Source organism: Parasteatoda tepidariorum, chromosome 6 (assembly GCF_982258835.1).
Source record: "Parasteatoda tepidariorum strain Cologne lab strain chromosome 6, Ptep-v5.0, whole genome shotgun sequence".
Classification (NCBI taxonomy): domain Eukaryota; kingdom Metazoa; phylum Arthropoda; class Arachnida; order Araneae; family Theridiidae; genus Parasteatoda; species Parasteatoda tepidariorum.
In genome coordinates this window covers 12,860,422-12,921,369 of record NC_141760.1, presented here as the reverse complement: position 1 = coordinate 12,921,369, position 60,948 = coordinate 12,860,422, and the positions used below count along the sequence as shown (strand labels likewise).

The 60,948-nt window shown below is 30.0% G+C and overlaps 1 protein-coding gene across 1 annotated transcript; it reads right to left on the bottom strand.

The window, feature by feature from the left end:
* Window positions 1-1,354: 1,354 nt before the first annotated feature.
* On the bottom strand, window positions 1,355-39,578 carry LOC107451482 (cyclic nucleotide-gated cation channel-like). Its single transcript, XM_016067598.4, has 4 exons — window positions 37,319-39,578; window positions 9,343-9,636; window positions 7,244-7,549; window positions 1,355-3,982 (listed from the first exon to the last, which is right to left on the bottom strand). The coding sequence occupies exons 1-4, from the start codon at window positions 38,619-38,621 to the stop codon at window positions 3,210-3,212; spliced, it is 2,676 nt and encodes an 891-aa protein (XP_015923084.2). The 5' UTR covers window positions 38,622-39,578; the 3' UTR covers window positions 1,355-3,209.
* Between the last annotated feature and the right edge of the window lie 21,370 nt (window positions 39,579-60,948).

Genomic DNA, 60,948 nt, shown 5'->3' with positions numbered 1-60,948 from the left:
TTCGACATTATTTGTATTTCGACGCAATAGTTCAAATTTAGCATAGAATTTTCATCTCTTCAGTGATACCAAATTGTGTACCAGAAGTTCAGTGGCAGAAAAACACAGCAGAAACACAGAAGGTAAAAATAAGGGAAAACTATTATATTTAGCAATTTAATAATTTATGATGGTTCTGAAGTACAGCATTTGACACAGCTCTTTTTTCTACGCCAAAAGTAAAAACCGTCCAATCACGGTTTGCTTTCAAACAATAAGTTTTCAAATTTGCACTTATTTGTAGCTGTTTTGATCAAAGAGAAACAGTTATGCATCAATGAATTTTTTTTAATTTTTAAAATCAATCATTGATAAATCTTTGAATAGGAATGAAAAAAAAATATTTAACTATTTCAAACTACTTTTTGCGTATTTTATAATTTAGAATAAATATAATTCCGATAAATCTAACAGATTTTTTATTAACTGTTAGACTGATTTTCATAATCACAAATTATCAAAATATATATTTGCTTTCGAATAGAGTACCAGGAAAATAGATGTAAAAGAATCACCGGTGTGGTTAAAATGGTTAATGCGTTATTCTGTTTCAATTGTTAGCTGTTTTGAATTTAAAATCTCCTACTTCATTTTATTACGAGATAATAAAAATTTAACTTTTTAAATAGAGTTTTTTCATGGAATATTTATAATGATGTAATAAATTTTTAACGAAACACTTTTAATAGGCAAATACAATTGAAATTTAAAATTAAACTCATCAATTATACTTTTAATTAGCTATGTGTTGTTTTCTACATATTCTGTTGCATTCTTTGGTTTTGAATTTGCATTTATAATGATTTTTTTTTATGAAATTAAAATTCTTCAAAATTTACATCTTTATTTTTTTCGGGATATCCTGATTAGTAACTATGAAAATAAATTAATAAAAATGAACTATCAAAACTGAGTTATATGCGTGATAAACATTAGGCAAAATTTTAACTAATAATGTTAATGCTACTAAATAAAATTGTATTAAATGAAGGGAATGCTTATAATATATAATAAGTATTAAATGAAAAAAATGATAATTTTTAGCCATTCTTTTTATAATAAATAATTTATTCATATTTTTTAAAATTTATTCCGTTTTTGTGTAAGTTAAAAAAAACAGATATACGCTATAATTTTTTTACAAATAAAATAAATATTTGTATTTTATATACTTGATACTTATTAAGTACTATTTAATATTTTAAGAAATAAAATATTTTTACAAAGAGCAAATAGTTTTGAATTAATAAACCTGTGCAGATATTACAATTTCTGGATTTTTTTTACTTAAAAATTATTAATTGATGTAGAGATATTTTTCTTTATTTATCTTGATTCTGCAATTCTTGAGCCTTCTTACGTGTTAAGCGTTCATGATGTATAACTTGCTTCCAACTTAATGATTCATGCTAGCGTAAAAGTAATAAAAGGTTTTTTTTTTTAAATTATTCAAATGATTGTGATTGCACCACAATTTCATATTTAAAATTATTTACACCAGTGAGTTTTGGTTTAAAAATTCATGCCCTTATTACTTTTGTGATATCGTCTTAATTTACTAACTTTTCGAACTACTATTTATTGTCAGTTTATATTTATAAACATATGTAAGTACTGATAGAGTTAAAGATATAATTGAATGAATTGTTAGAGAAAAAAAACTCTCAGATTTTGACTTGCAATAATTTTCAATTTTCCATTTAAATTCAAGCTGAAAAACTTCATCCATTTACTTTCTCATTCTGAACATAATACTGCTCATATAAGCTACAGATATATGCTTTTCAATTAATTTGTAATGCGTCGTTGAAGAGTTAATCCACAATATTTAAAATTTGCTGTCACAAACATTTTTGGGAAAACTGAAATATATTTTCCTGTTGACTTATGTCAGTTCATAATGATAAAATAATAAATTTTAGATTTATTATTTATTTGTACTATTAAGTAATAGTATTTGAAACTATGTGGATAGTTTAATTTCTCATTGTAGAAAAATATGTAATTTTATAAATATTTTTTTGAAGTTTTTCGTAGATTTATATACGTTTTTCCTTGCATAATGTTCTTTACATTTGCTTATATTTTGCATATCTTTGCGTATTTCTTATTTATGCATATCTCTTGCACAGTAATTATGTATGCATAACTATGAGACCTTCAAAAATTTTACAAAATTTTACGTGATCAAATAACTTTCTTTGTAGAATTTTGGGTGTTAAACATAAAAAAAAAAGTTCAAAAATTTTTTAAATTTTGTTTTTAGCACTTACAGTTTGCACAAATGAATAACTATTTGAGAGAATGCTTCGTTAATAATTTGTAATTTCTTTAAAATTTTTACGTTAAAAATTTTAACGATGCATGTTGGTACATATATAAGGAACATATGACACAAATACCAGAGTGAGTATGGTATAGTGAGCTATATGGGGAATATGATTGCTAATTTTTTGTTAACTGATGGGGTATTATTTTTGTTTTCAGTATTCAAGTCTTAAAACTTTATATTAAACTCAAATTTTCTGACGATTTTTAAAACTTTTGATCAAAATTCATTCGTGTGTGATCTCATAGAGCATAACTTCTTAATGCCTCTTAATAATTTAAGACATTGAATAAATATACGTCTTTTACGTAAAAATAATAATTTATTCACAATGTTTTTAGGAAAATATACTCTTAACCCCTGAAATGATATAAACGTGATTTTATCTGAAAAAAAATATCCGACAAAAAAATTAATGTTTTTGAATTTGTTGCAAAAAAACAGCAATATTTCAACTTCTTTCATTTTTTTTGGTTTTCTAAAATTACGTATGATTTGCGTAGTAGCAAAGGAGGAAATAAAATAGTGGATTAGTAAATTCATTAAAAACCAATGATTTAGATAATTTAGTCCTGGTGTTATCGATCAATAGTTAATTCAACCAGTAGTTGCAAATTACGTTTCCGCACAAGTACCATACACAATTTTTGAACACGACACCCAAAATTCTATAAAGAATATTAAGTTATATTTTTGTGAAGAATAAAAAATGAAAAAAAAGCATGTTAAATAATATGGTTTTTTATCAAATGATACGATTGGTAAGAATCGCAATTTAGTTTTTTTTTTCATGAACATTTTGGATTCTTCATTCCAAACATGTAGTTGGCAACAAGGCATTTTAAATGATTGATTCTCTGTTCCTTTCACTTTCATCCATGATATCACTACCATTGGAACTGAGGCCTACAGAACTCGGAGGTGGTGGAATCCCCATCACCTGTGGATTGCAGATGTGGAGTTCCAAATCCGCCAACCTGTTCTGCATTTCCCATTTGTTCTGACTGAGCTTTAAGCTCATCGTGGCATTATCTGATTCTAGAGTCACCACTCTCTCTCGTAGTCTCCTAATTTCAGCCAACAAATCTTCTTGAGAATGGTCTGTTAGTGTCCTGTTCCCAAAAGGGAACTGACCAACAGCTTGGTCTAGTAGGAACGGACTATCAGCTGGGTTCTGGTAAGGCGAAACAGGTCGAGTGACAGATCCAGTGAGAGATACATACGAAGACGTTGGCTTCAGGTCACTGGCTTTTGGCGCCATGGGTCTCTGGATGTTGGCGGTGGTTGTTAGTCCCATGGTGGGACCCGTCGATAGTCTTCTTGGCACTCGTTGGTGATGGTTTTCTTGAGATACCTGATGAGAGAGTGAGAATGGCAATGTCTCGAGTGGTATGCCACTGTTGTAATCCCCGTAATGTGTCGTGCTGCTCGATGTACTCCTGTGCTCGAGATCGTGCAGCGAGGATGGATTCACTCCGATGTCGTCGAAGAGAGTAGCTGCTGAGGAGTTGGGATCCGCCATCGCTGACCTGTGTCCAACCACCATATCCTCAAGTCTGATCTTGCCTTTGGACTCTACTAGACCCGGTGTGCTTCGACAACGGCCCATAGCAACTGTAAAAAGAAATATATATTTATTAACAGGTAGAACTGCGCATCCTTTTGCAATTTTTTTTCTATAAGTTAGAAGAGGAAAAAATCCAACGATAGTATAGAAAGCAAATGAATTCGAAAATATATTCAGAGTGCTACTTAAGGATTGGCTATAAAATACACTTTTAGATTTCTTGTAAATGCGAAGGGAAAAAGTATACTGAAGTGGGAACTTAAACTATTAATTATTAGGTAAAATTTTTTTCTTCAGAAATCTAATAGAACACAAATAAAAAAATGGGCGTATGAAACACAAAAACTGCACTGCGAAATCAACTGCGTCATATTTCTCCGAATTTGATGTTGAACAACCAAAAAGATTGTAAAAAAACACTTTACTTTAAGTTAACCCCGAATAGAGCGTTCGTACATACTTTAAAGGGTGGGGGGAAATGGAAAAACACCAATCATGTAAAAAGCATATGGATAGCTCAGGTGCACTCAAACCATTCAGGAATTTGTTTCTCTTCCAAAATTGCTACTTTTGGCGTACTTTGGATATCTTGGATTGGAGATTTTTAACAATCGAATACGAAATGGCGTGACTTTATTGTTGTCTTACACGCTGCTATACATATAACAAAACAGAAGTTCGCAGCTATAAAATGCATGCAATTTTTTAGTAGAGAAATAAAGATAATTGTATTTTAATTATTCAATTGTACTAAATTTTTTTCACAATACTTAATTTCTATCCCCTTCTGCTCTGATAAGGCAAATTCGAATTCGTGTATCTTCTTGGTATGTTTGATTTACAAGCTATGATATTTTACATTAAAAATAAGTTTGGGTGTACTAACTGTTCCTACTTATAATTTTAATTATACTATAAAAGATAACTTTACTGTCTCTTATGTGTATGTTATTATAAGTCTCAGTGTTACTGAATATCAATTACTTTCCGCCAAAAGCAATGTATAGGATCATTTCTAATTCTTTCTAGAATCATCTTTGAAATATAACTAAACCAAGAATTAACTCTGGATTTTCCTACACAACTTTTCGTATAAAGTATTTGCCATCATTCTTGGTGTTACGATACTCTAAATATTTTTACAGTACTTATTTCGCCAATGCAAATAGGAGGAAGCGGAAGACAATTATTATAAATACCTTCAATCTTCAACCAACAATCAGACAGGCTTTGATATTCTATATACCCACCTTACCTCATTGCGACACGTTAGATTTCGAAAGTGTTTTTGTTTTATCCTCGCTTAAACATAAATGAGTGACCCACTAATGTCTGCACTTTTTTTGTTTTCCATTTCATCAAGTAAATAAAATATATTTCTGAAAATAAAGATGAACGTAATGGAAGACACTGTATAGGAGCCATCTATGTGATCGAATTTATCCATATTTATTTAAACCTTGGGAGGGAAATGTGAAGTGCCATCGCTGAGAATTGAACCAGCAACAAACTTGTCTATGCCACAACGCTTTAGCCGTCTCTGCGAAAGTGTATACTAGGCCCCAAAGAGCTGTCGTTGGCTTAATAGGAACTTCGCCACGGAAGCAACATTTTTGTTTGTTATACACAGCTATTTAGTAGTCACTATTCTATGTGTTTGACATAGATTACATCTAGCCCAAAACCACAGAAATGAAGTGAAATTTAGGATACTTTCTACATCTTCTATAAATATGACCAACTTAATGTGTTTTTTTCAACCGTCAGAGACGCATGGATCTCGAAACAGCAACACCAGTACATGATATTATGCATGAATTTATAAGCCATAATTGAAGATATAGCGTTCTAGAGTTCTCGAAACATTAAAAAAACGGTCTAATATTATTCATGTAGGTGACTCCAAATTATGAACAAGCGATAAAAGCTGAAGTATAAACAAAGTTTTATTTGAGGCCAATCAGAGAAAAAGTGGTGTTAAAACAGACAAAAATATTTTTTCTTTTCCTGTCAAAAAAGTTCTAAAAATATTCATGCAAATTTTGAACGAGTGATTAAAGACTCAAATATGAGCAATCATCGCAAAGGGGATGTAACAAATAATCGAAAATCTGTTAAATAGATACTGTGAGATGGAGCTGAGTGAAAAGGCAATAAATATGAATATCACTCGAAAAATAGACAATTTTTTTAAATATTTTAAAAACTCCTATTGAAGCTGATTTCGATTCGCCAGTGCTTGATAACATTTTATTTCTCTCACTTAAACATTAATTTAAAAACCTTAACGTGAATATTGCTCAGATTTAATTTTTTCATAAAAAAAAACGAATAATTAAATTAAGTAAGGAAACTGGAGAAACTAATTATGGTCATTGTGGAACACCATTTGTTTTTATTAAATCAATATTTGCTTCTTTTCCGCATAAGACTCCCCCCTCTAAGCTTCCGAACCGCTATAACTATAGTTGTAAAAGTGGTGTTTAGGTGTAGTAAACAGGCTATGCGCAAAGGAAAAAAATCAAAGCACTTACAGTTCTACCTGGTGGAAAACGGTTGACTTAGTGTTCGTTTCACAGTTTAAGAGAAATTTGAAATTCCAAAATGAAGTCCAAAGGGATTATATATTAGATTTTTTTCCTTCTTGGATTCCTTCGTCTCATCAAAGTGTTGACATCGCGAAATGAGTGTTTTTAATCTTATTTTCTGAGTAATTTTGTCCAAAATGTGTTTATGCAAAACAAATCGATGATACTCTCGGAGTTTATAATTAACTTTTTCTTCAATTTCGCACCACTTTTGAGGTATTGAGGTAGAAACATGAACATACTTTAATGTTTAAACAGGCGGAGCTGCAGAAATCTCATTATGTCTCGTCAGCCACTTACTTTGCTTGATACCATATCTATGAAACCGTTTAATATTAAAGTAACGAGTACTGATTTTAGTAGGCATCCTGTATTAAGACGGTAAAGAACATTACTAATGACTAAAGTACCCCCCCCCCCACAGCCCGTTTTGGGTCAGGGAGCTCATAAAGGTAAGGATCGACAACTGCATGACTAACGGCGAGCTGCAGGTAATCTTATCAACATCGAACACCGCCTGATATTCAGTTATCTGAAGCTAAATGACTTTTGAGTGGCCACCAACGTTCGAATCCTAGTTCTTTACATTGGCAGTGCACTGAGTCATCGCTGTTCAACGAATAACATAGCATAATCTAAAAAAAGTATGAAGTGTTCGAGAGTTTATCCAATTTTAATACATCATTACCACTTAAAAACAAAATAGAGTTCGATTCTTACCCTTCCTGAGTGGTTCTTTCTCGTACTTGTGTAGTCTTTTGACGGCTATGGATTCGAGCCTGACCCTTGCAGCCGGGTAGTCCTTGAGGACGTCCCACATGTCTTTCTTGTAGAGGCAGAAGAGGTCCGAATAGCCAAGGGAGCGGACGGAGGCGGTCCGTCGGTTACCTGCCGTTCCCATATTGAGGATGCTTATCTCCCCAAAGTAACTTCCAGCCCTGAGAGTCGCCAGAACCGTCCGTCCGTCATCCGCGACCACCTGGAGACGTCCGCAGTTTACTATGTACATCTCCTTACCCACCTCACCTGCAACATATTTATATCTTTGCTTAGTGCAAAACATTAGTAAAAGAGTTTATACAGCCGGGCAATCGGAAAATCAACGTAAGTGACGAAAAATTCCAAAATTGAGATTTTTATATATATATATATTGGCATCTTTGCATGGTAAGTTAAATATTGAAAATTTTTTTTTGTTTCGAACGTGAATTTTATTTTATTAGTTGTTTGGAATTCTATTTTAGCTCTCATAGCATTAGTAATAGAAGAAAAATTGTTGACAAGCCACTTTTCTCGGAATCAATCGTGAAGCACTTACGTTGTTTTTTGAATTGCACGGCAGTATACCCGTATAAGAAGAAAAAAAAACATTAACAGAGAAGATTTGGGATCAATTTTTAAAAATTATTTTGAAATGTATTCCGAATCTCCTCTTTTAAAACTGCTTGAAATATTATTTACAAAGAAGATCAAAAATCTTCTCAAAGATATTTTTAATGGCATTAAAATGCTAAGAAAAGCTGATGTTTCGAATTTTTGATGTAGTTGTAATTATGCTTTAATACTAGGAAGTTTTAATTTATTCCCAATAAAAATATCCGTTCTTTAACTTAATAACTTTAAAAAAAAATTTTTTTGATAAATAATTTATTTATTTTTTGCATTTCTGAGTTTAGAAATTTTTCAAAAAAACTTCTTAATTGCATATTTTTGCATTTTTAATATTTTTAATATTTTATTTTAAAAAAGACGTATCAAAACTTAAATGCTTAACAATTTCCTAAGAATACTAAATAAAATTGTATGCATTCAAAATTTCAAATACTTATCTCTTATAGTTTTTGAGATACATTGTTTTTGAGTTGAAAAAAAAAGAACATGAAAAAGAAAGCTCTCCCTCGGGGGGAAACGAAACTGAGACTCATTTGTATATCAACTGAGGTCTCAACATTTGAAAGAAAATCTTTTTATTTAATGATGAGAAAAAGGAAACAGGTGAATTTCTTGACTTTACTCTCCAGAACAGCAGGCCAAAAGTCTGAGCCACATGGTTGCAGTTAATGTGACTTCGAACAAGACTTAAGATTGTGTAGTTGCAAAAGTATACTTTTAAAATATCTGATGAATGGAAAAGGGGAAATAACTCTTTTTCGAAGAGGTGTAATCTCTAGGACTAAAACGGACGCGCTTTCAAATTGGATCTCATTTAGGCAGATATTGTTATAAACTGTAAAGGAAAAAAAAAGCCAATCAAAACAGAATTGTCAGAATTGAAACTCAACACTTCTTGAAGACGAGTTTTTAAGCCTGGAAGAGACGTGTTTCAGTATCACAATGTAAACAGACAGCAATCAGAGAAGAATTGAAAATGGACTCTTCTTGAATATGTGTTACAATATAAATAGTTACTGTTGAAATCGGCAAGAGATGAAAAGCAACCAGAAAACAATCGAAAAGGGCCTCTTCTTGAATACGGGTTACAATGCAAACAGACACTGCAGAATTCTGTAAAGGTGGAAAAGCAATCAGAGAAGAATCGAAAAGGCATTCTTCTTGAATAAGTATCACACTAATGACAGATGTTGTTGAAATCTGTAAGGTATAGAAGGCAATCAAAGAAGAATCGAAAATAGAACTTTTCTGAAAATGTATTCTCCAATACTGAAAGGGACAGGCTTCTACCGGTATCATGTAATTAACAGATACTTTTGAAATCTAGAAGGGATAGAAGGTTATTTTTAAAATGTAGTCCTCAGGATAGAAGGGGGCTTTCTTGAGTCACATTAAAAACAAAATGAAATAATCAAATAGTAACGAACCCTTCCTGCAGATGTAGTCTCCCGGACTGAAGAGGACGTGTCTCAACCTAAGAACGAGTTCGCACAGGAAGCCGGACTCTGTGTTCTGGAAGATCTCGACCCGCTTCAAGGTGTCCAGATGGACGTTAATGGCAATCTCGGCTTTTAGTCTGTCCGGCAGGCAGCCGATGGACCGCTCTTCGTCCGAGCACTTCTTGGTCACCCACAGGTAGTCGAACCACCGGATCACTTTGTTTTCTATGTGGTCAGGCACACGACGCATGCGCATATACGTTTTAGTAGCATCAAGGCGAGCTGGGAAAAAAAGAAAGGTTCATTGAGTAATTCACTTTTCCATGTTTTAAACAGCAATATGGAGTTTAATAGCGCGCTTGCACAATTAGCATCATCGTTAAATAATTTTATTAGATGGATTATACGTGACATTTGAATTCTGCAAATTTATAACCTGTGTATATAAAACTATACAAGAATCTTGGAAAACTAATATATTTAACAGAATGCTTAACGCTTTAGTAACAAAATAATGAAGGTTGATATCTGATACCGAAATGTTGAACCATGATGTGTTTCATGGCATAAAACTATGCCATGAAATTAATACGAAAGAAACAAATATTAGAAATACATTGAACAATAGAAATACATTGGTCACCGAAGGTGGCTAGCTAACTGGTGAAGCGGATTTACCGCTTTGTGTGGCCACTGCGCTAAATCATTAACCTCAACATTTTGGAGGTCCGAAGGACCCAGGCCCCTCGCACACGAAAACCGCAGAACCGTCCCCCAATCCTGCGTACTTAGTCAATCCTACAACCCTACAGACTCACTAAAGTTCGTCTGCTTAAGCTCGCTGGAAAGAAAAAGTTTGTACATGGAAAACAAAATTATTAATAAAAAAAAAGAATTAAAGGAATAGAAAACAGTTACATTGAAAATAAATTGGAATTAATAAATTAAAAATACAAAATCAGTTGAAATGGGAAATTGCATCACTTGGATTTACATTACGGTATGATAATGTTGAGTTTTAATGAATGGACCTTGAAGGCTGGTCATTGTTAAAGTTGGTTGAGGAGAGGGATTGTACCTCTGAGAATTAATCAGTGCTGTGCGGGGTTACATGAATAGTACATGGGTACATTACATAAGTATATAACATAAGTTAAGGGTTACATTAGTATATAAGAAATGACAATGTACAATGGTAGCATTAGTATATAGTTAAGTTACAATGTTTATTACAAGATAGTTATGGTTATTACAAAAGTGAGATATTATTGTTATTGCTAAATGGGATGGTTAAATCATAGGACATCGATATAGCGGTTGATAGATAGTAGACTTATTGAGTGTTTTACACGTTGAGTTGAGTGCGGTTAGGTAATACTATGTGATAATATCTCTCATTTCTATCCAAAATTTATTTTGTTTCGTTTTTTCAAATACATATATTTAAAGCAAGGGCCGACTGCCCATCTTGTCGGCACAGCCTTTCAAGTGACGTCAGATCAAGATCGGCAACTCTTGGCAAGTCTCTCACTACACTGTCTGCTGTTCACGTCTCTGCTGATGTTGGATGCATGATTTTACTGCTTCGTTCGTCACTATGTCAATCAGTAATCCTGCAGATTGTAAAGTGCTTCTTTCAGTTATTCGATTTTTAAATGCAAAAAAAAAAGTTAGTCCTTCTGAAATTCGCCGGCAGCAGGTAGAATTTTACTGGTGTAATGAATGTGTCTTAATGGCTTAGACTTTATTAATGAAGGAAGAACCAATGTTCATAATGAAGAACGATCTGGATGGCTTATTGATGAATGGGAAATGCTAGACCATCCACCAGACATCTCTGATATAGCACCATCAGACTTCAGCTGTTTCCAGAACTTAAGAAATTTCTACGCGGAAAATGAGGACATGCTGAAAGAAACTGTTACTGGTCAGGCGGCAGATCTCTTTGATGATGGGATCCAAAAGCTGGTGTCACAACTCAAAAGGACGCCTTATCGCGGAAGAAAATTTTCCTAACAATTTCCCTTTCTCCTTAATTACTAATTTAAATTTTAAAGTGTAGAAAAAGTGAGTTCAGACAAACCTAGAGTAAGCCACGTAGTTTCAAATTGTGAAAAGAAAGTTTTAAAATATACGAATGAAAATAAATTATGCGAAGATAACGTAGGATTACGCAACGGTAAAGCTCTCTTCAAGTAATTTGTTTACATTTTAATATTTTGAAGTATTGTTTCCAGCAATTGAAACTTCGTGACTTACTATAGGGTTCGCCTGAACTTACTTTTTCTTTCTTTCAAATTTTAAATTAGAAATGTAGGATAAAGAGAACTTGGAAGGAAACAATTTCTTCCTCAGTAAGGCGTCCTCTTGAGAAATGTTTCAATGCTAATGGTGACTAAAATGAAAAGTAAATAAATGTTCGTATTTTAGTTCGTACTACAATTTACGTGCATACATGAAGTTTCTCTTACTCGATTAAAAAATGGCTCTTTACTTAAAAAAATGACCCTCATATCCGAAACGCTTAGATATTTTTAAAAGCGCAAGGCGTGATTTCGAAAAACATTTTTCAATTTTATTACAGGACTCAGTTTTCAAAACTAAAGATGCATTCTTTTCCCTCTCTTATTTATTTTTCATAAATTTTAACATAGGAGGTTGGGAGCAACTTAAGATTTGTAGTAATAAGAGAGTGGATTTGGTGTATAATGATGAGAATTTTTTTCCCTTGGATATTTAAGCAAGGAGTATTTGTGGAGAAGCGTGCCCTATCTCGGATAAATCTTAACTTCTGAAAAAGGTCATCAAACTATTCGGCTTTGTTTTGTTTATTTTCTCATTATAGTTGTTTACTGGGTAAATAGAGCTATGCGTTTGACAAAAGAACACCTGCTTGATGTTAAAAAAACTCTTAGTTCTGATTTATTTTATTTGTTACAATTGATTTTAATTATTATAATTGAGTTAAATTAATAGGGTTGAATTTATTTAATATAATTGAAACTAATTAATGTAACTACATTAAATAATTATAATTAAGTTTAATTAAATACAAATTAATGTATGTAAAGTAATTAATTGCAATGAAAAGGATTGAATTTGATTAAATTAATTGAATGTAATTCTTAATATGGTATTTGTTTTTTTTTACAAGTTGCATACGTCTTCGAGTTTCAATGAGAATTATAAATAGAATAATATAAGTATGGAATAATATAGGAATAGTATGTAGTAAGATCATGATATTGCAGGAATTGAATGTTATATGAATGACATGTCATAGGAATGAAGAAATGGTATAAAAAATAAAAGATTCTGTAAAGATTAAGTAGGAATAAAATATTATGTTATTTATGAAAAAAACAAAAAATGTGTAGATTAAAAATAGAACAGCTTATGGTTGAAATTGTACAGAATGCAATAGGAAAATACAATAAAAATAATACATTATAAGAATACAGTAGGAAATGCTGTAATAGTAGAATATATTAGTAGAAATAGAATATTATGAGAATAGAATAGTATAAGAAAATGTAGTTGGAATAAAATATAAGAACACAATGTAATAGGGATAGTTTGTTACAAGAAAAGAACCCAGTAGAAATAATAGAATGCCCTAAGAATAGAATATTAGCAGGAATATGACAAAATTTTTACAGTATTTGGTGATTCATATCTAACAAGAATCGACATTTTATGAAACTGTAAACGACTATTTAGATATGTTAAACAATTAAAAATTTAAAAGCATATTTATTATTATTTGAAAAATTTGTAGTTCATTGTTTGATAAACGTTAATTATTTTAAATTAAAAGTGGAATATATATTACCACTAGTTCTTGTATTTTATACTTTACTTAATAGCGCTAGGTACTTTATAAAACGTCAAAAATTCTGTAGAATACCAGTTTTACAAGCACCACCCTGTTACCAAAAAAGTTAAAAAATAGCTATTCTATAGAATAGCTCTGAACTATATCGCATGCCGAAAATTGGCCGGCAAAATATAATATGATTAAACATTTCATACCTTACCTAAAAATTCTAGAGAATGCCAAATTACAAACAGGCTAAGTATGAAATACATCAGAAAATTTTAAGAATTCCAGCATTGCTTGAAACAGATCTAAAACTCTCTAATGACTGCCTTTTTTTAATTTTTAATTTTTATATAAAATAATATTTGAAGAAAGAACATTGTTTTTAAATAATAACTTCATCATTATATTGCCAATTTTTCATATTTACCTAAAGAGCACTCGTCATTCTATAGAATGTGCAAGTGTTACATACAATACCTAAAGCAAGTTTATAACAATTCTTATTCTTCATACTTTGCCTAAACAGCGTCTGCTATTCTATATGCTACAACATATAAAGCTTTGACAAAGTTTTATGTTTCGTACACCGGCTTTCTGCAAAATGCTCTGCTATTCTACAAAAGTGTCCAGGTGTTTCATGCAATCCATATAAGTTAAGGTAAAATAAAAGTTTTCCTTAGGATGATACGAAATTGTGAAGGTTTTTCATTACTAATAATAAAATTTATTTGAAGGAAAAATCCATCGATGCAGCAATTACAACAAAATAAATAAAGTATATTAGTCAACTTGGATCCTGGGCCCATGTTTAAGGCTGAAGAATTAAATATGTATAATGAAAAAACGGGTAGCGAAATATAGTAAATAAAATAAAAGAAAAAACATTCACCGTATGCAAATATAAAATTTATAGATGTCAATTAGAGGTGACTGGTTTTAGACAAGTTAGATTTTCCTTCAGAAAGTTGGACATAATTGCTGGAAATACATATTCTGAAAAACTTTAGAGGTTGTATAAATATCTATGAGCGAATATCTTTTATGTTAGAGACAGAAAAAGTCAAGTTTTTAAAGAGATTTTTTTTAAAAAATATTTAGAAAATTAGCGTTTTGAGTACAAGAGAAAGTAGATTAAAGTATTTGGAAGATAAAAAAAAAAGAAAAATTTCAGAAAAAATGTTCTTATTAAGTTTGGGTATTTAATAAATTTAGTAGGCTTTCTGAAGCTGGGAGAATCCTTTTTGTTACAAGAGTTCAGAATTTGCTCAAACTGGTTTTAATTTCTGATTTTGTAAAATTCAGGGTATTTCTTACTTAGAAATCACACAAAGGTCACTAATTTTTATCTGTTAATGCAATTTGTTTCAATTTACTATTTTATTTTAATTACTATAAGTTGAAATAAAAGTTTCTTATTATATGCATGTACATACTATATGTAGTACGTACAAAAAAAAGTTTTACAGCCTCTTATTGATTTAAAATGAACTAGATATCTATTAAACATTCTTGAAAAAGGATACACAGTTGTGTTTCTGCTTTAGTTAGAATCGTTGAAAAACATTTCAGTGCTGTTTGCCAGAATCACGCAATTAGTGTTATTCAGTAAAATGTATAATTTTGAAAAAATTTATGCTTCTTTCCTTTCGATTCATATATTCCATTCGATTTCTATAACAAAATTTCACAAATTTTATTATGCAAATAATTTTGGCACAAATTATTTTAACAATTTAGACATTTTACCAATTTTGGCTTTTGTTTTAAGATTATATCAATTATTATTGCGATTATACCTGATAATAATTATTTTATTACTAACGTTCAATTCCGTAGCCTTGTAATTTTGAACCGAATCCAGAAGTCAAGGGAACTCCTGGAACAAGTATTGCGTGAGATCTCCCTTCGTGGAAGACTTTTTTATGGAACTAAACCACATTTGCGTTACACGGGGAGGAAAATCCCGAACCTCCTGCGGTTAGCCTGACGGCAAGGGGACTCTAATCCATGATCCGTCTACCACTGAGGATATTTTACGTCAGCACTGCGGTGCCGCAAGCCGGATGCGGAATTCATATCGACCAGCCATCGCTAGGATTCGAACCTGGTTCACCTCATTGGAAGACGAGTGCTCTATCCCCTGAGCCATCATGACTCATGATAATAATTATTACAATAATGATAAACTTAGCAGTTGAAAAATAATGCTTAATTCATAGCCAATCAAAACCTCGCCTTAATAGTCAATATATGGATAGCCATTCAAAGTTTTCACATTGATTAAAAAAACCTACCTACACCCAGTATAATTTATAAATTAATATTAAAATTTTTTTATAAAATTCTGTGTTGATTTTTTCCATTGTAAAAAAAAAGGGTCAAAGTTGACATAGTTTATCGATTTAAAGTAAAAGTTCACACAGTTTATATGAAGTTTACACAGGTAAACAAAATTTAAACAAACATGATTATCATTCCAAGGAAGAATCTTGTCGTTTAATCGCAACACGTATCCTGGATAAAATTTATTTCTGTCCAAAAGTCTAGTTTTGATCGTAAATTTAGTCAAGAAAAAGGACAACGCATCCACTTAGAGTTGATGAACTCAGCGTTCAACCCTTCAAGCATTTTCTTCCGTTAACTTCATTATAGTGAGAAATAAAAGCAGTTAATTGAAGTTAGCATTCGAGGCACGAACATAGCATCCCATATCATCACTCAGGACCACCGTAACTGTAACCACTTCAAGGCGGAAACTAAGTATATTCGTTCCATTGAATCGATCCGTTCGTTGTTGTTGAACGGAGATCCCAGTCTTCGTTCGCAGGAAGGGATCATTTATAACTTTCTTTTCAACATAAATACCTTCACTTGTTGCGGAAAGAATATCAGTCTTCCCATTGGAAGGGCGGAAATAAAGATATTTAGTGAAAATCGTCTGCTGATGGTTGTTGCCATTCCGTATGAAGGAATAGTGATGGAACGATTCCGATTTCCATTATGAGGAAAGGTCTATTAAGTTGGAAGAAATGATGAAATGTTCCATACTGAGGTTTTACATTCTATTGCGAACCAGAAAAGTGTTTTAATTTAAGATTTTTCATTTAATATTTTGAATTCTAAATGATAATTTATGATAATTTAAAATGCAATAAAAAGCAAATAAAAAAATACATATGTTTTGTCAGACCTAAATTGAAAAACGTAGTGCGTATCATTTTTTAAAGACGGTGGAGGGGGTGTTTCGTATGTGAAAAAAAAAATAGATAAATGGAATTGTGCGAAAGAAATGCGCTCCACGCTTTTCGTTTGAGGTCTGACAAAAAAGTAATTAATCTTTTTCTACTTTTATTTTGTGTTTACTCTGTATTTTTGTCTGTCTTTGACGCGGAACGTCATTTCCAATTTTTTATAACTCCATGTTCGTGGAGCTTTGAAATTTAAACAACGACTACAAGAAACAATTTTAGCCCCTGATAGTAAAATTCTAGTTTAAATATTTCAATTCGTTCGAAAAACATGTTTGAAAAATTACTTTTTTTTAATGAGTTTTAACATTTTTCAGTGTCGTAAATAAAATTGCAGATGATTCTGTTTAAAATTTTATCCCGCGTTCTTTAATGTTTAAATATTTTTTACAGGCTCAGTCATCCAAATGACGTGTGAATCGGTGCTACGTCACTGAATTAGTATTCCTATAATCATATGAAACCATGTTTTTACTTTGTTCATGGTAGGGATTTTAAAACGTGTTTCCATATAGCTAATTAATCTAATTTATCAACAGTAATTAAAATTAAAAAAAAGTTATACACTTAAAAGCAAAATCAAATTAGAAAAGCTACTGATTCATTAAAGGGAAGCATCAATATATTGCCATATATTATTGGCGCAAATAATGCTCAATTAATCTTGGTAATCAGTTCTACTGGCATCATGGTAATCTAATATTTTTAAAGGCGGTAAGGAAAAAAAATTCTCATTTATCTTCATTAAGTATTTATTCGCACTTAATTTTATTCATAAAATACATATTTATTTTAATTATTACTTTATTTTTTTATTTAAATTATAAATATAATGAACAATTTAGAATTTTTTGAAGAAAAATTAAGATTAAATAAGTTCATAAAAATGTTTAAGGCGTTATTTTTTATTTTAAGACAATTTTCGATAGCATTTAGAGTTTTTTTTTTGCATTTTTAAAAATAAATTTTTAAGAATTTTCAGGTTATCAACTTCCTACTCTTGCAATTAGTTTTTAAATCAAATCATGATCCATTTACTTCAAAGGCCGAAATAACGCGTAAATCCAAAATTTCTTTTCCTTCGTATAGGTTTGATATTATAGAAAAAAATTATATCCTCTTCGCACATAGTTTTTCCAATATATTTAAAAAATATCCCATCGGGATTCTATTTAGATACATAATTAATGAAATATTTTAGTTAATAAAATATTTTAAAAATAGGCTCTTCAATTAAAACTAAGTTTAAAAGATTTTGAGAGAAAAGATAATTTCATATTAGTATATCGTCAGTTTTAAAAAGCACGTAAGCTTAAAGATATTTTCTACGTAAAATGATGGGAATTCCAAAATCTGCTTTCTATAGCATCAGTAAAAGAAATTAAGTTGATATTAAATAGTTCTATCGGGTAACGAAACTTTAAAAAAATCATTTTGAAGTAAAAGAAAATTTTTTGTGACTATCTTTTGAAAAATTCACTTTCCTTTAAAAAAAAAAAAAAAAGAATTTGTTCTTTATTCACGAAAGGATCGTTGTGGAACTTTGATCCAATTATTTTTCATCATCGTGATCAAACAGAGGAGGAACTCATTTTCGATCAAAGCACGCAAAAAACTCGTGGCCGTGTCTCCCAAATGATGGAATAAAAATAGATCAAATTTCTCCTCTTCATGATATTCTGGTAATTGTTAATGTCATCAAAGGTGTGTTCTTCATACGATTCTCAAGGAGAAGCACAAATGGTAAGAATTCAGTTATCGTCTGCATGGAATAAATTCTGCTCCCCCTACCTTTACCATAGAGCGCTGTTTTGGACAAAATATCGAGCCTGCCACTCTATTACAAGCATTCCATATTTACTGGTTTTTCATACTTATTTAATTTAAATCATCATTAAATTAATTAATTAAAATCATCAATAAATGTTAAAAAGGAACACAAATGGCTAGAATTCAGTTATCGTTTGCATGGAATAAATTCTGCACTCCCTCCTATTATTATGAAACGCAAGCTCGGAATAAAATATCGATCTTGCCATTCCATTACAGGCTTTGCACATTTACTGGCTTTTTACATTTAATTTAGACATTTAACATTTAATAATGAAAATGATTAATTTAATAAATAATATCATCATTAAACCTCAATGAGAAATAAAAGTAGTTAGAATGCAGTTATCGTCTGCATGAAATAAATCCTGCTCCCTCTACCATTACTAAAGAATGAGTCTTGGGAAAAAAATATCGAGCGTGTTATGTCATTATAGTCATTACATATGTACTGTCTTTTTATTTTCATTCAAATCCTGAATTTTTATTTAAATCCCGGAATACTTTTCTTAATAAAAATAAATGCTATCTTCATTTTTTTAGTCTATGCAGATAAACAGATTTCAAATTCCTAAAATAGATACTCTTTCGGAAACTGCATACATATCAACATAAAATTACAAGATCAGTTAAGGTTTACCACAAATATGTAACCTTCATTTCTCTTTATCTTTCGCCAAGTAATTTTGAATTGTGAATATCCCTTCGAAATTCCTCTTGCTCCTGAGTTTCGAAAAATCGCTAAATAATGAATCTTTCTCTCTATACTAGGTGGCAACTGCTTTTCTGACGCATTTTGATGAAAATCTGATCTAACAGGTTGTGGGGGTTTTCGTCTCTCACGACCTATTTCCTTGGAACGATCGTTTTTCAAAACTATCAATTCAGAACGCATCTTTTTTTTAATAAATATTTCATTTTTGATAGGAATAAATAAATGCGTTGTTACTTTTTCCTAGATGGGGCTTTAATTTTATTACAACTAGTTCTTTTGTAAAATTGTTTCTGACAGCGATGAGTGTAAATAGTTTTAAGAATTAAACTGGCTGTCTCATCATTCCGCAAAAATAGAATTGTATTTAATACAGACTACCGGGGGAATCGGAATGTGTAGATTCAAAGAGTCCGTCGGAAATAAAATTCATGCAAATAAGCTATTTATTTTTTTATTTTAAAATAAAATGAAATTAGAGATTATATTAAAATGATTGTGGACTTTATCATTCGACAGAAAACTGATATATATATATATATATATATATATATATATATATATATATATATATATATATATATATATATATATATATATATATATATATATATATATATATATATATATATATATATATATATATATATATATGTTGTTTACTTCCACCGGTGAATGTTGACAACCACATAGTCGATTTAGTCAATGACCGAAATATATAATAAGTCTAATTAAGTGCCACACTGCCCGGTATACATTTGGCCGGTATGCCCTACATCAATATTTTTTAAGATCAAATGCCACTGCCCAGTATGCATCTAACCGGTACTCTGAACACTGATGTTTCTCCTAATCTATCTTCAGCAGATACTAAAATATATACTATAATAATATATACAAAAATATAATAATATAAATATAATAATATAAATATAATAATATAAATATAATAATATAAATATAATAATATAAATATAATAATATAAATATAATAATATAAATATAATAATATAAATATAATAATATCATTGATTTAGAATAAATATAATAATATCAACGAATAAACTAATATGAAATCGGATATGACTAATATTTCGGACATTCACCAAAGTGACTATGTGATTGTTGACATTCACCGGTGAAAGTCGACATTCTCTTGATTTCGGTCATTCACTTTAACATACATTTCCCTTACACGGTGGCAGAGAAAGTACTTTTCGAGTTGGTAACAAAGAATTCAAATATCAAGCGAGAGAGCTCTTACAAGCATGAAAGTGTAAACGCACTCGTTTACGAAGTTCTGAAAGAAAATACTTTTCTCGCGTCGATAAATAAAAGCTGACAAAGAAACTGAGCTATAAGTTGGTAAGTATTGAGAGGTTAAAAACCAATGATTCACATAAACAAGCAAAGTGTTCTATAATAAGTTTTAATTATACTGATGCAAGTTCAATATTATTAAGAATTTTATTCAATGCTATTTTCATCATTAAAAAATGAGTATTGGTCGTGCTGTTAAGCATTTTAAGTATAATAAAATAAAGCGTGCTCGAGGAGCTGAAGAGAGCGTTGATGACAGTTATGAAAGACGTAGAAGTGAAAGAATGCGTAGGAGACGTGCCGCCATACTTGATTTAACTGTTGATGATGAAGAACATGGTATCGGTTCCATGACCAAAATATGCAGTTTTTGTGCTGGTCACTTCTGGGCAGAACGAGGGAGAAAATTCTTCTGTTAAGTATACTAAATATTGTCATGATGGGAAAAAGACTTTCAGGCTACCAGACATTCAGTGACAACAGTGATAGCTCTAAGTTCTGAAATTTATAATAGTGTTTTAATGAAATTGGAAATATTTAATATTATACTTTAAAAGCATATTTATTGCTTTCTTTGCTGTAAGTTTTTCTATTGCGTGCTATTTATTTCAATTCAAAATTTTTTATTTCAATTCAAAAAATTTTATTTCAATAATTTATTGACTAAAATTTTTTATTTTTTTATGGAGGAATTAAATCTAAGGATTTTAATAATCGATTTAAATTTTTACGCTTTCACGCCAGAACGCTTTTCAAATGGGTTTAACTTAGTAGCGAGCGAAGCGAACATGGCTTGATAAGCAAACTATATAAGTAATATTATAGGGACGGGAAGCATCAGCAAATAGGAATGGAGCTATTTTGTGTTTAATAACTCATGCGACTTCAACTCAACGTCTCTAATACGATGAAATATTTTATCTATCCATAGCTTTCCATAGTTTTTAAAATGCAAAATATTTGAAAGATATTGAATTGCATAATAATTTTAATGTATCATAAGGGGTTGGGGAGCATCAGCGATAGGAATGGAGTTATTTTGTGTTTAATAACTCATGCGACTTCAACTCAACTTCTCTAATACGATGAAATATTTTATCTATCCATAGCTTTCCACAGTTTTTAAAATGCAAAATATTTGAAAGATATTGAATTGCATAATAATTTTAATGTATCATAAGGCGTTGGGGAGCATCAGCGATAGGAATGGGGCTATTTTGTGTTTAATAACTCATGCGACTTCAACTCAACTTCTCTAATACGATGAAATATTTTATCTATCCATAGCTTTCCATAGTTTTTAAAATGCAAAATATTTGAAAGATATTGAATTGCATAATAATTTTAATGTATCATAAGGGGTTGGGGAGCATCAGCGATAGGAATGGAGTTATTTTGTGTTTAATAACTCATGCGACTTCAACTCAACTTCTCTAATACGATGAAATATTTTATCTATCCATAGCTTTCCACAGTTTTTAAAATGCAAAATATTTGAAAGATATTGAATTGCATAATAATTTTAATGTATCATAAGGCGTTGGGGAGCATCAGCGATAGGAATGGGGCTATTTTGTGTTTAATAACTCATGCGACTTCAACTCAACTTCTCTAATACGATGAAATATTTTATCTATCCATAGCTTTCCATAGTTTTTAAAATGCAAAATATTTGAAAGATATTGAATTGCATAATAATTTTAATGTATCATAAGGGGTTGGGGAGCATCAGCGATAGGAATGGAGTTATTTTGTGTTTAATAACTCATGCGACTTCAACTCAACTTCTCTAATACGATGAAATATTTTATCTATCCATAGCTTTCCACAGTTTTTAAAATGCAAAATATTTGAAAGATATTGAATTGCATAATAATTTTAATGTATCATAAGGGGTTGGGGAGCATCAACGATAGGAATGGAGCTATTTTGTGTTTAATAACTCATGCGACTTCAACTCAACTTCTCTAATACGATGAAATATTTTATCTATCCATAGCTTTCCACAGTTTTTAAAATGCAAAATATTTGAAAGATATTGAATTGCATAATAATTTTAATGTATCATAAGGCGTTGGGGAGCATCAGCGATAGGAATGGGGCTATTTTGTGTTTAATAACTCATGCGACTTCAACTCAACTTCTCTAATACGATGAAATATTTTATCTATCCATAGCTTTCCACAGTTTTTAAAATGCAAAATATTTAAAAGATATTGAATTGCATAATAATTTTAATGTATCATAAGGGGTTGGGGAGCATCAGCGATAGGAATGGAGCTATTTTGTGTTTAATAACTCATGCGACTTCAACTCAACTTCTCTAATACGATGAAATATTTTATCTATCCATAGCTTTCCACAGTTTTTAAAATGCAAAATATTTGAAAGATATTGAATTGCATAATAATTTTAATGTATCATAAGGGGTTGGGGAGCATCAACGATAGGAATGGAGCTATTTTGTGTTTAATAACTCATGCGACTTCAACTCAACTTCTCTAATACGATGAAATATTTTATCTATCCATAGCTTTCCACAGTTTGTAAAATGCAAAATATTTGAAAGATATTGAATTGCATAATAATTTTAATGTATCATAAGGCGTTGGGGAGCATCAGCGATAGGAATGGGGCTATTTTGTGTTTAATAACTCATGCGACTTCAACTCAACTTCTCTAATACGATGAAATATTTTATCTATCCATAGCTTTCCACAGTTTTTAAAATGCAAAATATTTAAAAGATATTGAATTGCATAATAATTTTAATGTATCATAAGGGGTTGGGGAGCATCAGCGATAGGAATGGAGCTATTTTGTGTTTAATAACTCATGCGACTTCAACTCAACTTCTCTAATACGATGAAATATTTTATCTATCCATAGCTTTCCACAGTTTTTAAAATGCAAAATATTTGAAAGATATTGAATTGCATAATAATTTTAATGTATCATAAGGGGTTGGGGAGCATCAACGATAGGAATGGAGCTATTTTGTGTTTAATAACTCATGCGACTTCAACTCAACTTCTCTAATACGATGAAATATTTTATCTATCCATAGCTTTCCACAGTTTTTAAAATGCAAAATATTTGAAAGATATTGAATTGCATAATAATTTTAATGTATCATAAGGCGTTGGGGAGCATCAGCGATAGGAATGGGGCTATTTTGTGTTTAATAACTCATGCGACTTCAACTCAACTTCCCTAATACGATGAAATATTTTATCTATCCATAGCTTTCCACAGTTTTTAAAATGCAAAATATTTAAAAGATATTGAATTGCATAATAATTTTAATGTATCATAAGGGGTTGGGGAGCATCAGCGATAGGAATGGAGCTATTTTGTGTTTAATAACTCATGCGACTTCAACTCAACTTCTCTAATACGATGAAATATTTTATCTATCCATAGCTTTCCACAGTTTTTAAAATGCAAAATATTTGAAAGATATTGAATTGCATAATAATTTTAATGTATCATAAGGGGTTGGGGAGCATCAACGATAGGAATGGAGCTATTTTGTGTTTAATAACTCATGCGACTTCAACTCAACTTCTCTAATACGATGAAATATTTTATCTATCCATAGCTTTCCACAGTTTTTAAAATGCAAAATATTTAAAAGATATTGAATTGCATAATAATTTTAATGTATCATAAGGGGTTGGGGAGCATCAGCGATAGGAATGGAGCTATTTTGTGTTTAATAACTCATGCGACTTCAACTCAACTTCTCTAATACGATGAAATATTTTATCTATCCATAGCTTTGCACAGTTTTTAAAATGCAAAATATTTGAAAGATATTGAATTGCATAATAATTTTAATGTATCATAAGGGGTTGGGGAGCATCAACGATAGGAATGGAGCTATTTTGTGTTTAATAACTCATGCGACTTCAACTCAACTTCTCTAATACGATGAAATATTTTATCTATCCATAGCTTTCCACAGTTTTTAAAATGCAAAATATTTGAAAGATATTGAATTGCATAATAATTTTAATGTATCATAAGGCGTTGGGGAGCATCAGCGATAGGAATGGGGCTATTTTGTGTTTAATAACTCATGCGACTTCAACTCAACTTCTCTAATACGATGAAATATTTTATCTATCCATAGCTTTCCACAGTTTTTAAAATGCAAAATATTTAAAAGATATTGAATTGCATAATAATTTTAATGTATCATAAGGGGTTGGGGAGCATCAGCGATAGGAATGGAGCTATTTTGTGTTTAATAACTCATGCGACTTCAACTCAACTTCTCTAATACGATGAAATATTTTATCTATCCATAGCTTTCCACAGTTTTTAAAATGCAAAATATTTGAAAGATATTGAATTGCATAATAATTTTAATGTATCATAAGGGGTTGGGGAGCATCAACGATAGGAATGGAGCTATTTTGTGTTTAATAACTCATGCGACTTCAACTCAACTTCTCTAATACGATGAAATATTTTATCTATCCATAGCTTTGCACAGTTTTTAAAATGCAAAATATTTGAAAGATATTGAATTGCATAATAATTTTAATGTATCATAAGGGGTTGGGGAGCATCAACGATAGGAATGGAGCTATTTTGTGTTTAATAACTCATGCGACTTCAACTCAACTTCTCTAATACGATGAAATATTTTATCTATCCATAGCTTTCCACAGTTTTTAAAATGCAAAATATTTGAAAGATATTGAATTGCATAATAATTTTAATGTATCATAAGGCGTTGGGGAGCATCAGCGATAGGAATGGGGCTATTTTGTGTTTAATAACTCATGCGACTTCAACTCAACTTCTCTAATACGATGAAATATTTTATCTATCCATAGCTTTCCACAGTTTTTAAAATGCAAAATATTTAAAAGATATTGAATTGCATAATAATTTTAATGTATCATAAGGGGTTGGGGAGCATCAGCGATAGGAATGGAGCTATTTTGTGTTTAATAACTCATGCGACTTCAACTCAACTTCTCTAATACGATGAAATATTTTATCTATCCATAGCTTTCCACAGTTTTTAAAATGCAAAATATTTGAAAGATATTGAATTGCATAATAATTTTAATGTATCATAAGGCGTTGGGGAGCATCAGCGATAGGAATGGGGCTATTTTGTGTTTAATAACTCATGCGACTTCAACTCAACTTCTCTAATACGATGAAATATTTTATCTATCCATAGCTTTCCACAGTTTTTAAAATGCAAAATATTTAAAAGATATTGAATTGCATAATAATTTTAATGTATCATAAGGGGTTGGGGAGCATCAGCGATAGGAATGGAGCTATTTTGTGTTTAATAACTCATGCGACTTCAACTCAACTTCTCTAATACGATGAAATATTTTATCTATCCATAGCTTTCCACAGTTTTTAAAATGCAAAATATTTGAAAGATATTGAATTGCATAATAATTTTAATGTATCATAAGGGGTTGGGGAGCATCAACGATAGGAATGGAGCTATTTTGTGTTTAATAACTCATGCGACTTCAACTCAACTTCTCTAATACGATGAAATATTTTATCTATCCATAGCTTTCCACAGTTTTTAAAATGCAAAATATTTGAAAGATATTGAATTGCATAATAATTTTAATGTATCATAAGGCGTTGGGGAGCATCAGCGATAGGAATGGGGCTATTTTGTGTTTAATAACTCATGCGACTTCAACTCAACTTCTCTAATACGATGAAATATTTTATCTATCCATAGCTTTCCACAGTTTTTAAAATGCAAAATATTTAAAAGATATTGAATTGCATAATAATTTTAATGTATCATAAGGGGTTGGGGAGCATCAGCGATAGGAATGGAGCTATTTTGTGTGTTTAATAACTCATGCGACTTCAACTCAACTTCTCTAATACGATGAAATATTTTATCTATCCATAGCTTTCCATAGTTTTTAAAATGCAAAATATTTGAAAAATATTGAATTGCATAATAATTTTAATGTATCATAAGGGGTTGGGGAGCATCAACGATAGGAATGGAGCTATTTTGTGTTTAATAACTCATGCGACTTCAACTCAACTTCTTTAATACGATGAAATATTTTATCTATCCATAACTTTCCATAGTTATGAAAATGCAAAATATTTTCTTAATATATTGAAGTGTATAATAAAATTTCGAAAGACTCCGCCAATTCTGTAGAAGTAGCTTAGACAAGTTTCTTACATTTAATTACTCTTAATTTATTCCTCTTATAACTAATTATTTAATATTTTCCATAAAATCATCGCCAGTAAAAAAATTTTTTTTAAACTGCTTGTGTCAAAAGCCTTTCTAACAATGTAGATATTGATGACAAAGACATATGTGTATATTGTTATTAGAAAAGTTCCTTAAATAGATTATAACAAAAATCCCGAAAAATCTTATCATTATGTTCATGATAAATAAAAAAGATCAAAATTTCATAAAAAAATTCGTACAAACTTAAAAATTTGTAGTTTAACTATTGAAAAGCGAATGAAAAATGACTTGAAACTTCTATATGTTAAAAATATTTTGTATAGAATAGAAAGTAAAGTGAGGGTGTTTTTTTCCCATTAGAAAATCGATTGAAGTATCATTTACTTGATAAATTATTACTTTAACACGTAATATAAGCAGATTTTAAATATGTAAACCCTTTCTTTTGGATACAAAATAAGAAAATTACTTAATTTATTCAGTTATTAAATTATTAATAAAATAAGATAAGTTATAAAATTATTTAAGATACTCAATTAATTATTTTTATTTGTTTAATATAACAGTTCTAAGCAGCGGGCTCATATTTGGGTTTGCGGCTATCGATGTTTAACTCCGTGGCCTTGTAAAGCCTAGCCTTTTTGAGCCCAGTCCAGAAAATAAAAGATCAGGCTTTGGGACAAACCGGGACATTTGGATGACAACCTTTTGATGCACTGTAAATATTCCGGATCAAATTACGGTAAAAAGTACTGGCATCCTCAGTGCCGTAATCATTTTTACCATAAAATTTATACCGTAGTTTTTCCAGAAATATTTATTTAATTACAATGATTCAGTGTTTTAACTCTAAATATTACTGAAAAAATTATGATATATTTGATTTTTTGTTTCGTAAAATTTTACGGTAAACATGGATTTTATGATAAAATGTACCGGCATTTTAAGAGACGATATTTTATACTGTAATATGATTTGGAATTTTTTCTGCATGGAACATCCTGCACTAGCGTTTCATGGAGGGAAAAACTCTCCATGGTGGCAAGGAGATTCCAACCCATGATTCATCTACCGGTATTTTACGTAAGCACCGGGGTCGGTTCGAGCCGGGAGCAGAGTTATCGACCAGCTATTAATCATACGTCCTATTGTTCATTGTTTAAAATTGTTACTATTGATTTATTTTTCACCATGCCTGTTTCAATAAAAAATTTAAACAACCTTGCAAACTACCTTTTCAAAATACAAACATTTTAAAAATTCAGTAAGAATAAATTATGTACAGGTAACCAAAATTGCTAAACAGTATATGATGGAACTGGCGATATTTTAACCGCATATTTTAGGAAAATGTATGACCTCATAAGCAGCAATATTTATGTTATTAACATTTGAAACCGTATCAATTTTTAAATTACCGAAAGGAAACCCTATATGCTTCTAATTACTTACTGACTCTTAAAAATAAGTAATTTTCTGTGAATAACCCAAGGACAAGATTCGAAAACACTCTTACGAGGCCAAAAACTAAATAAATTAGCATTCAAGAATTATATTTCATCTTATATATCACTGATAATTGTTTCTGAAAAAACGAGTACAAAATTTTCAAGTAAACTATACCAAATCTTAAAATAGTTTCCCCGTGGTAAATGCACAAAGCGAAAGATAATTTATTAATAAAAAAAAAACTTTCTCGTCTAATCACTGTTTGAACTTCGTCCGTTCTTTGTTTTATACCCATTATTTCACGAACTTTTAAAATATGCGAAACAAAGAAGTATTCATCAAATACGTTTTTTTTTTATTTCAAATCTTTTTAGGCTTTGTCTTGTCATGTTTAAGTATAGAACAACTATCAACTTAATCTTTTGTAAGAAATATTTTGAAACTATCTTTTCAATTTTGCCAGTGAATAAATTATTATTCTGCAAGAAAATTTAGTTAAAAAATAACTAGGCATAATTTATTTAATTCAAAAATAAAGATTCGAAATTAAAAAATAAGATTAAAAATTGTTTTATAGGAAAGTCCTTGAAAGTGATTTTTATTTGAGTTAGAAAAAAATTCGTGACATTTGTAAAAATATTTACTCGAAAATGTGCATAATTTTTCTCCATCACATGCTTTATTACTTCCTTTTTTTAATAATGTAAGGTATTTTAAGACAAATTTTGTGTTAGATATTGTGTTCTATTGTTGTATAAGATAAAGTTCAGCAAAATAAAATTTTCAGACCTGCTCATTACCTAAATTTCATTAAATTGAACATCTCAACTGTAGTGATTCTAAAGGGGCTACAAACCTGACAAAAATCTTTTTACCTTACGTAACATATAAAATTTTGACATTAAGAAACGGATTCCAGTTGCCTTAGCAACGAAAGAGTAAAAGAAATTATATTTAGGAAAACTTTATTTATATCTTAACGGGAGAAATCCGTAGATATAACTGTATCTTTTGGATATTTGATGTAATTAGATATAATGATTTTTCATCTATTTTATACTTATACGATGTACTAGGTTATACTAGGATTTGATATTAAGCATCACTAGCAGCTTTGGAAAAGTAAACTGGATTTTGAGGTTTTAAAGAACGGTACTGTACCTTTGAAATTATTCAATGCAATAAAGCAACTATTTTTTTTATAATTAAAAATATATTTGTTTCAAACTCTCTTGAATATTTTAAATGTTTTTAACAATTTTATCATTATAATGGAGAAGTAAAAATATATAAATGATTATCAAGAATTTCTATATCTTATGAAAATATAAATAGTTTTGGTTTTGAATTCTCCTTGGATTTCTTAAAGCTAGATTAAAAGCTAGAATATATATATATATATATATATATATAAATTCAGAAAATTATAGAAAAATGAAAAGAGAAGAGTAAAATTATTAAAATAAAATAAAATAAAACTATTTCAGTAAGATCTTGCGCACATCAATTTTCTATCCAGTCCTTGGTAACTAACAAATCAAACGCGATTCAGTACTGCAATAAGAACGCGCTATAAAACAAAATTCCTCTGTTTACGCTTTTATCTCAATTTGCAACATGTGAGTTCATTTAAATTCACTAACCTCTTTATGGATTTCCCTTTGTGTTCTGTTCTGTTCTTTCTTTATTTTTTATTTTCGGTCTTTTTTGCATGATATTTATTACTTATTGTGTTTTATTTTGTTTCAAACAATTTTGAGTGCTCGTCACACTATTGTAATAATATATCTAGCTTTGGCTACATTGATACAATATTAGAAAGCACTCCTTTTTCCGGATATAATCGAGTGAGCTAATGAAGAGATTATATCTTTTTCCCCCCAATTTTTATTAAAATTTTTTAAAAAATTATTTTATTTTATTTTAATAATTTTCTTCTTTTATTTTAATAATTCTTTTCATATTTCTGTAACTGTTTCCATGTTTTCTCTACATTTTGAACTTATTTTATGAGTTCTATATACTTACAGCTTATGCGCAGTAAATATATATGATGTATATGAATAGTTTTATTGATACTTATGCTTTTAAAGCGTGTTTCTATAGCGACAACGAAGACTAAGGAAATAAAATTTCAGTTATCTATAGAGCTATGAAAAAATTATGATGAATTGTGAATATCACATAAATCAACAACCACGTGTCGCAATCTTTTTTCCCTTATAACCGTTAATTATACGAGTGTTATGGATCTATTATTTTTTACTATTATTTTTTTGTACTACATACTGTTTTGCAGGATTTGCTTGCACTCTGTGCAAAATTCGAAAACTCTTTTAACTAATTTCGATTTAAAGATACGAAGTTGAATAATTTTAATACGATTTTTAATAATTCAGCCTAACTGTTTTTTTAATGCTTTTTAACAATAAATTTTCGAAATTGGCAAATTCTTGTTATACAATAAACTGCAACAAATTAAGCTTTTAAATTTAATTTTTGTTTTTATTCAAAATTAAGAAATTAAAATTTATAAAAAGAACAAAATTATAAAAATATTTAAAAGTAAAAAATAAATCCACTAAGACCAGATAATTTTTAATTTTTAAAATGTATCCTACTGTTTTTTATTGAAAAATAAAACATATTTTCTAATAAAATAGTTAACAACAATAAACTATTTTTCAGTTTCAGTTCATGAGTTATGTAAAAGTTATAATATAGTTATGTATAGAAAATAAATTATACTATTTATATATTTCATGAAAAATATGAAACCATCTTTTCTCCAACCAAATAATGTAGGATGTGTTGAGGCAGTTGTATAATAGTTTAATATAACAACGTAGATCATTAATAGAAAAAAAGACGTATATAATGGTTCTATTTCCAATTATCTTCATCAGCATAATGGCTGAGACTGTTGCTTCAGAGCTATTTATAAGTGAAATAATCAAAGTCAACTTTAAGTCTCGTGTTCTTACTAAACTGGAACTGATGATTTGAACTGCTTTTTTTAAAATTTATTTTTAATTTTTTTATATTATACATTGTTTCATGTCACGCTATTATTAAATATATAAGTTTAGCCTTTATTGGTTATCTATACATTCTGTTATGGCAAAAAATCAAGTGAGGGGGCTTAATTTAGTTGGGACACGCTGTTTTAAGTCAAAGGCATACTTTTCATTATAATTCCCTTGCATGAACAGATAAATATGCAAATAAATATGCAAATTTCAGCTTTTTATTTTAATCAACTGATACTTCATGACTACTTAGTATTTTCTCTTATTTCATTTCACCTTTATTAAAATATTTTAAGTTGGAAGATAGAAAAATAAGATGCTTTGAGTCAATAGTTTGAGAAATTAAGCATTTTCGAAAATTATTTTAGGTCCAATTTTGAAATTTCAATATTCTCCTCTTCAAAAAACAGTTTTTATATATAAAATAGTTTAAAATATTTTTATAAATATTTACGCAATAGTTGTTAAGTTATTAAGTTATAATTTAAATAAATAATATGCAAACAAAAATTTTAATCACTCATTGAAAGTCAATTTTGGCTGATTCTATACTTTGGTAAAATAAAAATTGATGAAGTTTGTGCCTGAAATAATTTAGAGTAATTTCTTCATAGTCTGCATGGATAAATAAGATTCATTTCGAAATATATTTATTGAGAGAGACGAATCGAAAGTTTAGAAATAAATATAAACTTTATTCATTGAAATTTTATATTATATAGAAAACACTTTTTAGATAGTCTCTAAATGTGTTTTTATAAATTGTATAATTTAAAAATTCTCAGAAAGTATTTTAAAAAATTTAACACTCAACTACAAATTATTTATTAAAAGTTTTTTTTTATGTATTTACAAACTGTTTCTCACATTTACAACTGATTCCTAACACAACGATTCACTAATAAGCTCTTTCATTAACCATCAGATCGACTGCTTTTACTGGTTATGGAATCGTTATGGCTTTTACTGGTTATGGACTGGTTTATGGAATCTCCTTTATTCACTCGCTATATGAAGTAATAGTTGTCATACCAACCAAAGCAGTAATTGCTATTCCAAAAAAATTCATAATGAGTAGCGCAATTTATTAATGGAACTAAAATTCAAATCTTTCTTTTTCCCCGACAGAGATATATTATTATAAGTCTATAAAATTATGGTTTTATTTTGTATATTCCCCCTTGATCTTGACATATTTTTTTGGTTAAATCAATTGTTATGGAAAATGTGGTATGAAATATGCGAAACGTGGATATATAAAACGAGAAATTTCTCACGACAAATACTCGCTTTCGCATTTTCGATTTCACTTCCTTGATACATTCTTTTCTCTCAATAAACACTTTAAAGCAACCCCACGCTATTTCGAACAATTCCTGATTCCAATTTTGTATTCTTTTGTGAATTATTGCTTGGAGTTCGTTTCGCTTGCACTTCAATAAGCTTGGTGAATCCACGAGTGCTGGAAATTTAATCTGCTTGCAAAGAAATAAAAGTTTTAAAATGTTTCTCGAATTCCGGTTTATTATTATTATTTTTATTACATTCATAAACAAGTTATTCCTCTATTGCAAACTTTAATATATATTTGTCGAAAGTTCATACATTAAGGGTAGCAAATTATCACTTAAGAGAGGAAAGTTTTAACGATTATTAAAAACTGATACGGCAGACAAGAAAGCACATTTAACGTTCTGTAGAAATGTATCAAAAAGGAGCGATTTTTTTTTTTTTAATGTTCGATGTTTAGTTTGCGATCTTAATGTTTTTTGAAAAAGGAAAGATTCAGCATCTTGAACCTTAATATAGAGCGAAATTGCGGCAAGTTTAATAAGTTGTTAAATTGTATCATCCTTCCATTTAGGTTGAACCATAGCATTGTGCAATCAAGTTTAAGAAGAATTAATTGCTGACGTTTAATTTGAATAGTATCGTGTAAAAAATGTAAGAAGGGTTAGCTGCTGATTTTTAAATTGATTCACAGTATCGTGTAATCAAGTTTAAGAAGAATTAATTGCTGACGTTTAATTTGAATAGTATCGTGTAAAAAATTTTAAGAAGAGTTAGCTGCAGACTCTTAAATTGATCCACAGTATCGTGTAAGTTTAAGAAGAATTAATTGCTGACGTTTAAGTTGAACCATAGCACCGAGTAATAAATTTTAAGAGAGATTTATTTGAAGATAATATGGTTCAACTCAACTCCACATTAAGATTGCAGTATATTTGAACAATATTATGGTTCAACGCACTTAAAAATTTCCAATAATATAGAATTTTAAATAATCTAAGTTCAATAATGAAAGGAGTGTTTGTTAAGGAAAGTGAACGCTAAGTATTTATCTGTAACCAAGGCGATAAAAGCAACAAGTTTATAGATAAAAAGAGAAGTTTCCATAGAGATAAATATTTTACAACTCTTACCTGATTTTCTGAACAATGAACTATCTAGCTTAATGCTCATATTAAAAAGAATAGAATAGAATTCTTAGAGTATGTCGTATTATTAGAGCACTTAGAGTATATTAGAATTCTTAGAGTAACTTTTATACTTTCTACCAAATTCAAAGATTTTATAAATCATCTTAAATTAATAATTCTATTTAAATTAGTTTGAAATGTATTTTTTTAAAGTGCTTTTGCTTTTAGTGATAAGTAATTTAAGAGATAATTTAGAGCATACTACCAAAAAGAATGCTTTCTTTAAATAAACATATAATTTTTTTCATTGGATTTAAATTCCTGACCCCTTATTTTACGGGATACTACCCTGAAAGATTTGGCAGCAAGAGTTGAGCTGAAAACCTGTCAACTGCTTGAACTCTATTAGTGTTATTGTTGCTTTTTACTTTCACTAGTATATCTTTGGAAAAAATTACTCACTGTAATAATTAAAAACTGTGAAAATGTAAGGGAAAAATTACACTTTTGCAATTTTCCATTAATTTATATGATTAAAAATTATTTGATGTAAGCAGGTACCCTCTTAAATCAACAACGAGTGGCGAAATCTAAAAAAAGAATTTCAAAATTAAGTAAAGATTTTATTTTTGAACAAAATGCTGTGTTATAAATTTTAAAACTTGACATCTTTTTAACCAATTTACTTAAGGTTTTGGATTTTGTCAGGTAGAACTATATAATTTCAAGAAAGTGCTGAATGTCGTGTTATACAAAATTTATAAATTAATGAACGAGTTAACAAAAAGTAGTATATAATTATTAAAATCAATTTTGTATAAAATTATCCTGTACAATTTTCTACAAAGTGTAATGAATGACTGCATAAATTCTTTAATTCGAGAGAAATGTTTAAGGATTTGGTAAAATACACAAATAGTAAAAATACCATAAAAGGAATTAAAAAATTGACCGCTATAGAAAATTTGACTATTAGACCATATTTGTTTAAAGAACCATTATATCCTTATGCTGTAAGGGCTAAGAAAAACTTTTGATAGAAAAGGGTATTATTTGTGAAAGTGTGATTTTAAGTCTATTTTCATTACTAAAATTATTACTCACTTTAATAATTAATAAGCATAAAGTGCACTTTCCAATCACTTAAGCTAATTGATATTCAGTGTGTATTTTATTTTACTATTTTATACTATTATTTTACTATTTTATACTATTATTTTACTATTTTATACTATTATTTTACTATTTTATACTATTATTTTACTATTTTATACTATTATTTTACGTTATTATTATTTCATATCATTATTATTTCATATTATTATTTTATATTTTTATTATTTACTTTTTCTGTTTATTACAAATATATAGAGCAAGTTTTGGTAATATAAAACCAAATCAAGTGACAAAATTCAAATATTTCCGATTCATTTGTTTTTCTATGCATTGGTAATGTGTTTTTAGTACAAAACACACCTATTTAACATTTTCATAGGAAGATTTTTGTCACAGTTGTTTAAAAAAGAGATTTTTTTTAAGTATTCAAGGTAAACTCTTTTTTACTTTTCCAAACTTTTAATCTCTGCTATATTTTCAGCGTTTCACAAATCATACTTTAAAAGTGGATAAATTAATGATATTTTTTCAGCAGTTCTGCATTTGATTAATGTTTAACACGTGAAAAGCATTTTCAAAATATACGATGACGTTTGATTCAAAATATACGATTGACGTTGATATATATATATATATATATATATATATATATATATATATATATATATATATATATATATATATATATATATATATATATATAAGTGATATATATATATATATATATATTGATATATATATATATATATATATATATATATATATATATATATATATATATATATATATATATATATATATATATATATATATATATATATATATATAGTGTTACTTTTAAGTAATATTAATCAACTTAATATTTTCGATAAAAAAGAGGCGATTAAAAGACAATAGCGATCGACAAAAAGTACAAATAAAAAACAGCTGACCATTGATCATGGTACCTCCAAAAATGTTCTGAAGATTGACCTAAAAATAATCTAACAATTCCTCTGCTGCTATACATGCAACCCCATCCTATAATCCTTATAATCTACTAAAGCCATCAATTTTATGATTTTATTATGAAGAAAGAATTTACTTGCAAATTTATTTTAAAAACTGCTTTTCTAACTAAACATATCCGTATATTTCTTTAAAAAATGTTATTCCATGTTATTAATAATGTTTCCATTTAATTTTTCCCTGGTTTAAAAAATTTCTGGCAAGATTGCAATTTTGGTTTTTCAAATAAAATAAAAGAAAACTAATGATCTTTTTTTTAAACGATTATTTATAAATATTATATGTTTATAAAGTATTTTGACAGATAACGATGGTATCAAATTATATTTTAAAGTTTTTTTATTCAAGTAAACATCCTATTTAATCATCAAGGAAGCAACTGTTTTCAATAATTTAGCTTTAGATCCAGTGAATTATATTATTAACAGGATATAAGGTAAAATAAGCATAATTATTCAACTAAAGTAGAATTTTCAGAATAGTTATAACTTTAATTGGATGGTTCATGGTGAAATAATTAATAAGATTATATTAAATTCAGAAAAATGAAATTGAAACTATAAATTAATTGCAAACCAGAGTGATTATAGAGAGTGAAAAGCATTTAAAAAAATAGTTGATGAAGAAGTAAAAATCAGGAAAAAAAAAATTTATGTTGAAAAATATTTTTGGAGGAAATATTAATAATCTTTTATTCTAAGATATAAAATCAAGTACTAGATTTAATAATTATAATATTTTTTATATTTTAAAATTTATTCTTTTTATAAACACCAGAATTTACCAACTATATTTTACTAGAATTACCAGAATTTATAAACACCAGAAGTTTTTATGGTAATTGAAAAATAATAATAATAAAAGTAATAATAAAGTGATAACGAAAAAAAAACATTTCAGGAGTTTTTTATTTTAAATTTTTTAAACTTAAAAATAATATTGGGTTTAAAAATCTCCTGAAGTGAGTGTTTAAACCAAGTAAACTTAAAAATATTCATAAATTTACCATTGCCCTTTTATTTTTTGAATTTCACTTTCTGTAACTTGGTACTGATTAAGAATTACACATTTAACAATTTCATAAAATGTTATTTAAAATTTAGTGATTATGAATGTCAGTTAAGATAGTGAACGCATAAAATCCTTGAGTAAGCAAGCTAGAGTAGGAAAGCGGGAATAAAATATATTTTATGCCTTTCTGTTTGTTTCAATTTAGATAAATTTACCTTTTTCAGCAGGTCTGTTAGATTTTTTTACACATACCTGTTATTAATTCTTTTAAAATAATTATATATCATGAAAACGCTTCATGTATACTATGCCATTAGAGCCCCAGTCACAATTTATAATATTTTGCATGTCATTATTAAATGTTGAAGAAAGAAATTATTTGGAAAGTTTACTACTTAAACTTAAACTCAACTCTTTTCTTTTAAAAATCATTAAAATGAATTAAATTTAATAAAATGAAAGAAAGATTGGAAAATTAAAAAAAGCAAATATTAAAAACAATTAATTAATGTTGCCTTTAATAAAATTAATTCATATGAGCTTTTGATGCCTTCTTATTAACATGTATATAAAAAAAACCGTGAATTCGGCGCATTTTGAAACAGTGATTCGATACATAGTGATTCGATACATTTTGAGAATCATACCTAAAAGAGATCCACATATTTAACGATGAACATATACATTGACAAACATTGAGAATCGTACCTTGGACATTAATTGGATAAAAACTCACCCTATATTAATATAATGTGATATAAAAAATGCACTTTACCTTGAAATTCTTTTCTACTAGAGCTGATGTTGGTGACAATGTTCGATATGTGCCCGAGTACCGCTGCGAGTAAGAATAGACCCGATATGAGTTGTATGATGAGAAAAAAGTACTCGCCCTTAGTCCTGGGTCTGGGTAAATCACCTATTGTGCTGAGGGCGAGTACACTCCAGTAAAAGGCATGCAGGTATTTACACATATCGTCTTTACAGTGAGTATCACTAGGAAAGAACCAATCACTTGAACCGAAACCACCATTGTTCGCGATGATGTGATATAGGCAAGCATTCCAGTGAAAGATGACGAGAACGTAGTGGGTCAGGTTCACGGCCCGGAACACATTTGGGAAGTTTGTGTGGCGCTCTGTCCTGTCGAGGAAGGCCCAGAAACGATAGATCTTCACTAGCCTAAAACAACGTAGGACAGAATTGAAACCAATGGATAGATAAAGGACGTCCAACGGCAGAAGACATAAGCAGTCGATGTAAAACATGCTGGAGTTCATGTAGTTGGTGCGCAGTTTAACTGTGTCTGTCTGTAGCACACCTTCCTCAAGGTATCCCGTTCGGAAATGGAAACCAACGTCCAGGGCATACAGCAGATCCGCCAGGTAATCGAATGTAAACCATATGCCGATGGTGGACCTGTTTATCTCTTGGAAGGCGAAACGGTATATCATTACCCAGAAGTTATATAAGAAAGCTATGCTGACTACCACCGACCAGTAGTAGGACAGCCTACCGGCAGGATCGAACACAAAAGACCAATTGCATTTTGGTCTGTCAGCGCTGCCAGCTGACGTAGAGGATTCACGCTTGTCACTCTTCCGTCTCTGGTCCCTGGTCTTTCGTGACATATCAAGGTCACTACTGACGTGGGCCCTGTTCACAAAAGCCATCGTGGAGTCCCTGGATCTTCTCTTCAATCCTGTTGTTCCAAGGAAACGGTTGCTGACAGACTCCAGCAATGATTGTCTGGAGCCGGACTTGAGGTTCTCAGTGGACTTGGTCCCATACAAGGCAGGCGAGGCTGTCTGGATGCGTGTGTTGCTGACGCTGCGGCCCGCATTCTGCAATCGGTCTACATTACCGGTCGTCGTGATGATGCCCGGTACGACCCGCGGGCCGTTGGCCGTCAGCGATCCACTTCCATACTTGACACTCTCTGGTGCCGCGTTGCTTACGATCGCGATATCTTCCAAATCGTCGTCTAGTTGCATGTCCTGGGGAGAACAGGGCGTGTACTTGACGATGCCTCTCGCTTCTCGTGGTCCACGAAGAGCAGGTAGTGGAATTTTTTTCATGGCTTTTTCATGACATTTCTACAGGCATTCAGTTCATTTGATCATCAATTCTATTTCTAAAAAAAATTCGTGTGCAGTTTTTGGACCCCATCAATAAGTCTTCATTAGGCTTAAGGAAAAAAATCTATCATTACACTATTTATCAATTGCAGTATCACATTCAAAATGTAGGAAAAAATTTCTTAAAAGTTAGTTAAATCCGAAAAAAAGTGGGCCTTTAATTTTCGTCCTGTTCTTATTTCTACTAAGAAGCTACAAAGAACGAGGCCTACCTATAAATTGTTCCATTTTTCCGCTGGAAATTATTATTCCAGTGTGTAATATTCTTAAGTTTGCGGAGTAACGGCGATATTAGTGGATATGGAAGTGGCATGAAAGGGTTGGGGTGATCTGCCCCTCGTGCGAAGAACATTGTTCTTCCACTTCGCACCCCTTCATTAACACACTCCGGGCATTCTTTGGGGAACGTTCTGTCAACAGGAAACCACATTCTGTTCATTCGTCGTCTGCCTCTGGATTGTAGATCGTCTGCCATAGGATCCGGAAGGAACGTTTTCTTTGCTCATTCCTAGCACTTCCGCTCATCGATACGAACACAAAAATAAACTTTTTTTTAAAAACTGAAATCGAACGATTCATTAATGCCGGCGACTATTCACATTCCAAAACCAGTCACTTCCCATCTTCCGGACGGGACGAATCCGTTCTTTCACTCTAACCGTAAATGTGAGAACACAGATGTAGAGATGAGAATAATCCTTATAAGATATTCACAAAATTCAAATCCACAAGCAAAGAACAGAGACGAAGAACTGCAAACTATAATAATAAAATGAGGATTTGTTTATGACGAGACAGAGAAGACAGAACAGAGGATGAGGATGAAAGAGAGAGAGAGAGGAGAGAGGAGTCGGGGGACAACCGGCTGAAAAGATGTGGACGACACCACTACCAGACAGAGGGGTGTTCCGAACGTCGCAGAGGAGGAGTTATCTTACAGGAGATGATTTTTTCTTCTATCTTTCCTGAAACGCGGGGTCGTTTGAGTTAAAGAATTCTTAAATGCTTATTTTTCAGGGAAATGGAATAGTGAGGTTTGATTTCAAGTTTGCGTGTAAAACTTCATAAATCGAAGGAAATATATTTTTTAAAATATTTGTTATTATGCTTCATTAGTTTGGTTTTTGTGTTAAAATATATTACGTAAAATATATTTAATAGAAAATATCGAATGAAACATATTTAGCAATATATATTTAATAATTTAGAATGGATTTAAAAATATATTTTAAATGAATGCAAGAATAATTCAATTTTTTTCATATAATTTAAATTAGTTAAAATATTCTATAAGATATTTTACTTTACAAAATTTAGAATGTTAAAATGTAGGCCATTTCGAATATAATGCGTTATGCATACGTGACAGCTTATTGAATTGTAAATTTGACAAAACTATTGTAAATTGTTGTAAATTATAAAAAAGTTTAAAATTTAAAAAAAAAAAAACATCTGAATACTTTAGAAAATAGTAATTTAGGAAAGGATATGTCCTTGTCATGAATACATTTCAATAATAAATAAACTTCAAAACTAAGGCCTGCACTAAAAAACCTGGCTGATTGAGGCTAGAATAGGCACATGCTTAGACTAATTATAATTATTCAGGTCAAATTGAAAAGGAGCGATTCATGCTTAAAAAGTTACATCAGTAATTTTAGCATGTTCGGAGATCTGACTAATATTATTAAGCAACGGTCAAAATTGATTATTATATTAACTTGAAAACAACATTTTAAGAATGGAAAACTATTTTCTTAGATAGATTTATACTCAAAATTCGACTGTTTCAGTAGAGATTAATGCTGGAAATCAACTTGATAAACATGATGGCTGCCGTTGTGGTTCCTCTAATATAAAAATACATTTTTTTAAAAAAAATTCTATTCTTAAATAGTAAATTTATGATTATTATTATTTTTATGTTTTTTTTCTTTTGACTTGTAACCTTGAACGTATCTCAGAACCCAAAGAAACTTTTAATGTGAAAAAATTCAGAAAAGTTTGTTTTCTTAGAGCAAGTTTAGTGTTATACTAACCATAAGCTTTAACCCACTACCTGACCGTCGCTTTTTTATCTTTCGAGTTAAAAGGAAATAAAATACAAATTTTAACTACTAAATTTCAAATAAGCTGCATTAAAAAATTTGTAACCAATAAAATCGCCGCTTTTTTATCTTTCGAGTTAAAAGGAAATAAAATACAAATTTTAATTACTAAATTTCAAACAAGCTGCATTCAAAAATTTTTAACCAATAAAATCGCCGCTTTTTTATCTTTCGAGTTAAAAGGAAATAAAATACAAATTTTAACTACTAAATTTCAAATAAGCTTCATTCAAAAATTTTTAACCAATAAAATCGCCGCTTTTTTATCTTTCGAGTTAAAAGGAAATAAAATACAAATTTTAACTACTAAATTTCAAATAAGCTGTATTCAAAAATTTATAACCAATAAAAAGGTCGTTCAAATATTTCTTAAACATGTTTTTCGTTTGTTTGTGTGTGTGTAATGTTGGATTTTCTCCACCCTTCTGCTCAAAAATTAGTTAATTAAGATGCTCCTAAGCTGAGATCTAAAGGGCACAATCACCCTACCTATTGTTTTTTTGCTTAATTTTCACTCATACTATAGTAATCTAATTTTAGGATAAAATTGAAATCAGAGACGTTTCTTTAAATTATACTAAAATTTAAATTTATTTTCTAAAATTTTTGAATAGAATATTCTATAGGAATCTTTTGTCTTTTTCGTTTGTAGTCAAAAATCTTAACTTCTTTAACTCCTTGAAGAAATTTTTTCCTGCTTTATCTTTCTTCGAATTCTCAACAACTTTTATGTCATGTTTAAAAATTATCCAAATGTAATTTTTTATAAAATTTTTTTGTGTATATATATTATATTGTGTATATATATTTTTGTGTATATATATTAGTGCCTTACTTAAACATAGCACATAATCCTCCTTTTCTGCAAAACTAGAAAATCGCAAACCCCTTTCCCCCCTTAAAAGCTACGCAATATTTGAATGATTTTGAAATTTAGGGCGATACGTGGTTCAAAGAATGGATATGCGTGAGATTGAGGCTTTAATATTTACGTACAAACTGAATACCCGTTCTTCGTTCGGGGTGAATAAAAAATATCAATTCATCAGTATTGAACAACATTACGAAATCATGCTAAAACCTGAAAAGCATATACAGACACAATTGAAGTGCGTAGTGAAAAAACCAGGTAAGTGACATCTTAGGGATATGCATGAATCAGTGAAAATAAAGTATTTATTTTTATTTATTTATTGATATTTGTTATCCTTCTCGATGGCTTTACGTTATTATATTAGAAAAAATACGTTTTTTGAAGTTCATCATCTCGTATCAGGCGGACTGGAAAGTAATGTCGTTTCGGAGCATTAAATATTCGTTAGTTTTAAAAATCAATTCACTTTTTTCGATTCATTTTCGATCCTGCATTGAAAGGTTGTTGCTAACGAGGGTGAATACATTATTTATTGAAAATAAAATCTTGATAACAAATATCAAATGCACCGAAACGACATTACTTTCCGGTGCAGCTAATTTTTAGCATCCATTCTGTATTTAGCATCACTTGGCATGATATTGCTCACGGCCTACTAATGATAGTCAAAAAATGCCACTAGTAAGTAATTTTCTCCCCTGCATATCCCTTTCAAAGAGACGTAAGGTATTTATTTCCACAGAATCGGTTTCAAAATTGTTTAATATTGGTGCAGTTTTAATAATAACCAAATATATCTATATAATATTTTATACATGCATTATTATGTTTGATACTTATTGCATAACATTTAAACGTTTCAGTTTTGTGCGAAACGCATTTATCAGTGGCAAACTAAAGCCAAAATTTTAAAAACAAAAGAATTCTTATAAGACCTTGATAAGGACTTAGAGTGATCATTTCTCTATCGGCCTTTAATTTACAGTTTAAAATATTTATTAGTGGTGTAAAAAGTTGTTTTAACTATCATTATCACTGGAAAAAAAATATGTTCTGAAACTGCGCCGAACACGTTTTTATTTCTTACTTAACACAAAGGCAGACATGAAGCCATGTGGAACATAAACAAACTAATTATGCATTGAAGTTGCCAGGTGCACAAAACAAAAATAGATCACTGTTTAAATTAAATACCTAAACGAATAGTAAATCGAAGTTGAATAAAAGACGAGGAAGAATCCTATTTCAACAAATTTGTTGCCCGATGCTGCGTTATATTTAATTAACTTCACGTTAATTAACATTCTAACTTATGTAGAGAAACTTAGCTCAAGTTTAGCGCACCATTTTGCTTATAAACGATTAACTGCGCTAACGTCATTGAGCACATGTATGGGTATTGGTCTTCTTGATGTGCAGGTACCCAATTAAAAAATAATTATAATTAATAATTTGAACCATGGTGGCTCAGGAGCGCTGGCCTCCCAATGAAAAGGTGAAAAGGATTCGAATCCCAGCGTTTTTTGGTCGATTCGAATTTCACACCCAGCTTACATCAACCTCAGTGCTGACGTAAAATATCCTCAGTGGTGGGTGGATCATGGGTTAGAGTCCCCTTGCCATCGGGCTTACCTTGGGAGGTTTTCCTTTCCATGAAGCGCAGGTGAGAGTTAGTTCCATCAAAAAATCCTCTGCGAAGGTAAATTTCTCCCAATACTTGATCCAGGAGTTTCCTTGTCTTATGGATTGGGTTCAAAATTACAAAGATATGGAGTAGATCATTGGTAGTCGTAAACTGAAAATTCGGTCGACTATTCAACGACGGTTATAAAATAAACTAAATAATTATAAAATTAGGACAATGACTAACCCTTAAACAATCAGAAAATTCCATTTCGTCTTTCATCCTTCCCACTCGAATGGTTCGTCGTAGAATGTTCTAATGACGACAGTGACCTTCCCCGTGTTTCGAACTAGATCTGTATGCCAAATTGTATCACTTTTTGTCGGATGGTTTGAGATTAGGAGTCTGTAAAACACACATACACACAGACATTCATATTATATATATATATATATATATATATATATATATATATATATATATATATATATATATATATATGTATATAATATGAATGGATATATATATATATATATATATATGTTCAAAATGAAGAATAAAACAAAGAAAAGTAATAGACAAATTAAAAAAGGGGGGGGGGGAAATAACAAGTAAAAAAATAACAAACAACAGTTTAAAAAAAAAGGTGAATTTTTATTTAAAAAAACCGCGGAAAAAAAAAGATATAATCTTTTCTTCAGCCCACACGATTATATCCGCAAAACAGAGTGCTTTCTGATATTGTATCAATAAAGCCGAAGCAAAATATATTAATACAATAGTGTGAGGAGCACTCAAAAATTTTTTTAAAAAATAACAGCAAATAAAAAAGATCACAAAAAGTAAAAATAAGTAACATGTAGAAACAGAAAATAAAATAAAAGAAAAAAACATTAAAAAGGGGACTATAAAGCGAGTAGCAAAATCAGATCAACTTACAAGGACAGAAAATTTTTCAAGAATGATTTAAAAATGCTTTCTCAGAAGGATTGCCAGACTACAAAATATGAAAACAAATGCGCAAATTGAGTGTAACAAGAGGGTTTTAAAGTGTCGTTCTTACTGCACTGCTGAAGTGATTTGTTATTCCTAGCTTTGACTTGTTAGTTACCAAGGATGGGCCCGAAATGGATGTGCGCAAGGTAATATTATACTGGATAATTTTAGAAATTGATCATAAATAGTATTAGAAGATAGATATTTATTTAAGAAAACATATGAAATAGAAAAGAGAAACATAAATTGCCTGTTTTTGCGAATAATTTTAGCCGTGGATTTGCACGATATGGATTAGCACATAGAAAAATTATTTAAATTATCAAAGAAAAAAATTATGATCGATAATTTTAACACGGATTTGCCCGAAATGGATTTGCACATGGAAAAATTAGCAAAAAAACAAAATTTTAGTAGATAATTTTAGCCACGGATTTGCCCGAAATGAATTTGCACATGGAAAAATTATACAAATTAACAAAGAAATTATTTAGTAAATAATTTTGGCTATGGATTTACCTGAAATGGATTTGCACATGGGAAAATTATAATCGTTTTGCAGATATAATCGTATGGGCTGAAGAAAAGATTATATATTTTTTTCCCCCGGTTTTTTTAAATAAAAATTCACCTTTTTTTTTTTTTTTTTTTAAATTGTTGTTTGTTATTTTTTTTACTTGTTATTTCCTCCCCTTTTTTTAATTTGTCTATTATTTTTCTTTGTTTTATTCTTCATTTTGAACATATCTAATGAGTTCTGTTTACTTGCAGCTTAAGCGCATTAAATGATACTTACTGTTTTTCTTAACTTTCTTCGTGTTTTCTTGTATTTATTTATTTATTATTATTATTATTATTATATATATATAAATATATATATATATATATATATATATATATATATATATATATATATATATATATATATATATATATATATATATATATTGGGTATATGTGGTACAAATAGTCTCGTGAATGAGGTGACTGTGATATCAAGAAAAACTGTGGTTAATTGGCATAATATTTGTAGAGAAGTGTGTATTGGTGCATGTATGTGAGAGAATGATATAATTGGAGGTGGTCCTGTGTGGTTATATAAATTGATGAAAGTAAATTCGGTAGGAGAAAATACAATCGTGGTAGACGAGTGAACCGCTCATGGGGTTTTGGTGGTATCGAAAGAGTGAATGGTAAATGATTTTTTGAGGTTGTAGAAGATCGGACGAAATACAATTTGCTTGAAGTTATAGCCCGGAAATATAGTCTGGAACAACAATTTGTCAGGCAGCTGGAAATCCCAGGCTAGTCCGAAAAGGAAGTTTTTCTCCATTTATCTGTTAAATATTTCTTGAATTTTATTTTATTTTACAACCGTCGTTGAACAGCCGATTCAATTTTGGGTTTACGACTACTAATGTTCAACTCCTTAGCCTTGTAATTTGAACCCAATCCAGAAGATAAGGAAACTCCTGAATCAAGTATTGGGAGAAATTTGCCTTCGTGGAGGACTTTTTTAATGGAACTAACCAGCATTTATGTTGGTAATAGGAACTAACTGAAATAAAAAATAAGCTACATATGATATAAGAACTGCGCTTCACGCTCCCTTGCCACAGGTCCTGGGTTCGATCATCGGACCGGGCAAGGTTGACTCAGCCTTTCATCCCTTCAGAGGGTCGATAAATGAGTACCAAGCATGCTTGGGAAGTAAACACTGGGGGTTCCGCGCTAGGCTAACCACCTAACCGAACACCTACTCCTGCACCCTAGAGTCCAAGGTAAAGAAAACTGAGATGGGCACAGTAGGCATTGAGCCTCTATGAGCTGTCGAGCTATTGAGTTTAGTTTTTTTTAAATATAAGAACTATGAAGCAAATTAATAGAGAAATGGTTAACCATTATGATACAGACGCTAATGGCGCTTAATAAATTTTTGTACTGGTATTGTGATAATTGGTGCAGTTTTTATAGGTAGCAAATATATAAAGATAGGTTACAATGTATTATATTAGTATCTATTAAAATTGCACCAATGCTGGGCAGCTTTAACATCAATACTGTTAAAAAAGGTGTTTTATGGTCTCTCTGAAGTAACGGAGAAAATCGCATGCTAGAGGTAGATTTTGAATATTATGAGTTAGCCTTCAGCGATAGCATCATGCCAAATCTGAATACAATTAATCTTTATATTGGATAGGGCGAACTACTAAAAACGTGTTTTGCTTAATCTAATAGCGTAAAGTCATTGGAAAAGATAAAATATAGTAATAAATTTTAAAAACGGAACTATTTCAGCCTTATTTATTATGTTGGTATCTGTTTTTCTGTTTTGTGTTGCTCTGTACTGTTATTTTGATTGTTTTTTTCCCACCCCGTATGAAGAAAATCTGTATTAAAATAAAATCGGTATTCAGCTAGTTTTTATCTAAAATCGTCTCTAAATATATATTTGAAGGTTAGCAGTAACTCCTCTTAAAACTTATTTCCCTTTCTTTGCATTTTGTTTTTATCTTGTTAAAAATACTTTTTTCCGTTTAAATTTTTATCGTTTTCCTTTTTTTAGACAACCGGCACTTGTGAAATTTTACTTAACAAAATTTAGATACAAATAATGAAAACAATTGAATATTTAAGAATATAGCTCATTTAAAAAGTTGAGAAGGATGGGACCCTTTTTACAACTTAACTGCTTTACGAAATTCAGGATTTTTTTGACAGAATTAAAAAGCACATTTTTTGTGGTAAAATTTTAAGTTTTAATTTCTTGAATCAATTAAAAAATGTACCATCTCTCACCATATTGAGAAAGTTTCAGAAATATTTTCGGATGAGAAATATTTTTAAAAGTAAAAAGAGATATATAATTTCCAAAAATATTCTGGAAATACAAATCAATGTCCTATATACTTGTAATTTATATTATTAATTCTAAATAAAGGGTAAAAGTACATTTGGAGATGCCAATTGGTGAAAATTGAATGTTTTTTTAGAGCCCCTTCTGTTTACTTGCTATGTCCAGTCAAACAAAATGTGTCTGGACAAAAAACAGAATTAAAATATGCAAAAATTATAATCCGAAAAAAATATACATTCTATATCAAACTAAAACAAGGAAATAGCATTAAAATGGAAATGCATAAAATCTAATATTAGGAGTAAAAAATGAAATATCGACGTACCTTTTTAGAGGTTTCTGTGCGGGTTGCTATAAAAGGAACGACCGCGCTTATTTTGGCGACACGCTAGACGATAATCCAGGAGACACCTCGGAATATAGCCTAACCGTAGACCTACATCTATGGCTAAGATCTAACCAAATATAGTAAAAGAAATATTGCTGAATAAAAGTTCGGTATCTGAAAACTTGCTTACTTGCGTATCTGAAAACTTTTCTTAATCATTTATATTACATAACTAGTTGACTTTAAATATTCATTTACTTCAAAATATTGAAGATGTAACAAAAGTTGACATGTTTCAAATCTCAAAGAAATGGCACCCAGTCTCAAGACTCGCCAGATGTGAATGAAGAGACAAAAGTGATTTGAAACTGTAAACGTATAGTTGTCAACGAAAAACAAAAGATAAGGATCAAAAACAAAACTAGAAAAAACGCAGTAGCCGAGAGAGGCAAATCGGAGGGAAAAGAATTTTCAGAGACAATGGAGAGGTAGTGAGAATATAGTTTAGCGAAATGCTCGTATTTATCACAGAGGAACAATAGATCATTATTAATAAACATTGCACAATCACACTAAAAACTGAAAGCCATATGCCAACACAATGAATCCTATTAAAATTGCTTGGCGCAGTGATTTAAGGACGAATAAAATAAAGATTCGTTGCCAAACAAACATCTAATACAACATAACATATACACAAAAACATGCAGAGTACATTTTCGTTTCCCATTCTATGTTAATATTTATTTTAAAATACAGAGTACGAGCTTGACGTCACGCCTCTTCAGTTGTGAAATTGTGATTTCGCAGATCATTTTTACGACATTAGTTTTTACTTCACGTTAATCGACAAAAACGTTGCCACTTAAATATTTTATAAGGTTAATAAAAACAAATACAAACTCAAGTATTTTATAAGGTTAATAATTATTTTTACAGCACACATCCTTAATTGGGTACTTGCACTTCAAGAAGATCACAATACCCCCACGCGTGAACTATGACGTCAGTTCCAGCTGATCGTTTCTAAGCAAAATGGCGCGCTAAAGTTGAGCTAGGTTTCTCCACATAAGTCAGAATGTTAATTTACGCGAAGTTAATTCAATGCAGACCCGTATCGGTCATCGAATTTGTTGAAATATATGTCTTTCTAGTCCTTTAATTTAACTTAGATTTATTATTTGTTTATGTATTTAATTGTAACCGTGATATATTTTTGTTTTGTATACATGGCAACTTCGATGCATAATAAGTTAATGTTCTACGTGGATTCATGCCTGTCTTTGTGTTAAGTAAGAAATATATAATAAAAGAATTTAAATCTTTAACAAGAAATCTTCGTGTAGGAATATAGAATGTGCTACTCAAGAAAATGGATACTTGACGGGCTTGGCTTACTCGAAATAGAATGGAAAGAACAGTTGCAAACGTAAACAAGATAGGATCGATATACCCACACTACGTCACTTGCAGGTATCCCATTTTTTATGTTCAAGTTTAATTTTTACCTAAATAGTTCTTAATCCAATGTTTTTTTAACAAAGTAAATCTTGCTTAATATATCTTATTTTATTAATTTAACTTTAAATTTATTAAACTTATTTGGTCCAAGCACTTTAATAAAAGTGTCAGCTATTTGTCTATCTGTTGGAACAATATTTAATGTATATCAAACCTTTATCGACTTTTCCATTTATGACATGAAATCTCACATATATATGTTTGCTTCGTTTGTTCATAACACCGTTTTTCTTTTTTCTTTTTATCAAACTTATTGCACTTTGGTTACCTATATTTACAGTTGCAAAATTTTTATTTCCATTCATTTTTTCTATTAGAGTTTTAATGTAGATCAGCTCTCGACAACATTCTGCAGCTGCAATATATTCTGCTTCGGCACTAGATGTTGCAACTATAGATTATTTTCCTTAACACCAGCTTATTAAACTTTCACAGAAAAATATCACATAACCTGTGGTACTTTTACGTGTTGCAGGATCTCTTGCATAATTAGAATCACAATGGGCAACTAGTTACCATCTTTTGAATAAACGACTCCTTTTAAGTGTCTTAAAATTCTTTTAGCTTTTCGATATGGATTCTCAGCATGTTTGCTTCCGTTATTTACCGCAAAAGTTATATCTAGTCTTGTTCTTGATGAAAAATATAGAATTCTTCCAACTATTTCTCTGTGTGGGAAATTCATTTTTTCAAGATCTGATTTATTGCTTGACTTTATCATCGGAGTTTTGGGTGATTTTGCATTCTGAATGTATCTATTATTTGATTTGCATGATGATTTCTATTGCTTGATGAATTTTATTTCCATTCCAATATTCATATTCCCAAAAATGAATCTGGTTTTTCACATGAAGTTATCTCAAACTCTTTTTGTAAGTTTTCAATAAAACTAACAAGTTTTACCTTCTTAGGACCTATTAAAATTCCATCATCAACGTAAATGGCTAGCATTATGATTTAATCTTGCTCTATGAAAATGCACTGTTTTGATTTTACCTGATTTAAGCCTTTTTTGCCTAGGAAATCTTTTAACCATTTATTCTAATTTCGAGGAGCTTACTTAAAACCATATAATGCTTTTTGTTAATTACCAAAAATTGAAACCTAAAATTCACCAAGGTTAATAAAAACATAATAATTATTTTTACAATAAAACTGAACTATGCTACAGAAACCTAGGACGAACTAATTAAGAAACTCTAGATAAAGAAACTCTTAAACAGAAACTCTAGTGAACGTTTATTTTTCTCTTTAAAATTATTTGTTGCACTTACAGATGGTTTTTCGTTACTAAATGAAGTGTTTTCGCGCACTTTTACTTTACATTCTGTACTCTCGCGTACATAAGATTTGACGTAATTGAGCATTGCTTCAATTCTGATGAAATGCACAGGTGCCCTCAAAAAATATCAAACTTACGTGAATAAAAATAAGAGATTTTGGAGAGAGTTAAAAACGGTAACGGAGTGTCATATGATCTTAACTTCGACCGCAAAATCAAAGCAAATACTTAAAATAAACACGGTTAAACTACTTCGAATTAAATTGCATGATTAAAACAAATGTATTCTTCAGTTTTAAATGACGAAGAAATAATTTAGTTTCTTACGAACCTTGTTCAAATAGAAAACCATAATTTTAAACGAAAACAAATAAAATTCCTTATTTTTTTTTATTAATTCCACCAATTGTTGTAGTGTGGGTATCTCGATCGTGATTGGTTGTTGAAATGCGGCATTTATTTGCGTTAACAACTGTTCTTTCCATTCTATTTCGAATGAACCAAGCCCGTCAAGTATCAATTCTCTTAAGTTTTAGAGACACATTCTAATTATAATTCTTTCTAATAGTGACACATTCAGATTATAATTCTTTCATTTTATATTTCTAACTTAACACAAAGACCGGCGCACAGCAATGTAGAACAAAATCTATGTATAACAAACTTCTTATGTATCAAAGTTGCCTTCTTATGCATCGAAAAATATATTATGGTTAGAATAAAATACATAAACAAATAATAAACCTAAGTTAAGTGAAAGATGTTGATGAGGAAAAATTATATTTCAATATATTCGATGTGCGATGCAGCGCTCTATTTAATTCTCTTACATTAACATTTTGATTTATGTGGGGAAGTTTAGCTCAACTTTAACACGCCATTTTCTTTACAAGCGATCAGCTGGCACTGACGTTATAGGTCACATGTGTGGGTATATATGATCTTCTTCTTCTTGAATTTCAAGTACCCAATTCTAAACCTATGACAAAAAAATGTTTCTCTAGTCCTCATGAATGAACAAATTGAAACTTTTTAGTTATTTCAATGTTAAAGTTCAAGGCATGAAAATTATGCTTCAAGGAAAAGCATAAATGAAATGAAGAGCATCCATAAATATGACTCCATGGTTATTCCAATTTGTTAGAGTTCGAAAATAAAATTAATATTTTTAGAAGAAATCAAATGTGTCCAATTATGAATCTTCACATTCTCAGAAAACTCTGCTTAAAAATTAAATCATAAAATGGGTATTTTAAACCATAATGCGTTGAAAGTTTTCACAACCTTAATAAAGGGTTAAATTGAAACGTAATCTATTTCAAGTCAAACCCTAATGCCTTACCTTATCTTGCAAATATTACTTTATTCATACTAATGACATGATTAATAAAAACATATGGAATTCATAACATTAAATTGTAATAAAACAGGTTTAAAAAATAAAAGAAACAAATCCCAATGGCGATTATTTATCAGTAAAATATTTACACATTAATATTTTTCATCAATTTAAATATATAAATAATAATCGTAACTAATGAGATAATTTTGGGGAGGAAATTCAAAGGCAACCTGAGCTATCGAACCAAAAAGGAATGAAAAATGGTTGAGGTTGGTACTACTTTTCATATTTTCCTTCTACTCAATTTCTGTGTACATAACAATGCACTTTGATAGGAAACTATTAATGGGGAAAAAACAAAAAAAGAATAAAAATGGGACATTTTCTGTTATTTGATCAGGAAACCTTTTCTTCCAACGCAGGAAGAAATATTCTCTGGAGAGATTCTCATAATTCTTTTTAGAATATCTTTCAGAAATTTCTGATGCACCATAATAGGCATTGCATACGGAGGAGAATTATTAGGGGATGTTAAAGCTATGTATTATTATTTTCCAGAATTATGCAGTTGAGTGTTATTTTCTATTTAAAACAAGCACATTAGGAAGAAAGTAAAACCTTTTATAATAATTTTCAAGAACTAAGTACCAAGCTTAATGGCTTAAATATGTCACTTCAAATAGGTTAAATATAGCGAAGACGATATTTTAAGTTACGAAATACGGCATAAAAATGTATTTTCTTTGAATAAATGTACCTTTTTCTCAACGGATTAGGATACTTTACTATTAAGATATGGCGGATAGTCGCCATAATCTAGCAAATAATGTTACAAATACTATAATCAGAAAAGTAATCAAAAGCTTGGGTCTAATTTCAGTCCATGCGTAATTCACCATAATTTGATAAGTTTTTAAGTGAATCAAAAAATGTTGTACAGAATTATGAAATTTATTGTTTATTCAAAGATGCTTTTATATAAAAAATAATTTTCAATGATCAGATAATCGTTCAGTAACAAAATAAGAATAATTGAAGGAAAAGTAATTTTATTCGTTAAGGATACTTAGATCATTATATCAGTTCAAATTTGAAACGAGTTTTTTTCTTTCTTGAAATAATTTTTTAAAAATTACTTAATATGGGATAATAAGGAAAGATAAGAAATATTAATTTAGATATTTTGTGATTATCGGGGTGATTTGAAAAATAGACAGCAAAGCTAATTAGAAAGTTTTTACCAAGACAGACGAGAAGCTGTAATGGTAGGTCTGGTTACAGTAGGCGGATAGTTAGCTATAAAACAATGGGATACCTGCAAGCAACGTAGTAGGTAAAAATATTCTTGAGGGTGACCTTTGGCGGAATTGGCGACTTATGTTTGACACCATTCCTGTTTGCGCGGAACATCGTGGTAACAGGAATGGCGGCCAAAACATAATGATATTTCAATAAAACATTGGAGAATTTCAACAAAAAATCGCCCAAAACTTTATAAAATTGCAATGAACACAATATAAGCAAAATTAATAAATCCAATACAATGCATTTTGAATCGAAACAAAATTTAATGGAGTAAGCACAGAAAGAAAAGGAAAAAAAACTCACTTCTTCACTAAGCTTGAATAGCCTCCTCAGATTTAGGTGCACAGAATTCTCCAATGGCAGTTAGAGTACCTCCATTGCCACATACATTCGTCGAAATACGAATCGAAAATGGCGTCTGTGGTACGGGACTGGGGGTGATATTTTTTTCTAAAGTCCCTTTCTATGACTGCCCACATACCTTCGATTTTATTGACCAGGAACAAAAGTAACCTTACCTGCCGGTATCCAACGTAGAACTAACGAGCCTATGATATTACAAATACCATTGAACATTAAAAAATAACGCTAAAATCTAAACCAATCAGAATCACGATTTCAGTTTCAACATCGCCCAGCTTGGCGATCAACCGCGATCACAACTTGGCGAGAATCAAGGGGCACCCTCAAATATAGTCTATCCAACGTGGTGTAGTTATCTCTATCCTGATTAGTTGCTTACGTTCGAACTGCTCCTTCCATTCTATTTCGAGTAAATCAAGCCCATCAAGCATCAATTCTCTTAGGTGACACATTTTATATTCTTTCACAAAGATTTCAATTCTTTTTATGTATATTTCTTATTTGACACTAGGACAGGCACGAAGCCATCTAGAACAGAAACAAACTAATTATGCATCGAAGTTGCCAGGTACGCAAACAACTGCAACAATAAAATACATAAAAAAATAATAAATCGAAGTTAATAAAAGACGCAGAGGGGAAAGAACTATAGTTCAACAAATTCCATGTGTGATACGGAGCTGTATTTAATTAACGTTGCGTTAATTAGCATTCTAACTTATGTGGAGAAACCTAGCTGGCTTTAACACCCCACTTTATCGATCAGCTGACACTGACGTCATTATTCGCATGTGTGGGTATCGTGATATTCTTCTTCTCGAAGTGCAATTACCAAATTGCAAAGAAATAGAGTTGGAATTAGCAATAACTTATCACACGATGAAATGTTGAAATTTTCAGTTTTGCATGGTCTATTTTTCTTGACCTTCACTCCATCTTACTTCACTTTAACCCACTTAATCATTTTACCCCCTCCTTTATTTAAAAATCGATTTTCGTAAGACTCTGCTTTTAAGAAAAACTAAATAGGAAACTCGTATAAAGTTTTAATTCAGAAAATGAAACTCATTATGTTTTACTTCTCGATTTAATTAAACGAACAAATATATTGAAACTAATTACCCAATAGGAGGTAAGTATTTTAGTGAGAGCAGGCTTCATTTTTATCTAAGTCATGTCCACAAAGCAAGCTATAAAACTACACTTTACCTTTAAGGCAAATAGAAGTTTTTTTTTTCTCGCCAACTTTCTCTCAACGCCAACATAAAAGAAGCCAATACTATAAAAACAGCTAACGATATCTTGCCCTTCAACTTTATAGTTTTTCAAACAACATAGCGTACGCTTGTTCACTTACACAAAATAATTTATTATTAGCTTACTTTTTTTTTCTTCATTTCATTCCCTATAAAATAGTTTCGCATCTAGATCAATGAAATGATGATATAGCTCCTCCAAAAAACAGACAATGTGTTCTTAAAATGATACTGTTGATGTTAAAAAGCTTAAACCTAATTGTTTAGATTTTTTAGAGATAGATTTTACCACAATAAGTTAAATTATGATTGAATGTTTCATATCCAAACAGCATATTAATCAAAAGCAAATTAAGGTTAGTTATGCTTTTAAATTAGCATTTAAAGTTTTTTTCCTCCTAAATCCCCATTTTGGGAAGAGGGAATGCTTTTGTTTGAAAATTAAATTAAAATTATTTTCGAAAGCTGTAAATCTTAAATCCCCAATTGGTTTTTCTAAAATCAAACAATTTGGATAACTCTAATTATCTGGTAATTGGATAGCTAATAACTATCCTCTAATAACTGGATAACTTTAAATCCTAAATTGGTTTTTCTAAATCCCTATTTTCGTAAGAGAGAATGTTTTTGTTCCCAGAGAAGATTAAAATCACTTTCGATAACTTTAAATCCTAAATTCCCAATTAGTTTCCCTAAAACCATATTAATTGAATAACTCAAATGTTATGGTAGTTCGATAACTAATAACTACCCTCTGGTAGTTGGAATACATTAAATCCTAAATTAATTTTCCTAAATCTCCCCTTTGGTAAGAGGAAATATTTCTGTGCCCAGCTTAAATTAAAATAAACTCTAGCTAGTCAGAAACAGGTTAAAATTTTGCTTGACAATAATTGTAGTTCAAGTTAAATTCTGCATGGGGTTGTTGAGAAACGATTTAAACTTGTACAGTCATTCAGCACGGAACTCCAAATAAAATGTGAGAGTTTTAGATCTTTAATAGGCGATAAATTCACTTTGGCATTGGCATCGCTATATAATAGATTGTAATGGCTTAAAAATAACTGCAATACTATTGTTATCCTGCATAGATTTTCAATTAAAATTAGAGTTCTCAAGTTAGTTTGAAAATGGTTAAAATTCCGATTAGCGATTTTGTGTGTGCATTAATAGCGTAAAAAATTCTACTTTTGTGGTCGCAAAACAATTACAGCTTGTATAGTCATCAAACATTGAGCGCCATTTAAAATTTAAGTGCTCTAAATGGTTGCAATCTGGTGAGACTTTCAATTTACGAAAAATTTACAGACGGGTCATGGATTAGAGTCCTTGCCGTCAGGCTAACCGTGAGAGGTTTGCGTGGTTATCCTCTCCATGTAACATAAATGAAAGTTAGTTCCATCAAAAAGTCCTCCACAAAGGCAAATTTCTCTCCATACTTTTTACAGAAGTTCCCTTGTCTTCTGGATTGGGTTTAAAATTACAAGGCTATGGATTTGAGTACTATCAGACGTAAACCCAAAAAATTGGGTCGGCTGTTCAACGATGAAATAAAATATAATAATATATAATAAAATAAAATATAATTAAAAAAAAATATAATAACTTGCAGTGATCTGGAAGTGATTGTAACTTTTGTAATTCAGTATAGAGTGTTAATCAAACTTTGAGCTCTTTACCTCTGAAAAAAGTGGTCGGAATTTTGAGTGACAAAATTTTTTTTGTGTGATAATATCGTCAAAGTTCTGATTTTTGCAGCGATCTTGAAACGATTGCATCAAGTGCAGAACTCCAATAGAGATTTGAGAACACTAGTTAATCGAAAATTCGTCGCAATTGTGTTGGAAAGTTTTCATCATTTAAACAGAACTGTGATTTAGAAGAAAATAAAAACGTATAAATAAACAAAATAATTGAACATCATTTTACACGCAAAAAGAAAACAGCTACGTTTCTAAAATTTTTTATTTAAACAAGCATTCGTCAGAAGTACTTTTATTTCCAACATAAATTCGATTTATTAGAAGCTTCCCTGAGTGGAATAAGAAAAGACAACTATGGTGCCACAGCTGAAAACTAAATTAACTCCTTCGAATAATTGAGTTAGAAAAGGGCGAAGAAAAGTTGAAAATTTATTGCAAATGGGTAAGACTTCTGAGCAAAGGGCTTTTTGGAGCACCTGTTTCACACTGTTGAGTTGAAGTTCGTTCGAAAATGGGGAAAAGCTCATTTACATCTGTTTTCGTATCGTTAATTTACATAAGATTTGAAACAATTTTCAACTAGATAAACAAATTAATCTTCTTCCTTTGAAACAATTGCATTAGCGGATAACTTCGTTTGGATAGAATTTTATGCGTTCGTAAACTATCTTTAAACTCGGAAGACACAAAGGATTGCGTTTTGTACAGTGAAATAAAATGAATTCGATGGATGATTGAGTTAAATCTGAAATAAAACTTCTATCGAGACTATAGTTCTATTCATATTTGTATCAATTGCTTTAAGTTTTTAAATGTCAGCAGTGTTGATATTTGAAAATTTCTTAAATACGCAACTAGTTTGTTAAATTTAAAATGGAAATTCAAGGCTGATACGCAAATAAATTATTTTCAGAGTATTCTAACATCATAACTTTATGATTAAAAGACGCAGAAATGTTGAGAGAAAAATTTATAAAATATATCATTAACAGTTTTTTTAATCATTATTCATGAAGTAAAAGCAAGACTTTTATTTTGATCCGTCCTTCTGTTGTTCTACAAAATTTAATATGTTATTCTAATCACAAATAATCATTGTGATCAAATTGAGTTTTATCTATTTCATCAAGCAGTTATTTATTATTCTCTTAAATTATTTTACAATTATCAGGTAACATGATTGTTTGCTATTTTTTAAAATGTTTAAATAATCAGATAACATGATTATTGTCCCATAAATTTTTCTGTAAATATTCTAATAAGCAGGTAATGTTTACATAAATGTTGCAATATTAAGATAAAATATTGCAACACATGATAATTTCTGTAAGTTCTGTAAATTTCTGTAATTCCACATATTAATTTCCGTAAATGTTACGTTGAGACAGATAATATTGTTATATCTGCAATTTTTCTGTAAATATTTCAATTAATGAGATAATATGGCTATATCCCCATTATTATTTCCGAAAATAGTAAATTAATTATATAGTAATAATTATTATTACATACTTTTTTCTATATATTTTGCTATAATCAGATGGTTATTTCCCCATGATAATTTCTGTAAACATTAGAAGACATCACGCAACAAAATTTTTTTCTTTAAATATTGCAATGTTCAGATATGGTAATTACCCTATAATAATTTCTGCGTGGTTAATTACACGCAATTATTTTTGCAAATGTTGCGATAATCAGATAACAGGATCATTTATAGAATTTTTTTAAACTATAATTTTCTTTCGCATGGAAAAAAATTTAGATAGTTTCCACATGGCTAATTATTTGAAAATAATCCTGTTATCTGAATTATTTTCAAAATTATTGTAGAGAAATAACCATGCAAAATTTATAGAATTTATTAAAGGGAAATATTAGCCACATTTTTATGGATGTAACTTATTAAAAAGAAACTCGCCTGTTGTAAGTGTTTCTTAATATTAGCAGAGCAACGCTTTGAAGCATGATAGCTATCAAGTTATTGTTTCTACTCTGGTTGTAGATGATTTTAATCCCTCCTTTTCTCTAATTGATCTCAATAGTAATTAATTTTAATTTCGAAAAAAATTATGTTTTTTTTTTATATCCCACTTTTTATCCGGTATTCCCGTTACGTGCGTAGTATTTTCAAATTATTTTATTTTTCTTTTAATTAAGGAATGTAAAAATATATATATTAAGGTTGGTCGTTGCGGAACACTCTGAAGAAGCGGACATTTTTCTGAGCTTCTTTCTTCGCTGAGAAGGAGTTTCTCGAAAACTTATTTTCGATATTTGTAGTAAGTCCTTAAATAAAAGTAAAAATTTTTGAATGCAATGCCCGAAAACAACCGGCAAAGTAAAAAATGATTAATTATTTCTCACATTGACTAGACATTGTTTACAATACAAATAAGAAAGTGGCAAGATAGAAAATATAATTCACATATATACGTTTATAATTTCAAATAGTATAATTATGATTTATTTGTATTAATTGAAAGCGATTTCTTGGTGCAACTAGTAGGTTAATGTTTTCTTTTATTTTCTTCAGTAAGAATGTTAATAATTTTAAAAATCGCTTAATATTATTAATAATTTAGTATGATTCTTTCTTATTATACTGTTTACAATGCTGATTATTTTTCAAAGTTTGAGGCCTAAAACTGAAAGAACTCTTTCTTATATTATTAAGTAATTGCGTGTTATTATTTTTTTACGTCGCATATAGAGATCCCCAAGCCAGAGGCTGAACTATATCATGGAGGGAAATAAATAAATCAACTGCCATAATTTTGTGGCTGTGAATGGCAACTAGTTGTTGGCACTATTCCTATTGGACGATAACTGATTGATTATTGAAAGATATCCCGCAGACAAATAAGTGAAGTGAGGTCGGCATAGGCATCTCTATAATGATAAAGATATTTAGTTACGTCTTACAGTAATTAAACGAAAAATCAGGGCTCGAAAAAACTCAGAAATTTTAACCGTCCCCGAGGACGGCTTGTCCAACAATGTACCCATCCTCCCTTGAAACTAACCCGTAGCTTCTAAATAAACAAAAATATCATTTACTCTTATTTATTACAAACATTTATATAAATTGCACAATGATTTAGTAGTTACTAGGATTACATTATACAGTAATAAAAGAAATACTAAGTTACTAATAGTATCCTAGCATTTTGCTTTTTATTTCTAGATTAGAGGGTAATTTTAGAAGCGAGGCGCTAGACTCTTGGAAGATAACAAAAATTGAAAAAGTATCACGAACATTAACGGGAAAACGGCAGTCCGCGCGGATGTCGGATTCGAGAAATTCGTTGTCCGCGGGGAATTTTTGACCGCCGAAGACGGGCGGGCGCACGGATGAGTTTTCGAGCCCTGCGAAAAATAAATTACAATTGCTTTTGATGATAAGTTTATATAAGAATGTTTTCAGTCTGTATATGCAGTTAATAAACTCTAAAAAAAATCATACTCCTTCAAAATTTTGTGGCCAAATAATTTCCTACACGAGAAACATTTAATGAGTTTTTATACTAACCAAAACAAAATAGTATAGGACAGTTTAATTTGAAATAAAAAGTTATACTAGCATATTAAAAATTTATGTGCTTAGTTGCGTTAAGATTTAAAGAAAGGCAAAACCAGTGATTCATTAATTTCCCTAAAAATGTCACTTACCTGGTTCTTCCATCAAGCTCGTTTATTGTGTCGGTATATGCTTTTAAATTATGAGCATGATTTTGACGTGTTTCCTTACTCTGATTTATTGATTTTTTACTTATTTTTTATTCACTCCTTGAGAAGAACGGGCATTCAGCTAGTAATAAACAATTATTAAAATTATTATTTGTATTAAATTACTATTGGACAACCAAATTTGATAATTGTGTGTAAAACATTTTAAATTCATTAAAAAAATTTATTGTGATATGGCGATTTCCGATGGTATGGCGTATTTTTGTAATATGAATTTTATCATATAAAATTATATTCTTTAAAATGATTTAAAAAATTGTATAAGTGACTACTAAAGCTATTTTCGACTATTGTTAAATATCGTTAAATGTTATCAATAATTATTTTAATAATTATTGATAAAATAATAACTAATTATTAATAATTATTATTTGTATAGAATTATTATTGGATAATCAAATTTTATAAATGTATGCTAAACGTTTCGAATTCGTTTAAAATTTTCTTGTGATATGGTGATTTACGCAGATAGTAAAGTTAACAGTAAGGGATCCAACCTTTCGTCAACTCTCCTGATCAAATTATTATGACTACAAATTCCAGATCTCGTTCAAAATCCGATGGAAAATGATGACATGTTTATTAAGAGAAAATAAGTTGTAGTAGCTGATCTCGTAACTTAAGGAAACGTCTGCAATATTTAATTAGCAAATTTTCGGTCACTTTTCTGATTTATTAGGATTGAGACTAATTACGTAAAAATCCGATAGTTAGATCAGAAGTTATTCAGCTTGTTTTTTTTCCCCATACAGTACACTGCGCAAAAAAATAAACAGTCCACTCTAAATAACTTTTGATCTAAAAATCGGATCATCACATTCTATATTTAAGCCTTTATGGTTAGAGGGGGTGACCTAAAATATGCTAGTGGAGACGGTATTTTACTTTAAAATCAGACACAAAAACGTAATTTTTTTGAACAAACATACCTTTTTTTCGCCGGATTCAAATTTCTGAC

What these genes read in the sequence shown, in the direction of transcription:
- LOC107451482 (XM_016067598.4), bottom strand. Translation starts at nt 38,621, where the DNA reads ATGAAAAAAATTCCACTACCTGCTCTTCGTGGACCACGAGAAGCGAGA. An exon ending in TAGTAGAAAAGAATTTCAAG is followed by an intron (nt 9,637 to 37,318) that starts GTAAAGTGCATT and finishes TTTTTTTCCCAG; the next exon opens with CTCGCCTTGATGCTACTAAA. An exon ending in GAAAGAACCACTCAGGAAGG is followed by an intron (nt 3,983 to 7,243) that starts GTAAGAATCGAA and finishes TTCTTTTTACAG; the next exon opens with TTGCTATGGGCCGTTGTCGA.